This window comes from Chiloscyllium punctatum, chromosome 28 (assembly GCF_047496795.1).
Source record: "Chiloscyllium punctatum isolate Juve2018m chromosome 28, sChiPun1.3, whole genome shotgun sequence".
NCBI lineage: Eukaryota > Metazoa > Chordata > Chondrichthyes > Orectolobiformes > Hemiscylliidae > Chiloscyllium > Chiloscyllium punctatum.
The window spans coordinates 55,692,489-55,764,577 of NC_092766.1; positions in this window are offsets into that span (position 1 = coordinate 55,692,489).

The following is a 72,089-nucleotide window of genomic DNA, read 5'->3' on the forward strand; positions in this document are numbered from 1 at the left end:
CTGCTGGCTCGAAGTTGGCCATGGAGGAGGCCAAAAACATGCATGTCCTTGTTGTAGTGGGAGGGAGAGTTGAAGTATTCAAGTATAGGGAAGTTGGGTGTGTGTCCGAGTGTGTTACATGAACCGTTCTGCAACTTGATGTCCTGTCTCCCCAATGGAGAAGCGATCCGGTGCAATGGACAGAGTAGATGTGGTGTTTGGATGCAGAGGATGTCCTTTGCCTGATGTGGAAGGATCCTTTGAGGCCTTGGGGACGTGAGGAGGGAGTGTTGACATAGGTTTTATACCCCTTGTAGTGGTAAAGAAGGTGTCAGGAGGGGAAGGTAGCTGGGTGGGGTTGCGGGGGCGTGAACCTCACGAGGGAGTTGTGAAGGGAATGCTTTCTGCTGATATGGGTGGGGAGGGAATTATAACTCTTTTGGTGGGGTCTGACGGTTGGTGGCGGAAATGGCGGAGGATGATGCGTTGTATCCTGTGGTTGGTGGAATAGAAGGCGAGCACCAGAGGGGATCTCTCCTTGTTGTAGTTGGAAGGGTAGAGATCAAGTGCGGAGGTGCGGGAAGTTGATGAGATGCGCTAGAGCACCTTCCTGCAGCCGAACCACCTCTTCAATGCTACCTGTCCCTCGATCTATCTTTGTGCTGTTTGAAAACTTAGCCAGAATCCCCTCAGTTCCTTCATGTAAATCATGAATGCATAAAAGGAAAAGTTGTGGTCCCAACATTGAGTCTTGTGGAACACCACTTCACAGGCTGCCATCCTGAGAAAGTCTCTTTTTTCCCAACTCTCTGCTTTCTGTCAGACTGCCATGCTACTATCCATACTCGCACCTTGCCTCTAACACCATGGGCCCTTATCTTTCTCAATAGCCTCCTGTGTGGCACCTTGTCAAAGGATTCTTGAGGAGCAAGCGGATGACATCTATTGTTCTTCTTGGTCTCATCTGGTCGTTACGCCCTCAATGAATTCTAACAGGTTAGTCAGGCCTGACCTCCTTTGATGAAACCATGTTGACTCTGTTCTATTTTACCAAAGACCTCCAAGTATTCAGAAATCCCATCCTTCATGATGGATTCCAGGTTGTTACCCACAACTACGGTAAGGCTAATTAGTCTGTAATTTTCCATGTTCTGTTTAACTCCCATATTCAACGGGGTGTGACCTTAGAAATTTCCAGCCTCTTGGCCCTTTCCTGATTTTAGTCATTCCTGAAAGATAATTACTTATAATTGCACGACGTTTTCAACTATTTCCCATACAAGACTGGGGTGTAGTCCACCTGGTCCTGGTCATTTATCCACATTCAGTCCATTCCGTTTTCTAACATGTTATTCTTGATGCGGTCCACCAAACTCAGCTCTGCCCTCTCACTCTCTTCAAACTTTTTTGAAATTATTCATGTCTTCCACCATGAAGACTGATACAAATATCCTCATTCATTTCTTTGTTTCCCACTACTGTCTCTCCAGCATCATTTTCCAGTGTCCAATATTACTTTTACCTCTCTTTTGCACTTTATATATCTAAAGAAAATCTTACAGTCTCCTTTATATTGCTGGTTCGCTTACCCCTATATTTAATCTTCTCCCTCCTTATTTTTTTGCCCTCTGTTGATCTTTATAAGTTTTTCAATTCCCTAGTTTCCCACTGCCCTTCACCACTTTATGTGCTTGGTCTTTTGCTTGTATGCAATCCCTGACTTACCTCGTCAGCCCTGGTTGCCTTATCCTCCCTGTACCATGCCACTGTTCCTCAGCATGAATCTCCGCAGTGTCCCCTGAATTAATCTTCGAATCACCTGCCATTGCTGTTCCATTGCAAAAAAAGACTTCAGATGCTGAAAAACAAATACTGGATTAGTGGTGCTGGAAGAGCACAGCAGTTAAGGCAGCATCCAACGAGCAGCGAAATCAACGTTTCGGGCAAAAGCCCTTCATCAGAAATAAAGGCAGTGAGCCTGAAGCATGGAGAGATAGGCTAGAGGAGGGTGGGGGTGGGTAGAGAGTAGCATAGAGTACAATGCGTGAGTGGGGGAGGAGATGAAGGTGATAGGTCAAGGAGGAGAGGGTGGAGTGCATAGGTGGAAAAGAAGATAGGCAGGTCGGACAAGTCAAGGAGACAGTAACTGAGCTGGAAGTTTTAAACTAGGGATGAGGTGGGGGAAGGGGAAATGAGGAAGCTGTTGAAGTCCACATTGATGAAGTCCACATTTGCTTCCTCAGTGCATGCCTCCGTAACCAACTCATCCCACACGGAATCCATACCACCTTTAAACCCGCAGAGTTCGGACCCGAACAGGACAAACAGTACAGACTACAGATTCAAAAACACCAGCAACAGTTCTCCTTCAAGATCCTCCGCTCCACGATTGCAGCAATGCGCCGTCAGCTAACGTCTCTACAGTCAGCCCTGCCTCAGCTGAGGGCCACACTCTCTCAGAACTACAAAGGACCCACTCTGTACTACATCCTCAGGAAAATTCATACTCTCAACAAACAGTATTTCAATTCCATCTCAAACATCAAAAACTGGTAGTACAACAAACTTTTATCCACCCACCTCCATAAGCAGCGCTCACCCCTATCCAAGGCCCTATAGGAGCCTTCCACATCCATCAAAGTTTCACCTGCACATCCACCAATATCATTTATTGTATCCGTTGCTCCCGATGTGGTCTCCTCTACATTGGGGAGACTGGGCGCCTCCTAGCAGAGCGCTTTAGGGAACATCTCCGAGACACCCGCACCAATCAACCAAACCGCCCCGTGGCCCAACATTTCAACTCCCCCTCCCACTCTGCCGAGGACATGGAGGTCCTGGGCCTCCTTCACCGCCGCTCCCTCACCATCAGACGCCTGGAGGAAGAACGCCTCATCGTCCGCCTCGGAACACTTCAACCCCAGGGCATCAATGTGGACTTCAACAGCTTCCTCATTTCCCCTTCCCCCATCTCATCCTAGTTTCAAACTTCCAACTCAGTTACTGTCTCCTTGACTTGTCCGAGATGCCTATCTTCTTTTCCACCTATGCACTCCACCCTCTCCTCCTTGACCTATCACCTTGATCTCCTCCCCTACTCACCCATTGTACTCTATGCTACTCTCTCCCTACCCCCACCCTCCTCTAGCTTATCTCTCCATGCTTCAGGCTCACTGCCTTTAGTCCTGATGAAGGGCTTTTGCCCGAATCGATGATTTCGCTGCTCGTTGGATGCTGCCTGAACTGCTGTGCTCTTCCAGCACCACTAATCCAGTAATTGCTGTTCCACTGTCTTTCCAGCTATACCACTCTCCACATATCGGAGATTGCTGCCAGTTCAGGTACACCCTGTCCTTCTTGTTTCGTTCCTACCGACTCGGGAATCCCAATGATCCCCATATCAGAAGTATTGCGTCCCCTGCCAACTATTTGGCCATGTATTTAACTGTGCTACCTTCCTATTCCTAACCTCACTCACACGTGACATATTCTAGTGTCTCCAAAATTCAAATATCCTTTAAATACAACTCCAGCAAGGCATTTTCTTTAAAGGGGATAGGCTTGATAATAAAAACGTAAGTGTGACCTCAGGAAAGTGGAGTTCACTGAATCAGTCCAATGCCCAGAGGATCTGATATCTATCCCCGCCACTAAACCTGTTTGACAAGGTATACATATGGATTAGTGGTGCTGGTAGAGCACCACTGAACTGCTGTACTCTTCCAGCACCACTAATCCAGAATCTGGTTTCCAGCGTCTGCAGTCATTGTTTTTACCAAGGTATACATATGAACCATATATTTGCAGATGGACGAGGATAAGCAGAAAACTAGAAAATGGCAGAGCAGATGGATGTCATGCAGGTTGTTTACTCTACTTTGCTATTCAATTGGACTTTAATTATTCTGTTCCTTTCAATGACAGGATCTTAACTCAGCATCTCCAGTGTGTCAGAAAGTGCCCAGTGTCATTGTGTGCAAAGTCATGCGAAGGGAGTGTCCAGTGCCAGGTAATGTGGTGTGGGGCTTCCCAGGGGTGGCACAAAAAGTGGCTGCCTGCAGTGACGATGGACTGAGGGACTGAAAGGGATGGAATGGGTATCCTGGGACACTGCACAGACGGAAGGGGCCGGGAAAGATTCCTAACAACCAGGGAACCCGCGATGCATGGCTGCTTTTACAAAAACCTGTCACGTTTGGGAGATTTCTCTGTCAAACCAAAGCAAAAATACTGTCGATGGTAGAAATCAGAAGCAAACACAGAGGCATACTGGGGGGGAGACGAAAGAGTTAATGTTCCCAGTGCAGACACGGGAAGAATTTACAAAGTTCACATAGACAGTGTCCAGTGATTGGAATTGAACCCGAGTCCCTAGCACTTTGAAGCAGCAGTGCTGTGTCACCGTGCTGCCTAATGATGGATAATCAGAGTTAAAGACATAGCTACTGTCCTCTGTGACTGGGATTGAGAGTCCTGAATGATGTATTGAATACTTGGTGCTTGGGTTTGGGATATATCTTCTGGGCTGCAGAAGAACTTGGATTGGGCGGGGAATGATCCAGTAGTCAGGGTCCGTGTAGGTACCAACGGCTGGACAAACAAATGATAGTGAAAAGAGCGACGGGTAATACAGGACTAAACTATCATCTCGACATGCTTTCAGCATAAAGAATAAGGTAAATACGCTTATGATTCATTCACAAATTGGCAGGTACGACATGGGCATTACAGTGATATCAGTGCAAGAGGATCAGGATTAGGAACTGAATGTTCTAGGATATTCATCCTGTCGAAAAGGTAGGTTGGTGGGCAGAGATCGAGTTGTTTCATTATTAAGAATGGAATTGAATCAACAATCAATAGTAAGAAATGAAGTAAGGTCATATCGTGTAGAATCTGTCGGTAGAAGTGAGGAATGAAAAAGGTGAAAAATGCAATTGGAGTTATGTACAGAGAGCTGGCGTGCAAGGTACACCAGGAGCTGGAAAGATCTGTAGGAAAGTCAAAGTTACAATGATCATGTGGGATTTCATTCTGCAGGTGGACTGGGAATTCAGGTTGGTAGTGGTTCGCAAGAAAAGGAATTTGTGGAATGTCTATGAGATGGTTTTTTGGAGCAGCTTGTACAGGCGAACTAGATGAAGGAGCTTAAGCTGAAGGAATTCTTAGCCGGCAGTGATATAATATGATTGAACTTACACTGCAATTTCAGATGGAGAAGTTAGAATCAGTAGTAGCGGTATTACAGCTGAATAAAGGCAATTACAGAGACATGAGGGAGGAGCAGGGAAGAATTGACTGGGAGACGGACCCAGCAGGAAAGACAGTGCAATAGCAATGGCCGGAGATTTTTGGAGTAATTCAGAATACAGCAGAGATTTATCCTGAGGAAAAAGAGGCTCGTACAGGGAGGATGAGGCAACCATAGCTGACCAGGGACGTCAGGTATAGCATAAAAGCAAAAGAGAAAGTATATAATGTGGCAAAAACCAGTGGGAAACCTAAGGATTGGGAAAACTTACAAAGACAAAACAGAGGGCAAACAAAATAAAATAAGGAGGGAGATGATTAAGTCTGGGGTAATGTAAAGGAAGACTGTGACAGTTTCTGTCGATGTATAAAGTACAAATGAGCTGCAAAAGTGAACATTGGACTTCTGGAAAATTATACTGGAGAGATAGCAGTGGGGAATGAGAAAATGGCCAAGGAACTGAATACTAACTTCGCATCAGCCTTAACGATGGAAGACACGAGTAATACATGAAACATTCAAGAGATTGAGAGGCCAGAGCTGAGTATGATGGCCACCGCCATGGAGAACATGCTAGAAAAGAATTGAAGATGGTTGAGTAATCTTGACCAGAGGGACTCCACCCCAGTTTTATAAGGGAGATAGCTGAAGAGAGAACGGAAGCGATCGTGGTGATCTTTCAGGAATCAGTACAGCAAGGAACAACCTCAGAACACTGGAAACCCACTAACGTGACATCCCTCTTTAACAAGGGAGTAAGGAAAAAGACAAAAAATCCACAATGAATAGCTTAACCTCGGTCGTGGGTAACATCCTGGAATCCATTGTGAAGGATGAGATTTCTGAATACTTGGAAGTGTTTGGTAAAATAGGGCAAAGTAACTACAGTTTCATCAAGGGAAGGTCATGCTTGATAAATCTGTTGGAATCCATTGAAGATGAAATGAGCAGGCTCGACCAAACACAGTTATCCACCTTGTCTTCAAGAAGCTCTTGGACAAGGTTTCACACAAGAGATCACTGAGTACGATAAGGGTCCATGGTGTTAGAGGCAATGTAGTGGTATTGGTAGAAGCTTGGCTGCCTGGCAGAAAGCAGAGAGTGGGGATGAAATGGTCCTTATCAGGAAGGCAGCCAGTGACAAGTGGTGTTCCATTCGGCTCAGTTTTGGAATCATAATTTTTAATTGTAACGATAACAATCTAGATTTGGCTAAGTTTGCAGATGATACAAAGATAGGTAAATGGACAGGTCATATTGTAGAGGTGGAGATGCTGAAGAAGGAATTGGACAGGGAAAGAGATCGGTAGATGCATTCCAGCGTCGCAAAGTGTAAGGTCATGCACTTTGGCACGACGAATAGAGGCATGGTCGGAAATCTGAAGTGCAAAGGGACTTGGGAGTTCTAGTGCAGGGTTCTCTCAAGGTTAGATTGCAGGTTGAGACAGTAGTTCGGAGGACAACTGCATTTATTATTGATGGCATTTATTACGAGAGGAATTGAATATAAACAGGTTGTATATGGCTCAGAATAGACCACATTTGGAGTATTGTGCGTACTGTTGAGCCCCATATCACAGGAAGGATATACTGGCCCTGGGGTATGTTCACAAGATCCTCACGAGAATGGTCGTAGAAATAAAAAGCTTATCGTATGAGGCATGTTTGAGGACTCTGGATCCAAACACGATAATGTTTAGAAGGATGAGAGGGATTGTAATGGAAGCATGCAGAATACTGAATGACCTGGAGAGAGTGGATGTTGGTAAGATGTTTCCATTGGACTAGAAGCCGAGGGCACAGCCTTAGATGAAAGGGAATACCCTTTGGAACAGTGATATGGAGAAATGTCTTTAACCAGAGAATGGCGAATCTTTGAAATTTGTTGCCACAGAAGGCTGTGAGGGCCAGGTCATTGAGTATATTTGGGACGGAGAGAGAAAAGATTTTGATTATCCAGGAGATCAAGGGTTACAAGGAGAAGGTCGGAGAATGGCATTGAGAAACCTCTCAGCGATGATTGAATGATGGTGCAGACTCAATGGGCTAAATGGCATACTTACTGCTCCTATGTCTTATCGTCTTATGGTTTAAACCTCAAGGAGGCAGCTTGTATCTCTGAGAGGATGGATTCATGTTCTTCATGAAGGTCAGAAGCCGGAGGGAATAGTTAACTCTTTTAGAATGAAGGTATTGTGGCTGCTGTCGGGGTGGTGGATAATATGACATTCGGTGCAGGATCACATACCAATTGCACTGATTTAATGTAGGGAGAGTTTATTCAAAACCTGGACCTCTCCTTCTCTGTCAATTACCCGTGTGGAGTGGGAGTTGGGGTGGGTGGGCGTAACGTCCTCAGAGGCACTTAAACTATCCGGAATTATGCATCCTGAGTGAAACAACAGTCATGGAATCTATCACCTTCCCATTGTCTGTTTAGATTATAAGGAGTGATTGCCCAACCCCACCCCACCCCCACCCCCAGTGTTCATTGCAATCACCTCGAATTCTCTCACAGCGCTACAGATCAACCTTCACTCACTCCTCATGGTGCCATTATCCCAGAGGTTAATCTGGTTTAAGTCCTTTTCACACTCTCTGTGGTAAGGAAATCGCTTCTCATAAAGGAGAGAAAATCTGTCCATAATGCCCCAAATACTGCCTCAACTACATTCTCAGGTTTCATCGCAATAATTCCTTTCCCTCACTTAGCTGGCTCCGTTCCTTTTGTGTGAAATAGGAAATCATGCATTTACGATGCACTGTCACTGATTTGGAATTTAAAACATCCTGACATATGAAGGCCAGCATCAATAAAGCCAGCACCGGAGGTGCCTATTCAGATGGATATCACTCTAGGGTAGAGACTCAATCACAAAGAATCCATCTAAAACAGTGAATGGCCACCTACCTGAATGGAAATGAACTGCTGGAATATGGGATACAGGCAGAGGAAGGGAGCTATCTTTCCTTTTGGTCTGGCTTTGCCGGATCTGTGCAGACCTGGTCAGGCCAGCATCTTATGCCGACATTGAACTGAGTGGCTGTTCCTCAGGACAGAAAAGAGTAAAACACAGTGCTGTGGGTTTGCAGTCACACAGAAACCTGACCAGGGAAGGATGACCAACTGCTTTCTCTAATGGGCAATGGCAAGCCGATAACAACAGATTATAATTCTGTGGCTCTAGATTATGAACCAATGATCTGACCACCATACACTGTCATCCCATCTTTCAGATTCAATGCAGAGAACAAATTAAACATCTCAAGTGCAATTGTTTTGCAATGGACATGTGGTTGAATGGACGTGAAACAGCTGTATCCGGAATTAACAAAGGCACAAACGAAGGTTTATTCTGGAATTGCATGAGGCTGAGGAGGACACTGGTTGTCACAATGGCGGTACTGGAAAGGATTGGTGAGAGGGGAAGATATGGAGATCTAAACTGGGCAGGAGAAAATGAATCAACAGGTTCTGAACAGTCTGTTTCATCCTCGCATATTGGTGAGCAATTTGTATTGAGTAATGTGCTCGTTATAATTTCTAAGGAATGAAATCTTTGATTGAAAATGAAAACGTTCACTTGCACCTTTCCAAAATTTACGTAGAATGAGCGTCAATTCAGTTCAGACCGTTTCACTAGACAGCTCGAGTGACTTACCAGAAACACCAACTATAGCAAGGATAAGATAATAACCAGCTTGAATAACCATCAGTACATCTTCAATCCGCGATACTAATGATATCCAAGGCTGGAAAAGCCAGTAAAGACCATTGGAAAAACTCCCGTCCATTGTTGGAACGTTCCAGTACAATACTATCAGTTTCTGATCTCTCCTCACCCTCTCTCTGAAGCTGCGGATCCCTGTTACTGGTGTGGGTGATGCTCCTGATCATACTATGGGATAAAACACTGAAAGCATTCCCTTATTCATAGAAGAGAGAACCTCTCTACGGATGCATAGGATCCATGGAGACTGACAGAATCACAATCGCTGAATAAACAGCTCAGTTAATCCCTTTCAATTCAATACTATTTTGTTAAAATTCAAAATAACTTTGAACATTCATGCATTCTGGGTGTGATATGTGAGTGTGACTGAAGGAAGGAATGTCGAAGATGGAAGATTGATTGTGTGTAATCATTCAGTCTGCATTGGATATGGAAATAATGCCAGAAATTTAATCAGACCTTAAACATGCTTCTCTGCTCATACATGGAGAAACAAATCCTGTAACTACAGATTAGTCATTGCAATATCAGTAACACATTGAGAGAACATCTTTCATCCATGATCTGATGGCAAAATGTGCCTGAGACAATGTGGTTTGATAACAAATAAACGACTTGGATATCTTGCTGGGAAATTGTACGTGACGAACACAATTCAGATTGTTATTCCAGAATCAGAGAGGCCAGGTGTAGGTCATGTTGTTGATGTTATCGATGCCAAGGAACTGTAATGAAGTATCAATTACTGGACTTCAATTACATTGTGATTATGACATTGGGGAAAAGAGAGAAGATGGCGAGGACTCGGGGACATGACTGTTCAGTCTGGGCGGAGGGACAGTGATGTCCCCCAATCACTAGCATTGGAACGTTACTCTCGATAACTCATATGAAGAACAGATTCAAGGGTACATCTACAATGAGGAACTAGCAGAGAAAATATTAATGAAATGCATTTATGCAATACAAAATACAGGGAAAAGTGATTTTCTCTACAGACGACAATATGCAAATTATAAAGAGATGCGGTTGTTAAATTGCACTCCTGATATGGTGCTATATAAATTGAAATGTGGATTACCAAACTATAGAAGTCGTGTGTGATATTTATCAATCATTATTTGATCCACAGCTGAGATCCTGATTTCCCCTCTGTCAGTGTAATAGAAAAGAAACAAACTTAACATTTTCTGTGAAACCTGAAAGAGAATGCTATGCTAATTCTAAAACTTTTCTGAACGTTGCAAACACTTTGCTGAATTCTGCAGTCGAAGAGACAGCTTGTCTTTGCTGAACTTTGTATACATTCAACCTGGCCTGGCGAGCAGGCGAATTCAGCAGAAAAGCTAAGGAAAACATAAAGACAGTTATGTCCACGGCAAGGGAGTGAGAAAATAAGAACTCGAATGTTTCCCAGCCAATATCCTTGAGCGTGTGATAAGATGGGCATAAAAAGAGTACGTTAATTATGTTCAGGGCCCTTACACAAGATGAGTTTGCCAAGTGTATTGGCTCCCTGCAGTGGTTAAATATAAAACTTTTCCTTTGCTCTTGCTCACATCTCAATCCAGTGAGCTTCGTTTCCATGACAGTCAGCAATCCATCTGACTGAGATTCTCTGGACCAGTCTCTCACACAGTGGGGGTTGTTATCATTTCCTGCTGTTCTTGGCATATTCTAATTTTTGAAATCCACCTTCTCCATGATAATAATCTATTGGCCGAATAGATTTTGTTAGCTGTCAGTAACCGAGCTCTATGACATTATTGGGAATATGTGATCTGGGATGACAGCCAGTATTATCACACTGCTTACTGTGTATGACAGTCATACAAAGGGTTTGTAGTCCAGAGGAATTTCTAAATTAAATTTCTTACTTCTGTCTGTCCATATCTATCCATCTCATTACAGCCTTGGTTCAAACATAGAAAAAGGAGCTGAATTCCAGCCCTTGACATCATGCTACATTCTTTCAAATGTGGCATCATGGAACCCGACCAAAAAGGGCATTGCGGGCAAATACTCCATTATTGGTGTCATACCTGACAGATAGGAGGATGGTCATTGTTGTTGGAGGTCAGTCATCGCTGCTCCAGAACATTTCTGCAGCAGTCCCTCAGATAATGTGGATGTAGTTTTGCTCGCTGAGCTGGTAGGTTTATTATCAGACGTTTCATCACCATACTAGGTAGCATCTTCAGTGACTCTTCAGATAAAGCCTCGATCCAAGCATCTTAAATTGCTTCTTCAATGACCTTCCCTCCATCATAAGTCAGACGTGGGATATTTGACAATGACTGCACAATGTTCAGCACCATTCTCAAATGCTCAGATATGTAAGTAGTCCATGCCCAAATGCAACAAGATCTGGACCCTCTCCAGTCTTGGACTGACAAGTGGCAAGTAACATTCACACCACATAGATGCCAGACAATGACTATTACCAATAAGAAACAACATAACAACTTGATATTCAGCAGCATTGTTATCACTAAATTCCCCACTATCAATATCCTGGGGGTTATCCCTGACCACACCCTCATCTGGACTCGCTACATACATATAAGAGCAGATCAGAGTCTCGGGATACTGTGCGAGCAAATCACCTCCTGACTTACCAAAGCCTGTCGATCATCTACTCGGCACAAGTCAGGAATGAGATGGAATTCTCCCACTTGCCTGAATGAGTGCCGCCCCAACACCACCGAGAAGGTTGACACCATCCTGGACAAAACAGTCCATTTGATTGCCATCACATCCACAAGCATTCACTCCCTCCGCCTCTCAGTAGTGGAAGTGTGTACTATCTACTGGACACGCTACTGAAATTCTCCAAAGATCCTCAGACAGCACCTTCCAATCCCACGAACACTTACGTCTAGAATGACAAGGGCTACAGACTTATGGGAATACCACCACCTACAAATTCCCTTCCAAATCAGTCAACATCCTGATGTGGAAATATATCGCCGTTCCTTCACTGTTGCTGGGAGAAAAAAAAACTGGAATTCCCTCCTTAATAGCATTCTGGGTCAACACACAGCAGGTGGACTGCAGTGGTTCAAGAAGGCAGCTCAGTACCACATTCTCAAGGGGGCAACGAGGGACGGGCAAGAAATGGTGGGCCTATCCAGCAATGTCCGCATCCAAAAAAATATTTTAAAAAGATAGTTCCAAGTTGAGCATCTCAATGGGATAGGTTATCTGATTTGACATGAACAGGTAAGCAGTGTTTCGTATACAGAACATTGTAGATTTTTTTGTTATTAGAAGGGTGTTCAGTGTTCGATGACTTATTGTTGCTGTGTGCTGTGATAAATTGCATCTGTTTTGTTTAATTCAACAATACTGGCGTAACAGGCTCGATCCTTCGAAAATACCAGACTGAAAATGACAATCATCGGAGAGACGATGTAGTCCCGCCAGATGAGACTCACAGATCGCTGTTTGTATTCAACGTTTAACGGACTACTGGCCGACACTGAACCCTCCCACCATCCATATCGCAGTTGTTACCATTGAACAGAACGTGAAGCAAAATCAACATACAAATACAAGGGTTACAAAAACAGGTCAGGCACTTACAATTCTGCACGAATAATAGACCCTACTACCTAATGAGCATGAGATATAGTAATAATTTTTGGCCATTCAGCCCATTTCTGCACTCTGAAACTGCCATTTTGTCATTGTCTGTATGACTAATGGAACTATCTTCTACACACTGACTATCAATATTTGCAGTGATCAACCAGTTTCTATCGGATACCTCACCTCCCATTTTTCTAAATTCCATTGAGTACCCACACTGCCGTGTATATGACAAATCACCATCCCCAGGATGGATCACCTCCAACACCAGCAGATCTTCCCCCAGAGATAGTGCCCAAAACAACTTCCAAATGCCGTCTGAACATAGCCCATTACATTCTCAGCAGTATGTCTCCTCTCTTGTATTCTAGATCCCTTGAAATGAATGCTAACATTGCATTTGCTTTCCTAACTGTCAACTGAACCTGCACATTAACCATAAGAGAGGATGAGTGCTTCAAAATACTTTTGTGTTTCAGATTCATTGGATCCTATTAGAACATAGTGTCTCCATCTATTCCGCCAATCAAAGTGCATAATCTCACACGATCCCATTTTGTGTTCCATCAGCCACGTGTTTGCCCACAGCCCTAAACTGTCCAAGCTTTAATGCATCCTCCGCACTTCATAAATATCGCCTGCCCATCCAACCATCTCTGTATCATCTCCAAACTTAGCAAAACTGAACTCAGGTCGTTTGTTCAGGTGGTTCATGTAAATGGCACTTCCTGACTCCCTAAGGATTGTCCACCATTGAAAAGACGCAGCATTCAAGGTGGTTGACTCCTTTCAGGTTAAAGCAGTGACTTGACTGGAATTATACCTTTACAATCTTCACTCCCTGCACCACTGACACCCGGTAAAACCACACCCTGCCCCCGATTTTTTGTGAATTTACCCCGTTATGGTGACAAAGGCCTTGATGGCGCACAATCCCAATCTGATGATGTCACTCTGTCTCAACACTAACTGTGTGTTGCTCATAACAACCAATATCACTGTATGTTGATGATGATGGAGAGAGCTGGGGGAGAGAATGTCTATGATGAATGACTGTGTGACTGCAAGCGTGAAACCTGCCCTCACAGCCTCGGATGTACCTGTGCCTGCTATCACCACGGCAGATATGATCAGTCTTCCTGCAGGTCAAACCAAGGAAAGTGACAGACCTGCAGAGTGTTCCTGGGTGAGCACTCAGATGCTGTGAGGACCATCTGGCAGAGGTATTTAAAAACGACTTCAACTTCTCCCTCCTGAAGCCGAAATCCCAACCCACTTCAAGAAGACCACCATCATCCTTGTAAGTGAGAAATCACATGCAACGTTCCTTAATGACTACCGCCCAGTGGCTCTGACTTCATGAAGTGATTTGATATGCTAGTTATGGCCCACACCACCTTCAGTCTCCCAGCCTGTCCTGCTGTCCTATAATGTGCCGACTGATGTAACGGGTCCACCACGGATGCCATATACCTGCTCTGCACCCATCCATGGAACATCTGGACAACAAGGATGTCTACACCAGCCTCCTGGTCATTGACTACAGCTCCACCTTCAACATCATTAATCCACCCAGACTTATCTCAATACTCTGTGACCTTGATCACGGCTCCACCCTCTGCAACAGGATCCCCCGCATTCTGACACACAGACCACAATCTGTGAAGATAGGTATCTGCACATTCTCCACAATAGACCTCAACACTGGAACTCCTAGAGGATGTGTTCTCAGCCCCCTATTGTACTCTCCGTGCACACACAGAAGTGTCCTCAAGCCCCGACTGTACACCCTGTATATCCACAGCTGTGCCCTCAGCCCCCTACTGTACTCCCTGTACTCCTACTGTTGTGTCCTCAGCCCCCTACTGTAGTCCCTGCACTCCCATGGCCGTTTCCTCGTCCCCATACCCTATTCCCTCCACTCCCAAGGTTATGTCCTCAGCCCCATACCCTACTACCTCTACTCCCATATCTCTGTCTTCACCCCCTACTGTACGCCCTGTACACACGCGGCTGTGTTGTCAAATTCCAAACAATGTCAGCTAAAAGTTCGCTGATTTCATCACCAAATTAGGAGAGATATCAAACAGCGATGAGTCAGAATACAGAAAGGAGATCGAGGGCTTATTATGGCATGTTGTAATGATAATAACCTCTGTCTCAAATTCGGCAATAGGAAGGAACTGATCATTGAGTTCAGAAAGAAAGTAGAGGAACACACCTTCATCTACATCAATGGTTGAGGCAGTGCAGAGTATCAACTCCCTCGGAGTGACGATAACTGACAACCTACCCTGGTCTTCTTGCATAGGTGTGACAGTCAAGAAGGTTCAATAACGCCTCTTCTTCCTCAGGAGGCTCAGGAAATTCAGCATGTACTACCTCGATAGATACACCATTGAGAGCATACTGTCTGGGTGCGTCACGGCTTCAACCCGCAACGCTCTGCCCAGGACCACAAGAAACTACAGAAGGTTGGGTGCACAGCCAATCTCCCAACCATTTACTCTATTCACACGGCTCGTTGCCGCAGAAAGGCTGCCAACATCTAGAACAAATAACATAGAACATAGAACAGTCCAGCACAGAACAGGCCCTTCAGCCCACGATGTTGTGCCGACCATTGATCCTCATGTATGGACCCTCAAATTTCTGTGACCATATGCATGTCCAGCAGTCCCTTAAATGTCCCCAATGACCTTGCTTCCACAACTGCTGCTGGCAACACATTCCATGCTCTCACAACTCTCTGTATAAAGAACCCGCCACTGACATCCCCTCTAAAGTTTCCTCCTACGAGCTTAAAACTATGACCCCTTGTGTGAGCCATCTCTGCCCTGGGAAATAGTCTCTGGCTATCGACTCTATCTCTGCCTCTCATTATCTTGTATAATCAGTCAGGTCCCCTCTCCTCCTCATTTTCTCCAATGAAAAAAGTCTGAGCTCAGTCAACCTCTCTTCATAAGATAAGCCCTCCAGTCCAGGCAGCATCCTGGTAAACCTCCTCTGAATCCTCTACAAAGCACCAACATCTTTCCTGTAATAGAACGACCAGAACTGGATGCAGTATTCCAAGTGCGGTCTCACCAAAGTTTTATAGAGCTGTAACAAGATCTTAGGACTCTTAAACTCAATCCCCCTATTAATGAAAGTCAAAACACCATATGATTTCTAAACAAGCCTGTCCACTTGGGTGGCCATTTTAAGGGATCTATGTACCTGCACACCAACATCCCTCTGTTCCTCCACCCTGCCAAGAATCCTATCCTTAATCCTGTACTCAGTTTGCAAATTAGAACTTCCAAAATGCATCACCTCGCATTTATCCAGGTTGAATTTCATCTGTCACCTCTCAGCCCATCTCTGCGTCCCGTCAATGTCCCGCTGCAGCCAATAATAGCCCTCTATACTGTCAACGACACCTCCAACCTTTGTGTCATCTGCAAACTTGCTGACCCATCCTTCAATCCCTTCGTCCAAGTCATTAATAAAAATTACAAACAGTAGAGACCCAAGGACAGAGCCCTGTGGAACACCACTGACCACAGACTTCCAGGCAGAATATTTTCCTTCTACTACCACTCGCTGTGTTCTGTTGGCTAGCTAATTCTGTACCCAGACAGCTAAGTTCCCCTGTTTCCCATTCCTCCGGACTTTCTAAATGAGACTACCATGGGGAATCTTATCAAATGCCTTGCTGAAGTCGATATACACCACATCCACAGCTCGATCCTCATCAACATTTCTCGTTACATCCTCAAAGAACTCGGTAAGATTTGTGAGGCATGACCTGCCCCTCACAAAGCCGTGTTGACTGCATTTAATCAAGCCATGCTCTTCCAGATGGTCATAAATCCTATCCCTCAAAATGCTTTCTAACACCTTGCAGACGACAGACGTGAGACTTTGTGGTTCATAATTGCCGGTGATTTCCCTATTTCCTTTCTTGAAGAGAGGAATTACATTTGCCTCTCTCCAGTTCTCAGGTACGACTTCAGTGGAGAGGGAGGATACAAAGATCTTCGCAAGTGGCGAAGCAATTGCATTTCTCGTTTTCCAAAGCAGCCGAGGACAAATCTAATCCGGGCCTTGCGACTTTTCAATCTTAATGCTTGATAAAATTTTCAGCACATCAGCATCCTCTATCTCTATCCTTTGCAGCATGCACACCTGTTCTTCAACGGTTTCATTCACTACAAAGTTCGTTTCTTTCGTAAAGACAGAAGCAAAAATAAAAACATATTTCGGGCTTCTTCTACCTCCTCAGACTCCACACAGAAGTTCCCTATGGTATCCCTCATCGGCGCAACACTTTCTTTAACCATTCTCTATTTCCTCACGTAAGTGTAAAATGCCTTTGTGTTCTCACTAATCCATTCTGCCTAGACTTTCTCTTGCCCCCTCCTACCTCTCCTCAGACCATGTTTTGAGCTCCTTCCTCACCTGCCTGTAATCCTTCAGAGCTGAGCTTGACCCTAGCTTCCTCCACCTTATGTAAGCTACCTTCTTCCTTTTGACGAGAAGCTCCACCGCTATCGCAGATTACTGAGGGAAGGGAGACAGGAAATAACTGGGGCATTAATAGATATCTTTGTAGCATCCTTGAGCACAACTGAGGTTCCGGAGGACTGAAAAGCTGTATTTTAAGAAGGGTAGCATGAATAATTCAGTTCATTATAGACCAGTGAGCCTGTCATCAGGGGTAGGGGAGCTGATAGAGAAGATACTGAGGGATAGGGTCTTTTTTCATTTGGATGAAAATGGTCTTATCAGTGATAGGCAAGATGGTTATGTGCAGGGAAGGTCATGTCTTACCAACTTAATAGAATTCTTTGAGGAAGTGACAAAGTTGCTTGATGAGGGAGGGACTGTTGATGTCATGTACTTGGACTTCAGGAAGGCGTTTGGTAAGTTTTTCCATGGTCGAGTTATGGACAATGTGAAGTCACATGGTGTCCAGGGAGTGCTAGCTACATGGATAAAGAACTGGCTGGGCAACAGGGTACAGGACGTCGTAGAGGAAGGCAGTTTCTCAAAATGGAGAACTGTGACCAGTGGTGCTCCATTTAAGATGTTTCCAGAAAGATACATGAATGGGCAGGGAGCAAAGGGATAGAGACCCTTAGATAATTGGCGACTGATTTAGATAGAGGACCTGGATCAGCGCAGTATTTGACCGATCAATGGTCTGTTGTACTGGAATTTTCTTAGTTCTAACATTACCAAAGACCCATCACATGCCTGTAAAGATCTCCCACAACCTCTTCCATCAGGTTAAAAGATACAGACGCTTGAAAACACAGATCAACTGGTTCAGTAACGGCTTCTTCCTCGCTGTTATTCGACGGATGAATGGACTCTCTAAGCTCAGATAATGCTGATCTTGTTCATGTTGATCTCACCTAGCGCATGCTCTGCGCAGCGTAACCTATATGCCTCTCAGATATGTTTTACAGCCATCGCTCTGTACATCCTTGCTTACTATGATCTGCCTAGACATCTTGGTACAGGTCAAAATAACTCCTCACCTCCACCTCCCCCCCCCCCCCCCCCCAGCTCCTTCCAGTGCTCACTCCCAGCTCTCTTCGGTCCTCACCCCCAGCTTCTCTCATACCCCCCAGCTCCCTGTGACCCCATCCCCAGCTCCCCGTGTCCTTTGTCTCTCACTGTGTCTCTCACACTCTCTGTATTTTCCTTTTCCCTGCCTTCTGTTTCTTTCCATGAACTTATTATCTTCCCTGCTCCCTGTCCATGTGACAGTTCGTTTCCTTGTTTTGTTTCCGTTCTGTCTTTGCCTGCTTGTCCATCTGTTTCCTTCGCTGTGTTCTGTCTCTCCTTCCCTTCGTATCTGTCTCTTTCTCCCTCGTTGTGATGGTGATGGCTTCTCTATTCGTTTGAAGCCGGTGATGGCTCATTGGTTCGATGCTGGCAATATAATTAACTCAACTGGGTTTGATATCGAAGACATAATTTAAAATTTCAATTGTTGTCAAAACCACCCAGAACATGGTTATCCATTTAACAGACAATTGTTATATCTAACTGTTTTAGAACAACCCGTCTCCCAGTGTTCCGTACAGTGGCAATTGAAAACATTCTATTCACTGAATAATGGGCTGACATGGTGACTGATCTGCCCAGGACCAGAAGAAACTACAGACGGTTGTGTGCACAGCCCAGCCCATCACGGAAGACAACCTTCCGTCATTTATACTTATCATTGTCGCGGAAAGGCTGGCAACATCAAAGATCTCTCCCAAACCGGTAATGATCTCCTACAAACTCTTCCAACAGGGAGGAGAGACAGAGGTTTGAAAACATGGACCAACATGCTGAGGAACACTTCCTTCCCTACTATAATTAGACTGACGAATCGACATCTCTAAAATTTCAAATAATATTCATCTTGCTAATGTCGATTTTGCTTTGCTTACCTCTTGTGAAGCTGTAACCATGTGTGTAAGTGCCCCATTATCTCTGTTTTCTTGTTTACTATCATGTGCATGCACTACTCGCAAAACAAACCTTTCCATTGTACATTTGACTACAATAAATCAAATCAAATCAGATCAATCACGTGGACTGCATTGGCTCAAGGTCTTCTCAAGGGCAACTGTGAAAGTGAACTAATGCTGGCCCAGTGAGAGATACCCATATCCTATTAACAAATGTATGAAGTTGACCACACTCAGGGAATACTGACAGGGAAAATCAAATCGCTTAAAACATGATCTTAGACAAATACAGGTTTCTCTCGCTATCTGTAAGAAACCGTTCGCTGGCTGATATGGTGTAAAGTGTAGTTGCACTAATTTATATGGGAAAAGCTTCGCCTTTCTTCATAAAAGTGAAAATCCTCTTCGGATTTCTTTTCGTTAGCGAAACAAGGCCCTAATGTAAGTCATTCGGAAAGGGAAGTGGCGAAAAGCGAACGTTTGAAAAGCGGGGAATACCTGTATGTACATGGGCATGATATTCAGGAAGATGGGAATGGCGAAAAATAAATGAGGTGAATCTCACATTTTATTTCCAGCCCAGCTAATTATCATTCTCTTTGTTTCCTCTTTTTCTTCTATATCCCTCTTTCTCTATTGATTCCTCCTTCTCTTCAAAGCAAACTTCCCTGCCTACGGTAGTACTCACACTGTTTTCCAGCTGCTTTCAGTTCAGGACAGTTCCCCCGAACTTTCTGTTCGTTTCTTTGCATTGCGTTGTATAATTTCAGATTTTCAGCATCTTCCTTTATTTGACTTCACCTTCAATTTTGTTATTTCCTGGGACGATGGCATCTCGGCTAAGGGCAGCATTTGGTGACAATCACTAATTGCCCTGACTCTGAGGCCATTCCACAAGCCAATATAAAGTAACACACATTGTCACGGGGCTGAAGTCTCACTTAACCCAGACCCGGTAATAACATTAGATATTTTTAACGAAGGTAATCAGTGAAAAAGGAAGGATTTCAGACAAAATGTTGCTTTTATGGTTGTCTTTGTGAAATTCACTTTTATTCCAATTCTTATCAGTTTTATTGAAGTTCTGTCATCAGCTGTGATGGAATTAAAACAAACCACTTGAAACAATATCTTTCGTTAAAGAAGCGTTGCTTCTAAATGACATCCAGTGACATTCCTACATTCATACATTGTCCTAATCATGAAGTAACGTCCGAGACAAGAACATTTTTATGTTTGAAATATTTGTAATAGGAAAAGTGGTCAGATGAGAGCTTGGAACATGAAGTCTGAATTTTACCAACGTGTAGGCAATGGATTGTTCAGCAACAGCACTGACGCAGAGATGAAGATTGGGGATATTAGGAGCTGCTAGTTTGGTGAAAGAGAACACAAGACATAAATCAGTTCAGTGCAAAAAGATATCTCGAGGTTTTGTACAGTTTTGTTCTCAGATGTTTGTGAGGGAATGGTCTGTAATTCATGGGTAATGAATGGAGACTGCAATTGAAACTGAAGACAATAGTTTCTTTCTCCGACAAATATCGATATCAGAAATTGCAACGAAGTTCAAACTTGTTTCTACGATTAATGAATGGACAGAGGTAGAGACCACCAACAATAGCGAGAATAGGTTAGTAGCACACCCTCCACCCCGCCCAGAATAATCATCAGCACTGCTGATATCCGATATGGTAGAAATTCCCAAGAGGGGGAAATCTTGAAAAGACTCAAGAAAAACCTCCTCTCCATTGTAGTAATGTTCCAGTCCGCTATTCTCAGATTCAGATCTGTCCTCTCTCTGTCTGCGCAGCTGTTGATCAATGTTACTGTTGGAGCTGATGCATCTGCTCCGACACTGGGATAGCGAACTGAATGAAGCCCCTCACCAATAGGAGTGGGAAACTCTCCAGTAACACAGTTACATTGCATGGAGACTGACATTAATCAAAGTCACTGAGCAACCAGTCCCAGCATTCAAACCAGCACATTCAGTTCACAATATAACTGGACTGAACTACGTGTTGACATTGCTGGCTATTGGTCAAATCTCCCATCACCAATTGCTCTAGTGAAGGCAGATGTGAGGGAGAATGATGGATGTTATCTTTTCATCGGCTGGATGATCCTGCTCTGTTGTCCGTTTACTATGCTGTAACCATCTCTCCCCAAATCCCTCCACCCCCACAAAAGAATCACAATCAGGATGTTGTTACTGTGCTGTTCTCTCCTCCACTGGAACAAACGCCAGCCAACACACTGTCACTGGACACAGTCGTCCTGAACATAGACAGGAAGTGTGGACTTCTCTGAATATTCCTCTCCCTGCTGTAATAAGGCAACTTTGGAACTTCCATAGAGAATATGCTTCAGTAATTTATTTACACAAATTGACAAACTTCTAAATGCAGTTTTATTTGCTGTAAAACAGTACTTTTTTACACATATTTAGGCCTCAGTCCAAAACAAAAATGATAATTGCAATGAACTTATTCATTAAGACTTATGAATTAATGAGTCAGCTTCGAATGAACATGACATTATCTAGGACTTAGGACAGAATGGGGATAGTGGCTGTGGAGACGGTAATGGGAGTACAATGATATTCTCCAGTCATCATCACTCTTTCTGATAGACAGAATTAAATCTAATGCACAACAAGGAAACAGCCAACATTTGGGAGATGCAATGCTGAATGACAATGTGAACTAAACAGGATCATTTTAAATGTGTTAAAGTGAACTATATTTTATGTACACACCATTTAAACATTGGGAATACAGTTCGATTAGGATCACTGGACCAGAACATTAATTTTGATTTCTCTTCACAGATAATGCCAGACATGCTGAGCTTGTCCTCTAAGTTCTGTTTGTTTTTGTTTGAGTTTGATCATATTGTTCATACCTGGCAGGATACTTAAAATTAAAAGCAGACACTAATAACAAAATGTGGAGGGCTATGGGGACAGAACAGCAGACTAAAGTAGAGATATAGTCGTTCCAAGCTGGAAGAGAAAATGGGCTGAGATTCCCCCATTTTTGCTGTAAATAATTCTGTGATAGGTAATCAAAGCCTTTGGAGAGGGGATAGACAAGATAGTTCAATGAAGGACACAGATTGCTACACCACCAATAATTTATTCTGATTATCTCATGAAATTTCAGCTGCCTCTGAAATGTCTTTTCAAACAAAGTGGAGTTCCTGAGATTTACAAGATATTCAGAAAAATATTCTTTTCCCCTTTGAATCTTAACGAAGAAACAGATTTCGGCCGTAACACAGGTATCACAGATACACCAACTATAATAGTAACAGGAAAGGACTCCATTTTCCATATATAACCAAATTCAGCATGTCACCCTATCAAGAAACATGAAATATAGTGATACGGAAGCATGAAACACAAATAAAAATGATGGAGAAGCGCAACAGATGAAGACGTAACTGCAGAGAGAAACAGAGTTAATAAATCGAATATGATGTGACACTTTTCTGAAAAAGTCATATTGGAATCAAAGGTTAATTCTGTGTATTTCTGCTCAGAGAGTGCCAGACCTGCTGAGTTTCCCTCAATCGATTTATTTTTCTTTCTGAACTGTGACAAATTGACTGATCTGAACGATATTATCAAAGCTGCTATCTCAGTTGAATGTCGAGTAATTTGTAAACAAAAGAGAAAGTGCTGGAAAATCTCAGCAGGTCTGGCAGCATCTGTAAGGAGAGAAAAGAGCTGACGTTTTGAGCCTAACTGCCTCTGTGCAGAGAAATCAGAATTAAAGTTTCTAGTTCAGTGGCCCTTCCTCAGAACGGATGGTAGCCCTGAAAATGTTGATTTATATACAGAAGACGCTGAATTGCTGTTAATGGAGACTGTTAGTAGCTAGCAATAGGGGGTGAGTAATGAAAGGCTAAGTGAGTACTAGGCCTGGTAGTATGGGTAGGAGGCATTGAAGAGTTTAGACCCTAAAATTATTGAACATTATTTTGAGTCTGAAGGGCTGCTGGGTCTGCCTGTGGAGAATGAGGTGTTGTTCTTCCAGCTTACGTTGAAATGTCCGGGAACACTGCAGCAAGCCTGACGCAGAGATTTTGGCCAGGAAACAGGATGGTGTATTAAAATGGCAGGCAACTGGAAACTCAGGGTCTTTTGCATAGGTACAGCTTGGATATACTGTGACGTGTTCACCCAGTCTACCTTTAGTTTCCCCAATGTCAAGCAGATGACAATATGAGCAGCGAATGTAGTAGACCGGATTGTGGGAAATGTTGACAGGATGCTGCTTCGCCTGGGAGGTATGTTTGGCCCTTGGATAGTGAGGAGAGACGAGGTAAATGGGAAAGTGTAAAACTTCCGGCAGGAGAAAACGTAGTCGACCCATGGTGGGGGTTGGGGGAGGTGGGGGGAGTTGTGGGCAGTGAAAAACGAGCGGACCAGGGTGTCCTGGAGGAAATGGTCACTTCAGAAGGTGGTAAAATGGAGAGGAGGCAAATATGTGTCTGGTGGTGGCATCTCGCTGGAGGTAGGGAAATGCAGACTGATGACCTTATGCATTTGAATGCTGGTGGGATGGTAGGTAACGACAGGGAGAACTGTAACGCTGTTGCCGGAGGGAAGAGAGAGGGTGAGGGTAGAATCGCAGGAGGTGGGTCAGAACTGGTTGAGAGCCCTGTTGACAAAAGTGCTGGGGAATTCTCGGTTGAGGAAGAAGGTGAACATTTCAGAGGAAACATTTTTGAAGTTGACATCATCAGAAGCAATGTGTTTGAGAGGGTGGAACTGGGGGAATGGAATGGAGTCTTTGCAGGAAACAGGGTGTGAGGGTGCATACTCTAGGTAGCTGTGGGAGTCGGTGGGTTAATTGTGGATATCAGTGATCCGTCTATCCCCAGAAATAGAAGCAGAGAGGTCGAGGAAAGAAAGGGAGGAGTCAGAGATAGACCAGGTGAAAGTGAGAGAGGATTGCAAATTGGAAACGATGAACTTTTCCAATTCTGGACAAGAGAGAGGAGGAACAGCTGTGATATCATCTATGTACCGGATAAACAGTTACGGATGGGGGCTGGAATAGGACTGGAACATGAATGGTCTACGTACCCCATGAAGGAACAGGTATAACTTGGGCCCACGTGTGTATCCATGCACCCTCTCTGTATGGCAGGAGCAGGCTGAAGCAATGGGTCTGCCCAGGCAGTTCTGTTTGTGGATTTTTGGGAGGACATAAAAGCGAGTTCTTCTATCAAAGGACCATCAGCTGCGGGGCTGTTACGTGGGGGGCGAGTGGGTGGGAATCTCCAGACGAAATGTTGTCAGATTTAGTTAATAAAATGGCCTGATGTGCCATGGCAGGGTTATGGAACAGCAGGTGATATGTGGAGGTATCTGAGAGCTGGCACTCAGCCTCTGAAATGGAGAGGTGAGTCCACCATTCTACTGCAGCATCACCCTTATCGGCACAGGCTGAATAACACAGACAGGGTTGGATAGAAGCATACAGCATACAGTCTGTTCAGAGAGTGATAGGTTGGACAGAGTGATGGGGATGCGGAGAAATTGAAACAACCAGTGTCACATTGAAAGTTTTCAAAGAACAGATTGAGTCAAAGTAAACGCCAGACGAATGGGTCTAGGTGGAGGGAGAGTGTTGGAGATGGGAGAAGGGTCTGTGGGATGAGGAATGGACTCTTGCCCAAAGAAATGGACACTGAGGAGAAGATGGTGGAAGAGGAGTTCACCATTATGTCGTTTCTGAAATTCATTAAAGTGGGGGCACAGAGGGATAAAGCTGAGATTTTTGCTGAATACAGAACATTCAGCATTAGAACGTGGAAGTTTCAGGAGGGCTGGTGAATACACATCAGGTGTTGGGCTTTGGGGAGGGGATGGACTCAGAGCACAGGGCATGGGTGGGATGGCAGGTTCCAGAGGCTCATAGGCATCTCTAAGTTATTACAGCTTTTGGGACTCGTATATCTGGCGAGCACGGCGAATGAGCTGGAGAATGAAGTAGAATTGGGGAATAGTGCAGCCTTGAGCCAATGTGATGAGATGCTGGTGGACAGAGAAAATGTTGATCTCAGTGACACTGACATCGCATGATCAGTCCTCAGAAAGTAACTGATTGAAAATAATCGGAATTGTTATCTTACTGTAATGTTCTGATTTCATTGGTGTAACACTTAACAAGCAAGGTCTTACTTTTCTGAGACTTTAGACCAAACTGTGAAAACAAATGGTGTTATTACTAAGAGACATCCATCCATGGTTTTGGAAGGCACAAGCAAAGGCAGCGTTTATTTATCATTCCCAATAGCTCTAGGGAAGGTGTCATTGTTCATTGAGGAAATTACCAGCACAGAATGTCATCTGATTCCCGTTAACCACAGTTTGCTGAGGGTTAATGATGCTACATGAGTCAAATATTACTTTTATGCGAGGGAAGTTACTCTGATCTCACCTCTAATGACATTGGAAAATCAGCGAAAATGGTATAGACCAAAATGATAGAACACGGATAATTTGAACAATGTGGTCACTGTCCTCACAACGTTTAAGGAAAAACTGATGCATGGACGTCTGATTCTGAGGAGAGGTTTGTCCTATTTGAGATGAGGCTGTTTGCTTCAGCGCTGTGACACAGAGACAGAAAAAAGGTTCCACTCTCTATGGGGAACAAAACCACCCTGTTCACGGTGCATTGGATAGTGACACACACACACTATTGTCTGTTCCAATTGGACATTGATCATCTCAATTTCATCATTCACTGATGACCAATAGCAGCACAGAAGCCAGCAGTTCTCATCACCCCAGTTGGAAAGCAAACAGGGAAAGGAATGGCCAGTGAAAGTGGGAGTATCTAGGGAACTGGATTAACTTACAGTGGGAGTGGGAGAAGAAAGATGTGAAGAGGTATCATCAGTGGAAGAGTATGTAGCAGCAAAGGGAGTAATGCAAGGGAAGTAGGAGTGTAAAAAAGAGTAGGAAGGCGGAGGTTGAATGGCTAATGAAGTTTAGTGACTGGGAATAACCTGCTATAGCAAAAGTTAGGTTGGGTGAAAAACATCACTGTTCAGGAAAATTGGGACCTGGTTCTATTGAAAGTTAAGTTTTGATGTACTTCATTTTCCAAAACTTGATTCTTGTTCAGATTGCACATTCACTCTGTACTTCTGTATCTCCATCAATTGCGGATGACATTTTTTCCCCCTGGTATGGTGTCTCAACATTTTGAATTTTTTAACAGTATTGTATTTGCTTCAAATTCAATGTAGACATGAGCATATGATTTGATCTCCGGCAGTTTGTTCATAACATAGAATTTACTTGAGTATTTATCCTCATCACATTCACTGATTCAAGCAATGAGTCAGTGTCCATCCTCCAGATGAATAATTTCTTCAGCTCTGACTATTGTTGCGAAGAACAGTGCCACACAAAAGGTTCCAGTGCAATGTGCCAAACCCTAGTTCATCCTAAATTAGGTACACGCTTTATGACTAAGACATGCTGAGTGTTAGAGTGTAAAAGGCAAATTCAATTCTGTGTCGAAAATGCTATTTGCAGCCACCTCATAATAGGTGTTGACTACATCACTCTGTAAATTCCCCAAAATAACAAACGCAAGAGAATGGAATTCTTAATTCATCTTCTGTGAATAACATCTGGAGAACAGGAAGGAAATCAAGGTTTGTTTATGATATTCATAAATGATGATGGTGAGAATGTGGAAGACGGACGGCAGTGGAATGACAACTAATCTTGGGGATGACACAAAGATTAAATGGGTTGTTTACATTGAGGATGAAATGGTCAGCCTAAGGACGATATTAACAGATGATTTCTATTTCCTGATTAATGGCCGATGAAGTTTTAAACTGATAAATGTGAGATAATGCACAGCTGAATTAACAAGACAAGTGAGTACTCAAACTGTGAAGTGCGCGGGCTAAATTTAGTAATTTTATCATTGCAGCAGGAAGGTTTAGGAGGAAACCTGGTAAAGGTGTACAAAAGCATAAGCGGAAAGGTGAGGATGAAGACACAGCAGATGTTTACCTTACTCGAAGGGTCAAAAACAAAGAGATGCATACTTAAAGTGAATGGAAGGGGATTGGGAGACGATTTGTGAGTCATTTTTGAACTGAGAGGGTGGCACAGAAATGGAATAAAAATTCCTACAGTGTGGAAATAGGCTCTTTGGCTCAACAAATCCACACTAACCGTTCATAGAATAACCCACACAAACACGTTCCTCCTATATTTACCCCTGAACAATGCTCCTAACCCACACATCCCTGAACACTATGGGCAATTAAGCATGGCCAATTCACCAAACCTGCACATCTTTGGATTATGGGAGGAAACCGGAATACCTCGCATAAACCACGCAGACACGGGGAGAATGTACAAAATCCATACAGGCTGTCACCCGAGGCTGGAATCAATTCTGGGTCCCCGCGCTTTAAGGCAGGAGTTCTAACCACTGAGCCATCGGTCTGCCCCTGGTGACATGTGTCTGGAATGCATTTCTTCGGTGGGTGATTGAGCAGATAATCTCACAAAGTTTTTAAAAAGCCTTTGGATATGCAATTGGTGGTGCAGGGTCGCATTTTCATTTAATTATTCTATGTGGTTGGCAGCCATGAACACTGATATATTCTGAAGCAATAGCTAATGGCAGTTCCTGGTTTGTTCCATTGACTGTCTCAGTAAGTGATCCTCCAGTGAAGTGCTGGTGTTATCTCCCACTTTCTATTGAAGTGTTTCGGTTTCCTTGCGTTGGTAATGTAATTTCTTGTGTCGATGATGTCATTTCCGGCCCTATTTCTCAGAGGGTGGTAGATGGAGTCAAAATTGATGTGTTTGTTGATGGAGTTCTGGTTGGAATGCCATGTTTCTAGGAATTCTTGTGCTTGTCTCTGCTTGGCCTGTCCTAGAATGGATATGCAGACCTAGTAAAAGTTGCGTACTTCCTCATCAGTACGCAAGAAATTAGTGTTGGGGTCATGTATTTTGTGGCTAATTGATGTTCATATATACTGGTGACTAGTTTTCTGCTTGTCTTTCCATTGTAGTGTTTGTTACAGTTCTTGCAAGGCTTATTGTTCCTGGACCAGAATAGACGAAGATATGAATTTATTGCAGTTCTCAAAATTATGAATAAACTGTCAGAGTGAAAAATAATACTCTCTTAGTTGGCATTATAGCATCAAAGAATTCTAAGTTCAAGGTGTCAGCAAAAGAGCGAGGAGTGAAATAAGCGTCTTTATTCAGAGAGTTGTTACGAATTGGAATTAAAAGATGTGACTGAAGATTCAAAGGAGAACTGGATACATATTTGGAAATTATGAATTTAACGGGCAACAGAGAGAGGTCTGGCAAATAGGAGTTGCTTGGGAGACGTTTTAGAGCTGATTCATACATAATGGCCAATGGCTTCCTCCTGTACTTTAAAGTTTTGTACCCTATCATGTGCCAGCTGTGAATAAAAGTCAGTATCCAATTATTTCACAGTGCAAGTGCTCGCAAATACCTGATTATTTGGTGCAACATAAGCATGTAAAATGACAGTATTGAAAGGTCAGCTTCATTATGAAGTCTAATTATTACTCACAACATGAATACTTTACATGTTGTATTCCCATTACTAAAACAAATATATCATTGCTTTGGCACAAAACCCTTTGGAAAGCTCTGACTCTTCACTGACACGATATTATGTTCATTGTTTTTTTCCACTCTCCACATTTCATATTAAACATCATTCATTCTAAAAATTGGAAGTTTTCAAATTATTGTTCACTGAAATTTGATAACACAAATAATTTATTTAGTTTAATATTCACAGTCCATGTTGAATTATTGCCATTTTAAAATTGCTGGCAAATAGCTGATGATCGTACATTTCAGTGAGAAATTAAACCGATTGATAATATATAAATGTATAAGAACGCTAATTCGATTTGTATGTTCAATCTTCTGCTCACTCTGAATATGCAATCATTCAGAAGACAAACACTTTAAAAATATTGGTGTGGCAAAACATTGCTTTGAACCCTGACATTGAATATCTAATTCTGATCACCACAAGAGTTATATTCTTTCTTCGATAAAATAAAATGTACATACTTTGTTTTTGTGTTAGAAAATCTTGTCCGGAGTTTATATTTTACTTCCATAAATATAGAATCAACAGAATTGATTGAAGAGATTATAGTTCATTTGAATGATTATCGTTCACATCGTATTTTTGTCCAATTAATGAAATATAGCAAACATCCGATTATTGTTCTGGTCAGTAATGAGCTACGCTGAAAATTGCTTCCAATTTATCTGAAATCATTTACAGTGTTATTGAAGCTTACAGTTGCCTGTGATACAGACAGACTCAGTGGCCTTTTCCAAAATCTGTGCATTGAGCTTCTAACGTGGTCAGGACAGTCAGTCAAACATTACTTCAAAACAAATAATTTGGAATCCACCTTGGGCAGGGGGACAACCCGCCAACAGACTATCACTGGTCTCAGTGTAGGTACAAATATTGTCCAGGTTAAATACTAATGGCTGACCAGCAACCAGGTTTTGAAATTCATCTTCAGTCAGAGCCTGGCCCGGAGAGCAGACGTGTTGACATGGAGAGACAGAATCATCCCATAAAAGTTACCTATGGTGATGCAACCTGAACTGCCTCGCAGACTCCATATTTCTGCACCCCGGACCAGACATGCGTGAAGACGTTAACAAGTTGACAATCTATTGCAGTGCCTTGTGTCTCACAAAGAAACCTCTGAAGCCATATTCAATAAATGTCACCTTCACATTCTCCAGTATCAAAGTAAAATTGTACATCTCTATAAATGGTCAGAGATTACTACATGGGTCACACGGTGGAATTTATGTGAAGTAACCAGTAGCAAACGACAAACCAAAAATCAATTAAGAACTGAACTTAGCGGATTCTGTCTGGGCTAAGTAACCACACAGATTATAATGGCTTTCAGGTGACTGTAACAATGCACAGCATAACTGGAGGTTTTGGCCTTACATCCCTCCAAAGCTTCCTGATCTCACACACATCACTCCCTCACACATTAAACAATTGATGAAAATCCACAAGCTGGGTGAAACAGGAAACATAGAACAGTGAAGCATGTACAGGCCCTTCATCCCTTGACGTTCTGTTGACCTTTTATCCTACTCTAAGATGAGACTAACCTACATACCTTTCATTATACTATCATTCATGTGCCTATCCATGAAAATATCCCTAATATAACTGATTTTACTAAAACTATTGGCTGTTCATTGCACACGCCCACCACTCTGTGTAAAGAACCTACCTCTGACCTCCCCCATAAACCTTCCTCCAATTACCTGAAAATCATACCCCCCCGGGATAGCCATTTCCACCCTGGGAGAAAGTCTCTGGCTATCCACTCTATCTATGTCTCTCATCATCTTGAACACCACATTCACGTCACGTTCAATTCATCTTCTTTACAATGAGGAAAACACCCTAGCTCCCTCAAATTTTCTTTGCAAGACATGTCCTCCAGTCCAGGCAGCATCTTGATAAATTTCCTCAGAATTCTCATCACAGCTTCCACGCCTTTTCTATAAAGAAGCAACCAGAACTGATCACAATATTCTAAATGTGGCTCACCAGAACTCCATATAGTTGGAGCATAACCTTCCAGGTCATAAACTCAATTCCTCGGCTAATGAACACATCAAACACCTTCTTGACTACCTTATAAATCTGAGTAGAAACTTTGAGGGAGCTATGCCATGGCCCATATGATCCCCCGTTCCTCCACAATGTAAGAATCCTGCCTCTGACGCTGTATTCTGCATTCAAATTCGACCTTCCAAAATTAATCGCATCCCACTTTTCCAGATTGAGCACCAACTGCCACTTAGCAGCCGAGTTCTGCATCCTGTCAATGTCTTGTTTCAAACTACAACTGCCCTCCACACTATCCACAATTCCATCAACCGGTGTTACATCATCAAACTTACCAACCTACCCTTCCACTTCGTCATCCAAATCATTTATCAAAATCACAAACAGCAGCGGTCCCAGACCGATCCCTATGGAACAGCACTGGTCACCTAGTTCCACACTCAATACTTCACATTTACCACCATCCTCTGTCTTCTATGGGCTAGCCAATTCTGTATCCAGACTGATAGGTCTCCCTGTATGCCATGCTTCCTTACTTTCTGAATGAAACGACCACGGGGAAGCTTATCAAACACTTTGTTACAGTGCATGCACTCCTCAGTCACTGCTCTACCTTCTTTAGTGTGTTTAATCCCATCATCAAAGAATCCAATAAGAGTTGTGAGGTATGACCTGCCCCTCACAAAGCCATGCTCACTATTTCTAATCAAACTATGATTTTTCAGAATCCTCTCCAATACATTGCCCATTACTGATGCAAGACTGACTGGTCTGTCATTCTCAGGACAATCCCTGTTCCCTTGCCTGACACGGGAGTAACATTTGCCACCCTCTAATCAACCAGCGCTACTCAAATGGAGAGTGATGACTCATTGCCAAAAACACAGAATCTCTTGCCTCTCGTTCTGTAGTAACCTAGGGTGTTTCCCATCTGGCTGAGGAATTTATCTATCCTTATGTTTGTACTTCAATCAGTCTGTATTTCACTTCAACTTGTTTACTCCCTGTCCAAACAACTGCTCTCCATTTTAGGGCTCTGTACAGTTTTGCCTTCCTGATAAATATGGTTCCCAATATCCTGTGTATTATGTAATGGAAAACTTGGGAAGGCACGAATGCCTTCCTCGTGATGGGCTGATGCCAAAACTTTGACTCTGCTGTTCCTCAGATGCTGCCTGAACGGCTGTGTTTTGCCAGCGCCACACTTTTCGACTCTGATCACCAGGATCTGCAGTCCTCACGTACTCCATTACTGAGGGCTGTTCCCTCTGTTCACTGAGCAGGGAACTAATCAGCAGAAACGCGTTGTATTTAGAGCTGACTGTTCAGTTCTGGAAAGCTGCATTTGATGAACACTTTTACTAAAAAAGAAATTACAATTCAACAAATTTTCATTCAGTCCGAGAGTTACAGTTTTGGTTCATGATTTAGGCAGCTTGATAACGAGCATTGAATGACCGAGTAACTCCGAGGTACAGAATATTCCAGGTGATATATTCCAGGTCGGATGTGCTTTACCTTAATGCTGGTAATATTATCAGACAGGCAAATATGACAAGGAAACGAGGTGACATGGTGAGGTGTGACCTTTTTGCCATTACAGAGATGTGTTTGAGGGAGGTCATGGCTAACAACTCAATATTCTGCGGTACCAAAACATTTGTCAGGACAGGAGAGAGGGTAAAAGAGGAGGTAGTGGTGTCTTATTAATTATGGAGTCAGTTACTGGCGTAAGAAGGGACGATATCTTGAAATGATCTTCTAATGAGGTTTGGTGGCTAGAGCTCAGTCTCAAAACCATGACAGAAACACTGCTAGGGATATATTGTGGACCCCCAGATAAAGGAAAGTACGGGAGCAGGCAAATAACCAAGTTATTGAGGTGTGTAAAACAATAATACGTTCATTATATTCACGCATTTCAATTCCAAACATTCATTAGGGCAGTGAAACTTCTTAAGAGGGGGCAAGTGCTTTGAAATTTATTCCAGAGAGCTTCTTATATCAACATGTAGAAGATATAACATGGGCAGTGCAGTTTTTGGCCTCACTGTGTGTTCCAGGCAGAAGTGGGAGGCCATTATAGGACCAGTGACTGTGATATCACAAATTTTGACTTTGCTAAGGAAAAGACCCCAAAAATGCTGGAAACATAAAATCATTTTGGATTGGGGAGACAGATTTTATAAGACAAATTGACAAGATCTGGCCAAAGTGCAGTTGCTTCTGATTGAAACCGTAGCAGAACAAGGTGGGGCGGGGGTTGAGGAATCATTTGAGTAAAATCGAATTGAGAAGTGTCAGCCCAGCATGTTACAGCACAGATAAAATTTAGGAAAACAAGCCCAGAAAACCTCAGATGTCAACACAAATTCCGAACAGGATGAAAAAGGAAAGAGAAGCTTAAAACAGGTCCCAAGTGAGCAGGTCCATGAAGGTCCTAAAAGAATATAGAAAGTGGAGGGCTAAACGTAAAAAGTCAGTGGAAGAGCAGAAGGAGAGGTGATAAAACATTAGCAGGTAAGTTTAGCAAGAAAACGAAGTTGTTTTTGGTTAATAAGGGGAAGATGATAACGCTGGAAAGATTGGGAGTGTTAGAGACTAAGGGGGCAGCCTGTTCACAGAGCCAGAGAATATGTTAAACGCATCCTACGAATCGATCTTCAGTTTGGAGAAGCAGTTCCTGGATTCAGGGAGAGTGACTGTTTGACCCTTGAGCAAATTGATATAGGAGCTGAGGAAGAATTGAAAGTTTATGCAAGATAGAGTGGGCAAATCCCCAGATTAAAGACCACCATGTGTCACATCAATGAGAGGGAAACAATTGTAGAAAATGCGGAGAGTTGTTGAGGCTGGATCATTAAATATCTTCAAGACTGAGACAGATTTTTATACAAGTGTTACGAGGAAATCACAGGAAAGTGGAATGGGGGATTAACAAAATAAATATAATCTAATCAAAGGAAAAGCAGACTCAGTGAGTGGATAGACACATTGTTGCCCCTATGTCTAATGGTGTTCTTTTGCAAGAGCCCTGTATTCACAAGAACATCATCTCTCTCACTATGGAGTGAAACACAGTTTGGAATGCAATCGAGGGATTCAAGGAATTCATAAACGCGATAGTAATACACAGAAAGTATGAGAGGACTGCGAGAACACGGATTGCCTGTCTGGGTAAGGATTTGCATCGACATAGTCACCACTACCAGAAGGAAGACCCTAGGAAGACACCCTCCAAGGCCAATCAGAGACCTGCACTGGGGAGTAGGTAGTCAGTGGCCAGGTGTCAAGGAGTGCTGAAGGCATAAACACTACATCACTGTCGTGTCTCCTTCCTTCCTTGACCAAAACTAAATGTGGAGGTTAGAGAAACATGCTGTTGTAGCAGTGTAAGCAGTAAGTCTTTGACACGAGAGGCTTCGGACAGCTCCAGCTCAGCGAAATATACAGGTAAACTCAAATAAAGTCATTTTAACTTTAGTGTTACAGCAGTCGAGATGGCATTTAGGGCAGTCACACGCTCCTCTTGTGGCATGTGGGAGCTCAGGGAGATTTCCACCGTCCCTGATGGCTACACGTGTGGGTACTGCACCCAGCTTCAGCTCCTGGGAGACCGTGATAGGGAGAGATGCTAAGCAACACGGTGGCTCAGTGGTTAGCACTGCTACCTCAGAGCACAACCGACCAGAGCTCAAATCCTGCATTGGAAAACTGTCTGTGTAGAGTTTGTACGTTCTCCCCGTGTCTGCATGTTTTTCCTCTGGGTGATGCGCTTTCCTTCCACAGCTCGAAGATGTGCCGGTTAGGTGAATTGGTCATGCTAAATGAACCGTAGTGTTGCGTGTACGGGGTGGGTCTGGGTGGGCTGCTGTTCAGTGGGTTGGTGCAGACTTGTTGGGCCAAAGGGCCTGTTTACACACTGTGGGTAATCTAATATAGGATGCACTCAGGGTCATCCGAGATACTGACGAATTCAGAGACATGCACCTAGTTATGTTTCTTTGATGACTGTCATATTCCAGTCCAACATTCATCGTCCTGAGTTCATTAGCCTTACATGTCAGTCCTGTTGTATTTAAATAAATACAATTTCATCCAACAGGTGTTCCTTGCTTCCTGTCATGTTCCAGGCAGAGAGTAGCTGTTCAACCACCAGGAATGGCAAAGGGAGTAGGCAGGGAGTGCAGGAATCCTCTGTGGCTATTCCTCTCGATAACAAGTAGACCAGTTTGGATTGTTGAGGGCGATGCCCGTTCAGGGGAAAGCAGCAGTTGCCAGGTTGGTGGTACTACCACTGGATCTGGGGCACAGCCGGAAAGGGTAAAGGTAAACAGGACGGTAAAGATAGGAGAGCCGATTGTTATTGGGACAGATCCGAGATTCTGTGGCCACAAACGGGAATCCAGGATAGTGGATTACCCCCCAGGTGCTCGGGTCCAGGATGTCTCCAAGTGGCTGCAGAACATTCTCAAGGGGGACGGTGAGCAGCTAGAAATCATTACGCATGTTGGCACTAATGATTCTCGTAGAAATAGGGACGAGGTCCTGCAGCGTGATTACAGCGTGATTTAAAAAAAACCTTGACAGTGGTAATCTCCTGAGAGGGAGATTCCCGCCCGAGACATGTACTGGCGGGGATACCAATATCTTGGCGGCCAATTTTGCTCGGGTTACAAGGGAGGGTTTAAACTAGATTGGCAGGTGGTCATATCCTCAAGAGCAGGGAGGCAATTGGAAGGAGACAGAGTAAATAGAAATGGTAAGGTTAGGCTGGAAAATGACAGAGACAAAGTAATGCATTTTGGATTAAATTTCATCTGTTTCGATGCAAGAGGGCTGACAGGCAGGTCCGATGAACTCAGGGCGTAGGTACGTAGATGGGACTGGGATATTATAGCCATTACAGAAATATGGCTAAGTGATGGAAAGGACTGACAGCTTAATGTGCCAGAGTGCAGGTGCTTTAGGTGAAACAGAGATCGTGGAAGGAGGGGAGGGGGAGTTGCATTTCTGATTAAGGGGAGTATCACAGCAGTAATCAGAGATAAAATAACTGATGGATCACCCAGTGAGGCTTTGTAGGTAGAGTTAAGAAATAGGAATGAAAGGCTGAGGTGATATTGGTTGTAATATAGACCCCCAAAGAGTCAACAAGAATGAGAGTAACAAATATGCAGGGAGAGAGGAGAGACCTGCATGAGCAATAGGGTTATCATAATACGGGATTTTCATTTTTCTAATACAGTCTGGAACGGTCAGAGAATTAAGGGATTTGATGAGAGAGAATCTGTTAACTGCGTCGGGAAAGTTCCTCAAGCAGTACATAGAGTGTTCTACTCGGGAAGGGGCAAAACTCGAAATTCTTTTGGAAATAGGGCTGGACAGGTGACAGGGTTAACAGTGAGGGGAGCACTGTGGGACCATTAACCATATTGCTATTAGTTTTCAAATAGTTATGGAGAGGGACAAAACTGGTCCACAGGTTTATGTTCGAACTTGGGACGTGGCTCAGGTACAGGCAGCTGGATCAAGGGAATCACTGGAGATATATAAGAGATACAGGAGTTTACCGAGGAAAGAAATCAGTAGGGTGCAAAGAGGGCAAGAAAGAGCCTTGGCTGAGAAGATTAGGATGAATCCAAAAAGCTTCTTAAAATATATTAAAAGAAAAAGCAATAACTGGAGAGAAAATAGGACCCCTGGAAGACCAATGTGGACAAGTATGTGTGCAACTACAAGAGATTGGTGAAGTCCTCAACAAATATTTCTAGTTGAGGGGCAGAGGAATCTATGATTTGGACATAAGCCCTTCATCAGCAACGTCCAAAACATGGATTCTCCTGTTCCTCTGATGTTGCCTGGCCTACCGTGTTTTTCCAGTGCCACACTTTTCGACGCTGATCTCCAGCAACTGTCGTGCTCACTTTCTCCAAGGGCAGTCGATTTAGTCAATATGGATTTCAGTTACACCAGAACAGAATGAGGCTTTTCAGCCCATGGACCCTGTTATACAATTACAGGAGGAGGCCGCTAAGCCCCTAGGGCCTATAAAACTGTAACCATATCATGCAGCACCAGTATCCAGTTACAAAACAGCAGGATCAGTCTATTCAGTAACTTGAAGTCAGTAACACAGGAAATGGAAGAGGTCACAATGTGACTGGACTATGAGGTATACTGGAATAAAATCAGGCTACAGAGCTCCTCAGACCTGCCCTTCCATTCAGTAAGTCAGGGCTGATCTGCATTCAGCCGCAATTTCTATTTTATGCTCCATTCTTTGTAGCCCTCGACTCTCTGACGGGTCAAAGTCCAATGACACCCACTCGCACCCCCCAAACATTTCAGTGATTTGTCCTCCCCAACTGTCTGGTCCCAACCATCACTGCCCTCTGAGAGAAGGAAACACTCCCCCCACATATAACTTGGCCTATTGACACGGATAGAAGATATGATCACATCGTAAAGTGACTGGCCCTGATATCACGGTAGTATTTGATTGAGCAAGATCTTAAGGAGACTGAACAAAATTGAACCTGATGGGTTGTAAACTCCCCACTGGTTGAATCATTCAGAACACAATGGGGCTGGTGTACATCAATCCTCCCCGTCCCTGGATATCTTTGTGGGCAATCCTCATGGGAGCTTTTTTGGCACAAACATCTTCAGTTGCTTCATCAATGTCTTTCCCTCTGTCATACGATCAGGGTCCGGGATATTCTGTGAAGATTATACAACGTTCATAACAATGAATCACCTCCGAAATTACTAAAGTATCAAACCTGGACAATAGCTTGTGCTGTTAATATAAAGGTAAAATGAATCTGATCTGTTGGATAACAAGAGGTGCAATGCGTTCACTCAATCCTGCCAATGACACAAGAAGACGATTTTAAAAAAACACAGTAGGTGTTGGAATCCAAAATACACACGCAGGAAGCTGGAAGAACAGAATAAGCAAGGCAGAATCAAGACGTTCAGAGGTGAAGGCCTTGGATATAACCCTTTGTCAGGACTGTGGATGTGAGTAAGTGGGTCTATAGATAAAATGGCGGGTGAGGGAGGAGCAGGCTGAGGTGGCGAGGTAGGAGATAAGTGAACACAGATGAAGGGTATCAGCGAGTTGTTGATGGGAGGGCTGAATCCAGTTGGTAGCTGGACAAAAGCTGCTCAGTGGAATGGAATGGAGGGGAGGGCTTGGGAAGGGAGTCGGGGGATGTGAAGGAAGGTTATTTGAAATTGGAGAATTCAATGTTGAGTCCCCAGGGTGTTGGCTGCACAGGTGACAGATGAGATCTTGTTCCTCCAAATTATGTTTTGGTTCATTGTGGCAATGGAGGAGGCCAAGGACGGCTACGTCGGAAAGGGATTGGGAAAGAGAATTGAAATAGGAAGTGACTGGGATGTCTTCCATTCCACCTAACGACCCTACCTTTCAGCTCCCAACCGGATTAATCCCTCCCATCGCCCAACCAGGTTGCACCCAACACTGGTGTCCACATAGCCGAAACTCACTATTCCCCTGATCTCCCCACCCCAACCACTCCCTTCCCTCTTTATCTGCAGCTCCCCCTATCCACCAACCCAGTTCTGAAGGACGTTTATAACTGAAATGTTGACTTTCCCAGTTCATGATGCTGCCTGGCTTGCAGTGTTTTTTCAGCCTTCCGTTTGTCTCCTGTAACTCAGGAAGATCGAGTCTAGTCAGCACAACGTGTTGGTAGGCAGGAACCACGGGCTTCCCACTGAAGTCCTTGAATGCCTTCCCTCTGGCCAGGAGGAAGACATTCAGTTCCTCGAGACAGTGACACATGAACAGAAGAGACCATACAGCCCCTCCAAAGTGTTACACTGAAATAGGAGGCTGTCATTGTTGCTGCAACACGACAAACCAATGAGGCATATACTGCAAAGACAGACTGCTCCATGTTGTTCATCCTGGCCCCATTGCTAATGGTACACACGTGTTATGTTAACGTGGTTTGCTGACCATGAGGAGGGAATGTGATTGGTTTGTACTAAGTCCCAAGGAGGTACCTGCCATCTTCGAGATATTATGGACTAGGCTAGGCCACTCAAAACATTTTTAAGCAGACAGCCCAGATCATACCTTTGCATTTTGTTTCGGTAAGAGTACAATGAAAATTAAAAGGGGTAATTTAGCTAGGTTGACTACTAGATTTCAAAACAGACAATAACTTTATTCATAAAATTAAACAATAAAACACAAAGAACGGAATACAGAATCACGACAGAATTCAACCTATTCAGCTGGACTTAATTATGCTATTCTGAATATATACAATAGTCACAATGCACAAACTCCCAATAAAAACCAGTCTAAATGGAACACACACTTCCAGGTTGAAGTTGAAGGTCAGAAAAGCGAGAGAGAGTTTCCCTACAGCTCCCAGTTGAACTTCCCATTTCAAAACTCAACTGAAAACTGCTCAGCTCAGCTAGTTCAGCAGAAATAGCTCACCACTCTCAGTTCATTAAACTGGTCACTTATAAAACAAGACCACTTTGGCCTGAAATCTCATTTATTTCCATGTAAACAAAAGGCCTCTGAAAATCCTTTTCATCTCTGTACCAAACCAGACTGATCGGAGCTTTTCCCTGTTTTATTGTCGCTCTAAAAAATATCAAGGACAGAGTCTCCTTGAGCCAAGGAACAGCTTTTAGACAAAAAAGGGACTTGCTTTTGATATGTCTCCTCCCCCTAAAAAAAGAACCATCGATGCTAAAAGATGTCTGCATTTTTAACCCTTCAAACCCAGTTAGTAGTTTCAATACAGACAGATACACTATACTAACTGTAAACATTCAAACACAAACCTATGCAAATTCAGGCCGCGGTACACCTACCATTGAACATCTCCGTATCTCATTCGAGTCTCAATAACTCATCAGCTTTCACGTTTTCACGACCTGCCATATGCACATTTGTCAGATTGAATGGTTGCAGCAACAAGCTCCATCTCAGCAATCTGATATTTTTGTCCTTAAATTTTTCCACAATTGTCAATGTGTTGTGATCAGTGTATACGATTGTCTCAGATGCATTGCTGGAAATATAAACACTGTTCTGGTGTAATGTCAACACCAAGTTTAAAGTCTCCTTCTTCACCGTGGAACATTTCTGTTGATGAACGTTCGACTTCCCATTAAAAAAAATACCCGATGGGTCTTTCTATTCCCTCATCATCCTCCTACAACATCACCGGACCAATACCCACATCACTGGCATCGATAGCCACTTTGAAAGACTTCATGGAACTAGTGTAGCTAATACTGGGGGCAGTGGTTAACACAGTTTTTAGGCTGTAAAATGCCTTTTGTCAGTCCTCTGTCCACTGAGTTCTTGCCCTGGACAATTCGCTGAGAGGAGCAGCCACACGGCTTAAAGTTTGGCACAAACTTTCAGTAAAATCCAGTCAATCCCATGAACCGTAGCACTGCATATTTCTTTTTGTCGACAGTGTGAAACATTCCCCAACTACTTTCATTTCCGTGTCTCATGAGGACATTTGTCCATGTCCAATAACGTGACACAGGAACGTGACTTGGGCTTTCTCAAATTCACTTTTAGCTCGGTTTACCACCAAGCCTACTTTCTGAAGTCAATTGAACAAGTCTAATAATTGCTGTAAAAATACAGTTCATGAGTGACTATAAACCATCAGGTCATCAATGTTCCACAAATAGTTGGGTAATCAGGAAATGAGGTAAAAGCAATGACTGCAGATGCTGGAAACCAGATTCTGGATTCGTGGTGCTGCAAGAGCTCAGCAGTTCAGGCAGCATCCAAGTAGCTTCGAAATCGACGTTTCGGGCAAAAGCCCTTCATCAGGAATAATGCTCCAAGTAGCTTCGAAATCAACGTTATTCCTGATGAAGGATTTTTGCCCAAAACGTCGATTTCGAAGCTACTTGGATGCTGCCTGAACTGTTGTGCTCTTCCAGCACCACTTATCCATAATCAGGAAATGACTTTATTATCAGTCCCTGAAACGTGGCTGGATCGTTTTTCATAACAAATGCCACAACTCTGAACTGTTATAGTCCATTTGGCGATATGAAAGCCGAAATTGCCTTCGCTCTCTCTGGCAGAGGTTCTTGCCAGTCGCCTCTGAGCAAATCCAACTTAGAAATGTAAATAACTTCTCCGACGTTTTCGACACCGTTCTCCAAATATGGAATTGGATATGCATCAGTCTTTGTAAAGGCATAGACTTTGTGATAGTCCACACATGGCCATTGGGTACCATCTGGCTTTGGTACCATGACAATATGTGATCTCCAGTCACTGTAACTCACTTCGATTATGACATCTTGGAGTGTGTGCTCTATCTCCTTTTGAACCTGTGCCAATTTTGGACAGTCATGCCTATAAGGATGTTGCTTAATCAGATCAGCATCTCCTTTGTCTACATCATGCACAATTTTGTTCGTACTTCCCAGTTTATTGCCGCATATCTCTCCACGATATCGTAATCACTCTTTCAGGTCACTTTGCTTTTCTTGTGTAAGGTAACTCAATAGTTTATCCCAACTTTTGACAACTTTCTCATTGTTCAATTTGATTTGAGGAATGTCCAATTCAGAATCCTCTGAACTTGGTTCTTCCTTCTGTGCTATAATCATTAACACCTTCTCCTCTTGCTTTCCTTCCCGATCAAAATACATTTTCAGCATATTCACATGACACACTCTGGGAGATTTCTGGCTGTCTGGAGTCCGTACGAAGTCGTTCACCTCATTCAATTTCATCCCAATTTGATAAGGTACACTAAAACTTGCTTCTAAAGGCTCAACTGTTATTGGAAGCAACACCAATACCTTATTCCCAATTGCAAAATTGCAAATGTGGGATTTTTGATCTACTTCCTGTTTCATTGTATGCTGCGATACTTTTAAATGCTGTCTAGCCAACACGGCAGCTCTATTTAATTGTTCCCTAAAATTTGATACATCTTTCAAATGGGTGGTCTCTGAATTCTAATTTATTAATTTCTCGTTAACCAGTGGTAATGGTCCTTTTTCATCATGCCCACAAATTAATTTAAATAGTCTGAATTTGGTCAATTCATTCCGTGCGTCTCTGATCACAAAGAGTTCGAAAGGAATTTCCTTAACACTTTCAACTGGATAATCCTGACCATAAACCCTCAACATGGTCTTCACTGTTTGATGCCATCTCGCTCATGCTCACGTGATTCCGAATACTACGTAGTCTATTTGAATTGCTTTATTCCTAAGTTATCCATCACCTGATTGAATAGATCGGATGTGAGGTTTGATCTGTCTGGATCTCTATTGGTAGTCTGTACCTATTTTAAAAATAAGCATTTTTTTCTACAACTCTTTTAGCTGTAATCCTGCATAATGGTTCTGCCTCTGGAAATCCAGTTGACACATCCATTATTGTTAATAAATACTTATTCCCACTTTTTGGTTGAGATAGGGGACCTACACAATCTATCAAGACTCTTGCGAAAGGTTCCTCAAATGCTGGAATAGGTATTACAGTTGCAGGTTTATTTCTGCCTGTGTGACATGTTTGTGACGTCTGGCAATATTCAACTACATCTTTGTGTAGTCCAGGCCAGTGAAAATATCTTTGTATTTCAGCCTGTAATGTTCTCAACCCGAAATGATCTCCAAGTGGTCGCTCATGTGCCACTCGCAGCACCTCCTTTCTGTACCCAACAGGCAAAACAGTTTGATGAATTTCTGTCCACGTCTGATCTGCTTCAATGTGTGCTGATCTCCATATCCGATTTAAGACATCATTTGTTAAGTAATAACACACAGGAATACATTCATTATCTTTCTTGTTAAATATCATTTGATATAACTTCTTTAACTTCTCATTTTTCTGCTGTAATTCAATCAACTTAGCAGAGCTAAAAATACGTTCATGTTTTCCTACTTGCTCCTTTTCTGTTCCACTTATCCGATCAAAAAGAAACTTTCGGATAACTCCATGTCAGCTTCCTTATCTGTGCCTTTATCCTGCTTAAACCCTGTATCTGTGATCTTCTGATCGTGCAATCAGGGGAAATTCCTGGATAAACATTTTCAAGGTCTTCAGTTGCCTGCATCTCCACTGGCTTTTCAACTAGAGTAGGCAGCACGCCTACCAGTGAATCAGCTGTATTATTTGCATCGACAAATTTTATTCCTGGAGCTGAAAGTTAGGGGTCCAGTACTCCTACCACACATTTTCCACTCTTTTCTGGACTCTCTAGCCTCACTTTACATAACTGAGTACTTTTTGCCTCACTTTGAATTCCTGTTCCCAGCACATTTTCTGGTAATAGTCTCTCAAGATTGCATAAAGCTTCACCCCTCAGCACTACAGATTGAAAAGATGCTGTGTCAATTAATATTGGAAACTCCTTACCAATTACTCCTGGCCTATGTGAATAAACATTACCCTTTCTGTTAGTTTTTTATGCAGAATTGACACGTCCACTGATTATCTTGTACACTCTGAGGCAGTTGCCTAACTTCCCTTTTTGTTGCGAGTCCAACAAAACTTCCAGGCTTGTCTGGTTATCCTACAGCTGGTTTTCTCCCAGCCCACCAACACTGCGTTTTTGTGTGGCCCACTTTATTATAATGAAAACACCATAGTATTTTCTCTTCTTTGTCCCCCTCACGGTTTTCTTTATTACTGTGGTAAATTATCCTTATGATCTACACTGTGATCTGCCTTTCCCTTTGCACGTGAGGATATCTCTTTGCTCCAATTTCTGTCCCTCAGAGACCAGAACTAGTTCTGGAAGCCAAACCAAGTTTATGTACCAGTGAATAATCATCAGCCATTTCAGCAGCTAACCTTGCTGTTTACACTCTCTGCTATTCCACCTGAGTTTGCATTACTTCAGGTAGTGAATTTTTGTATTCCTCCAAGTACTAACCTCTCTAAGGGCATTTTCGTTTTGCTTGAATTTTAAAGCTCTTATCCAACTATCGATATTAGTCTGTTTGATCCTTACAAACTCAGTGTAGGTTTGACCAGGATTCCTCATTAGGTTCCTGAAAGGTTGCCTATGCAGACAAAATGTTTTTTTAACCTCTTGAGACTCCCCAGATACCTCCTCTGATAGGGATGTGAATACCTCACCAGTCCTACCTATACGTTTCGTTCGGATCAACCAAACCTGCAATGCCTCTGGCCATTGCATTTGTTTAGCCAACTTTTCAAATGAGATGCAAAGGGCTTCACATTCTTCTCATCAAATTGAGGCAATGCTTGAACACACACAAACAAACTCTCACTAGGCTTCTGACTACCAGGAGCTTGCTCATCCTCACTCTCTTCTTTACTAAGCACACCCTCAGCCGTTACCTCCAGCCTTTTACACTGACTTTCCTTTTTAAGTGTCAGTTTCTGCTATTCAACAGTTGTCTCTTTCTCTCCCCCCTGTTGCTCTCTCTTCTGCCATTTTTTTTACTCTATGTTCTCCTGCTCTCTTCCAACCCACCCCCACCTTCTGCATTTTATCAAAAGTCAAATGTTTCATTTTGAATACCCTTTCCTTACCTCCGACGTTAAGTTAAGATGTTTCATTTGCAACTGAATTCCTCCCATCTCTGATTCTGATGGTTCCTCCAGCAAATTTAATTGACGAGGTCCTGCTGTAATTATCTCTCCTTTCCTCACAGAAGCAGTGAGTTCCGATTCCAGCTTCTCAGCTAATTCTTACAACATGGTCTCATTCACTTTTCAAAAAATTTCCTAAGTCACTGCATGCACACCCAGGAAACGTTTGGCGACTGAAATAGCCATTATTATTCGAAGCTTTGTCAACCCAATCAAACTAATACCCGACAAAAAGACACTAGTATCTCCCTCTTGCTGTTGAAAATCCAACAATGAGCCGCCAGTCTGTTATGGATGAGGCTAGACCACTCAAAATATTCTTAAAGCACGCAGCCCAGAGCATAACTTTGCAGTTTGGTCATTATCCAATGAAAATTACCCGGAGTAATTTAGCTAGGGTGATTTTAAATCAGACAAAAACGTTATTCCCAAACTTACACAATGAAACACAATGAACAGAATAAAGAACCCCTACAGAATTCAAACTGTCCAGCTGGACTTAATTATGCTATTCCAAATAGAAACAATAGTCCCAATAATCAAATTTCATTGAAAAAACGTCATAATTGTTCCAGGTTGAAGCTGAAGAGCAGAAAAGAGAGAGAGTTTCCACACAGCTCCCAGTTGAACTTCCTAGTTCAAAACTCAACCGAAAACTGCTCAACTCAGCTCAACTCAGCTAGCTCAGCTAAAAGAGCTGACCACTCTTCGTTCATTAGACAGGTCACTTCGAAAGCATGACAACGTTGCCATGTAGTTCCATCTGTTTACATATAAACAAAAGGTCTCTGGAAATCCCTTTCATGTCTGATCTTAGCCTGGCCCCGTTTTATTGACTCTCTGAAAAACATCAAGGACAGAGTCTACTTGAGCCAATGAACAGATTTTAGCAAAAAATAAGTCAGAGAAGACAGGCTAGTGTTCTGTATGGAGGTCAGAAGCTGGTGGGAATGGGTAATACTATCAGAGTGTGGCTGATGACAGATTTGTGAACAACAGGGTCACATAACAACTGTACATCCAGACGGTGAGAGTTCATTCAGAACTTGGAGCTCTCTCTCAACCAACATGGGGGCTCGACAGAGCTCTGTGAACTATCATCGAGTCATAGAATCCTACAGCACAGAGACAGGCCCATTCTCACAAACTGGTTCATGCTCATCAAAATGTCCATTCATGCTAACCCCATTTTCCTGCGCTTGGTCCATATCCTTCTAAACCTTTCCTATCTATACATTTGTCCAAATGTGAAGGTATGTATCATGGAAAACATGTTATATCTAATGCTAGCCGTATTATGTTTTGGAAATAATGAGTGTTAATTCATAACACTCCAGTGTTAATGCAATCACGTTTCATTTTTTTGTAGAGTTACAGATTAAACACTCATTTCCTTCACACTCTCTTCATGGTATCATCACTGCAGGGTTTAGTCTGGTGAAACTCCATTACACCGTCTCTCTGTAACTAGGAGATCATTGATTATAAATGAAAGAAAATACTGTCTCAAATGCACTCCACAACTGCTGGATGGTGTCTTCACACTTATACTTTAATCATTTTGTAATGAACTATGCAACTCATTAATGGTTCTGATTATTTGCTGAGTCATCGATTCATAGAGATGCACAGCATGGAAACAGATCCTTCAGGCCGACCCATCCATACCGACCAAATATCCGAACCCAATCTAGTCCCACCTGTCAGTACCCGACCGCTCTGTTAGTGCCTCATGATCAAGGACATCCAGCTCCTTTTCACAAAGAGGACTTCCCATCACCTCGCCTTCTCATAAATACAAAATGTGAAGGATGGCATTTTTTGCCAATCATTTATTTGCCTTATGAAGCAAAGTCACACCAACCACAACATCACTATTGCCATTGGTGTTGATGGGAGATACTGAGGAGGTGATGATCTAGCTGCATTGTCTCTGAATATTAATCCAGAGAATCAGGTAATGACCCAGACACTGGATCCGAATCCCACAATGGCAAATGTTGGAATTTGAATTCAATAAAATATCAGGAATTAAGAATCAAATGAAACAATGAAACCAATGTGGATTGTCCTACCTGGCACCCTCATGCCCTTCAGGAAAGGAAATCTACAATCTTCAGCTGGTCGGGCTTACACGTAACTCCTGACCCACAGCAATGCGATTAACTCTCAATTACAATTTGAAATAGCCAAGCCAGCCCTCAGTTATATCCGTCACTTCAAAGCCTCAAAGAATTGAAACCGCATGACCCTCAGCACTGACTGCTTACAGCCCACAGACGGCAGTGGGTCAGGAAGGCAGCTCACCAACACCATCTCAAGGACAATGAGGAAAGGGAATTAAATACTGTCCCAGCATCCCATTACCGAATAAAGGAAGATGATCACACTCAGGGAAGAGAGGAAAACAAACATAAATAACTTTAAACAGGAACTTTGACATATACCTTACATGGTCATAATTATCAGTAATATGGGGACAGGAGAAACATAAGCAAGGTGTAATTTCATTTTTTTATTTTCATCCCAGCTGATCATCAACAATCCCTTTTTTCTTCTTTCTCTCTATCTCTCTCTTTCTCCATCTACTCAACTCAGTCCTTCTCCCCTTCATAACAGATGTCGGTGTCACCAACATCAATCACGCGATTTCCCAACTGTGTTCAGCTCTGATGTATGGTCAGCAGAATCGAATTGCCAATTCTATTTTTCTCTCGACCCGAAGTGGCAGATGGGCTTCCACATCTGCTCAGTTTTTCTGGCACTTACTCATTCGTTACTGTTTCTGATCTGTTGCATCATTCTTTGCTTTATTTAACCTTTAATTTTGTTATTATTTGGAATGTCTGCATCGCTGACAGGGGCAGCATTTGTTGACCTAATAAAATGTCATTTACTGCGAGGTCATTCTTTCAGGCAGTACAGAACCAAGCACATTGCTGTGTGTCTCACATCAATCTTAAACCAGACCAGATAATTACGCAAGATCTATTTACCAAAGGACATCAGTGAAATAGATAAACGTATAGACAAAATGCTGGAAATGTTGTGGTTGATATTTTCAATTCCTGTCTTTTGTATTTACTTTCTGACATCGTCTGTGGTCGGATGTGGAACAGTGTATTTCTGTGCATCTGAATTACATTTCTTCCGACATTACTGCTCTGAGAGAGTGTTCCTGTCATTACGTTATTTTAGAGACAAGAACAAAGTTGTGATCGAAATATTTGCAATTGAAAGAGTGCTTAGAGGAGAGGTGGAACCATAACGTCTGAATTTTACCAAAGCATAGATAATGGTTTATTAAGCGTCAGCATTGAAGCCAAGATGCTGACTGGGCATATAATCGAGCTGGTAGTGGATAGGTTTTGTGATGGACAGAATACCGAGACATAAATCAATTTTATTTATTTGAATTCGGTATTGTGAACAGTCTCGTTCTCAGATGTTTGTGAGGGCGGGGGTGTGGGCGGATCTGAAATTTGTGGGTAATCAATGGAATTTGCATTTGAAACGGAAGACAATAGTTCTGTCTTTGTCAAATAGAGACAACAGAAATCGCAACAAAGTTCGCCATGGTTGAAGAGATTAATAAATTAATAGAGATGAAGAAACTTACCAGGAACACCAACAATAGCGAGGATAGGATAGTAACCCGCCTGGATAATCATCAGTGCCCCATATATCCGAAGTGATAATTTGGACCAAGACCAGGAAATATAGGAAAGACCCGCGGATAAACTCCTGTCCATTGTTGCAGCATTCCAGTCTAATGTTCTCAGATTCTGATCCATTAATGGATCATTCCAGACTATTCTCAGATGTTTAAATCTCCTTTTTCTGTGTCTGCAGCTGCTGATCCCTTTGAGCGTTGGAGTTGATGCATTTGCTGCTACAATAGCATAAATCATTGCAAGAGGCCCCTTACTAACAGGAGACGGAAAACATCCAGTGACACAACTAGGATCCATGGAGACTGGTATCAATTACAGTCACTGAACAAACAGCTCCATTTAACCCCTTTCAGTATGGTTCTTTCAGGTCACAAAAACTACTGGACTGGATTGAATGTTAGCACCGTTGGCTCTTGATCACATCTCCCATCACCCATTGCTCTCGTGAAGTTAGTAGTGAGAGAGAATGATGCATGGTTTCTTATCGCAGGCTAGGTGATTCTGCTGCGTTGTCGGTGCTGTTACCGTGCAGATTTCTCCTCGACTAAAACAGGCACGACAATATATTTAAAGCGGATATACTTGCACTCCAAAACATAGGAAATGTGAATTTGCCTGGTCATTCCTTTAATTGATCTAATAAGGCAATTTTGTATCTTCAACACTCAATGTGCTTCCATTTTTTAAATATAAACTCACAAACACCTTAACACACTTTATTAAGCACAAGTTTCTTCACTGTCTCCTCATGGTAACATCATGCCAGGGTTTAGTCTGGTGAAACCCCTTTGGACTGAATCGCTGACAAGATCATTATTTATGAAGCTGATTCAACCTGGACACAATGCACCTAACAATCTCTCAACAAAACACTATCATTGGGAAAGATACATTTACTCTGATACTTTAACCATTTTGCATGAAGAGTCACATATCATTTACTACCTGCTGCGTAAAAATTCTGTTTGTGACTTATGACCAATCACATCCAGGTCTGTTTCAACAACAGCACTTCCAACCTCTCACTATTTAATGAACATAAATGTCAATGATGATATTTGTTGTTAATATTTGAAATATTTTATATTTTGCGAAGAAGTATTGCCCAAACACTGATCCTTTTAATACCCCAAAACCTTCACTCCAGATAATTATACTACTCTCTTCATTCTCTCAATTATCCAACTTTTAATATATTCGGTGCATTCCACCCTATCTACCCATGGACTCTAACGTTCCCCACTCACCTGTATTCAACCATATCAAACGTCTGATGAAAATTCAAATACTTCATTCCCACTGGTTCTCAATTGTCGATGTCACAACGGACAATCTCCACAAAATCCATCAGATTTATCTAAGATCAAGATCATTTCCGCTTCCTGAATCTAGATTGACTCGACCGAATCATGTCATTATTTTCCAAGTGTCTAGTTGTCACATTCCTCACAAAAGGTTCCAATGTTTTTCTCACAGCTTACATCAAGCTAACCACTGCTTAGTTTGCTGTTCGCTCTCTCCGTCCTGTTTTAAATATTTAGGTTTACTGTCACTGCTTTCCAGTCCGGAGCATCCTTTCCAGAATCTAACCAGCTTTGATGAATAATCAGTAATTCTTTCACTAGCTCTACTGCCACCTCCTCAATACTCGGGGATGTAGCTAATCAAATGCAGCAATATACCAACCTTAAATTCAATGAGATTTTGAAAGACGTACCATTCATTAGTTCTAATTTCCTGCTGTTCCCCATTTTCACCAGTCACTCTGTTCCCTTGTATTTCAGGAAGTTTCTTTCTGTACCTTCCTCAGGGAGATGGACACAATACACTGCTCTCAGCGGACAGATGGGTTCTGTCAGCCAGTGAATATATTGGAGGACTGCACTCCGGTGATGGTGGATATGTTACTCACTCCTGCCTGGAACGTTCCAGAATTAATCCAGTTTAATTCATGGTGAGCATCAGCACAGTCCTGTCACTGGTGTGAGGTTCACACAGTATACTGAAGGAGGGGACACAGCTCAGTGACCATCTGAATTTTGAAACAAACTGGTTTCATACCTGACACACCTGGTCCAGCTTAGACAAATGTCCCGGGAAATCCCAGGGAGGATAGTGCACTGTACTCCTCCCTATTTATACAGCTTCCCTTCTGTGGAGCCTCATCTCCATTTGTTTACCATGGACCCAGACACTCTGTAAATGCAGTGTATAGAGTCAGGTCACCAGACCCAGCAGCTGACATTTCAAACCTGGGATAAGCATCCACAGAAAATCCACTGATTTTCCAATGACAGGAACAAATCAATTCCCCACACGGAACGTGCACGCGCTCAGCGTTGAAAACTATCTCCACTCCTGCGTTTCTCTACCTGGCTGAGAAAGCCGTTGCATCTCTGCACAATCCCACAGTAACGGTTTCTCTCCTCAAAGACGCAGTTGCCAATGTAACATTACGTTTCTCTGTGTCTCAGTAACTATAAGGGCAGCACCAGTATTGCCAATGGATTTGATCATGACACTCAGAGAAGAGAGACAGATGGAACCTAACTCACTATAAACAGGGACATATCTAAACGGACGTGATATTCAGGAATATGGGAAATGGGGAAATGTGAGAATAACTTGCCATTTTGTTTTTCTTTCAGTTCGTCATCAGCAATCCATCTGATCACTTTTCATTTCTTTCCCTCTCTTTTTTGGCCATTTCTCCATCCATTCTATTTAAAACTGGCCCCCACCTCTCTCTCCAATCCAACCATCCCTGTTTCCAGGATAAGTAATATTATTTCTCAGTTTGCATTCAGTTGTGAAACAGGGCCACTGGACTCACATTGTTATCTGGTTTGCTCCTGACAGAGGCTGCCATACAAGCTGAGATTCTCCAACAATTTCAGACGCGGGGGAATTTTATTTTCGATCTCTAGCACCCACCGTTAGTTGGTTTATTTCAATTTGAATGCTGTTGTTTCACGGGATGCCAGCATCACGGGCAAGGGCAGCATTTGTTGTCCATCAGTAATTGTCCTTAAGCACGCTGTCATTTGTCAAGAAAAAATGGAGCCAACAATTTTGTTGTGGGTCTGAAGTCACACTGAGTTCAGACGTGGCAATAATGTTAAGTTCCTTTACCAAAGAATATCAGTGAAATAATAAGAATAAATCATGATGGTTTCTAGTTTCCATGAGTGAAATTAGGTTTCATTCCAATTTTTGTCATTCGAATTTAATCTCTGACATCGTCTGTGGTAGGATTTTTAACACTACCTTGGAGTCACAGCCCATGCCTCTGAATTACCCGTCTAGTTGCATTATCACTCTAATACAGAGTCTTATTCCCTAGACGGTATTTCCCAGTCCCTGCGAGAGAGAAAGAGATGGCGGGGAAGTCAGTTTAACTACCAACAATGAAAATGATTTTGGGAAAGAAGTGAAAGGGAGATTGAGAGACAATTTCATGTAAGGTCACAGGTTTGAGAATGCTGAAATGAAGACAGATCGACTGCATTCTGCAGCATGAGCCAGTATTCCCAGGAATGATAGGTGAAGGGGAAATTGGTGTAAGTACAGATGATGGAGAGTTTTGGATGAGCATTTGTTCTGCAACATTGTAACTGGGTGTGGGGTCAGCAGAGTATTCAATGCATTGGTCTGAATCTAGCAATAAATAATCTCAGCGCCATTTTCATTTAGTGTGACAAGGGATTTCTGTAGGAGGTTGAGCTAGTTTCCTGGTTCTATCTTATCTAGCTCAGCTCATTAACTAACCACCCAATCTCATAGTGTTCCTCTCATTCAATGCCAGCACAATTCTTCAACCCATCATGACTGGAGGTACTCACCATCACACTGATGCCCCTGGATATTCCGTGATCACTGGCATTGGTGCCATTTTGCAATGGTCAACGATCACACTGCTGACCTTTCTCAGTTTGGAGCGACACTGCACAGTTGACCCCGCACATGGCAGATAAGGGGAAATAACATGATGATTTTTCATCTCTCTACATCTCACTCCCACTCTCTCTCTCTCTCTCTCTCTCTCTCTCTCTCTACATATGCACATATTCTATATCCAATCATAATTAGTTTTCTGGCTATTTCACTTTGTCTCACTTTATTGTATTCAGCTAAATACTGCTTCTAAACACTTGGAGAAAGTGAGGACTGCAGATGCTGGAGACCAGCGTTTAAAAATGTGATGCTGGAAAAACACAGCAGGTCAGGCAGCATCCGAGGAGCAGGAGAATCGAAGTTTCGGGCATAAGCCCTTCTTCAGGACGGTTATGAAATACAATTTTAACCAGTTAACTTTTTATCCTCAGCCGTTATCTTGACCATTATCTGAATAGAACCACTTTCATTGTTATGAACGTTCCTTTTGCCTGTTGAATGTGACTGTTTCCGTCTGTAACAGTTACACAATCTCCTACGCAGTTGGCGGGACGGCTGGTTTGTGATGCAGAGGTGACCAGCAGCGCAGGTTCAATTCCTCACACTGACAGAGGTTACCATGAAGGGGACGCTCTTTCAACAATGGGCAATCTAGCATGGTCAATCCACTCTAGGCTGCACATCTTTATACTCTGGGAGGAAACTGGAGCATTAGGGGGAACCCACACAGATACATGGACAATGTTCAAACTCCACATAGAGGGTCACCTGAGGTTGGAATTGAACTCAGCTCCTTGGTGATGTGAGGCAGCAGTGCTAACCGGAGATCCACCATACTTCTCAGTTGGTTCTATTAATTACTTGCAGCTGATTAAAGAAATCTAACTGACTTGTTCTGATAACTGATCCTGACCCAGTCTTAGATCTTTATCATTGGCCATATCTGGTTACATTTGAAATGTGTTGCGAGAAGTGGAGGATTGGAACTGGAGAAGGAAACAGTGACACTCTCCAACCCCAGTCAGAACCGGAGTGAAGAGAAATTCACAAAGCGGGAATTCATTCAAGTGGGAATTCTCTTTCGCAGAAGTTTGGGATGGCTGAATCTTTATATTAAATCGTGTCTGACTTTGTCTGTATTTCCATAGTCAGGTGAATCAGGGATAATGTTGCGATGAGAGAAAAGTGCAGCTGGGAACGCAATGAGATGAGCCATGACCTTATTGACTGGTGGAATAGTGTCAAAGGGTTGAATGGCTCCCTCGTGTCCGTCAGCGTTATGTTCTGATGTTCCATCCAGCCCTTTGGTCCTGAATACAGGAGCAGATCGAGGCCAGTCCGATGGTTAGGCATAGTTTTGGAAATGCACTTGAAAAATCCAGGCTGGGTTATGAACTGCCCCCACCAAATCCCTCTTTCCAGGCTTCTCCTCTCTGTAACTTCTGCTCCAGGTGAAGGTCGTGTTAGAGAGCCAGCTTCGCTGTGAATAAAGCCCACATACCCCACATAAGGTCAACACTGACAAATCCTCTGCTCTCCCTGATTTAACATTTTGCATGATGACTTCCAGGAAAATAACCAGTTATTTAGCAAAAGCATAAATAATAACATAAGAAATAGTAATGGAGACTGGCTATTCGGCGCCTCAAACTTGCACTGTCATTCAATAAGAGCATGGCTGATCTACTCCAGGGCTTAACTCCACTTTCCTGCTAACCCCTTGTAACCCTCAAATCGCTGATATGTCAAAAACCAATCCACACCGTCTGTAAATACCATCAGTGACCCAGCCTCCACAACTCTATGGGTGAGAGAATTCCAGCCATTCACTACCTTCTGAAAGAAGACAATTCTTTGCATCTCAGTTTGAAATCGATATTCCTTATTCTACATCGATGTCCCGGTTTGAGACACTCTGCCCAGGTGTGGAACCACATTCTCAACATTTACTTTGTCAAGCCCCCTCTGTATTTTGTCCATTTCAATAATGCCACCCTCATTCATTTAAACCACAATGAATACTCGCCTCAGTATTTTGGATGTATTCAATAAATCAACACTTTCATCCCAGGAACCAGTCTAACATTCCAACATCTCTACATCAGCATGCTAACGTTGTGTTTCATACAGATGAACACTCCAATCCGTTGTACTACTCTTTTATTGGGAGTCGTCTCCGTTAACTAACAGGCTGTCTTTTGGTTCTCAGTGTCATCCACAAACTCGGTGTATATTGCACTCAGCTCCTGCCATCGGCTATCAGTATAGATTGTAAGCAGCTCTTGCCATCAGACTAATATTTCTGCTACTCAGTAGATGCATTTTGTTCATAAAGACCGATGAATCCTGACTCTCCGATTTCTAAGTGTTTACCAATTGTCATCCCATGCTAATGCATTATACGTCATGCTATGAAGTTCTGTCTTGTGTAAGATCCTTTATTTTGTGATACCTTGTGGAAAATCTCTGGAAAACCTCATGTCTATCAGTCCCCCTTCATCAAGACCGCTTGATACATTCTCATGGATCTCCAGAAAAGCTTTGCATGATTTTACAGACAAAATATACTTCGCCCTTAACAAGACCATGCTGACTCTGTGTGAAGCTTTTCTAAATGCCCTGCTGTTCCTTCCTTAATAACAGACTCTCACAGATTCCCAGAAATAATGTTGAGGCTAAATGGTTCCTGCTTTCAGTATCGCTCCTTTCTTGAAGACAGACGCCACATTGGAGGGTCTCCAGTTTCACTGGATCACTCCTTTAATCCAGTGAGTTATGGAATATTTCACACAGAGCCATCAGCCACTCTGTGAAAATTTCTTTCAACACCAGGTATGAATTGCTTATGATCTGTTTACCCTTGGTCTTATCTATTTATGAAATGCCTTGTTCCTTTTGTTAGAGACAGTTTAAGAACTTATCTCAGAATACCATTTTGTTTATAATCATTGAAATATTTACAGCACCTTCACCTGTGAGAAGCGATGTAAAATGGTTTTGGGAATGATCTTTCTGTTCCCTGTAGCTAGTTCCCCAGTCACATCCTCCAAATGTCCTCAATAAACCTTCCTGACATTCTTTCTACCAAAGATCACACACACCTCTTGAACTATTCTCATACAAATGGAAAATCTCGTGCTGCTTGTTTTTATATTTCTTGCCAATTTGCTTTCATCACCTCTTTTCTTTCCTTTTGTTTCCTTTCTATATTCATACAGTTATATCGCGCACAAACACAATTTTTGGTCGAACTTTTCCATGCAGGCCAGGTTTTCCAATATAAACTAGTCCCATCTGCTTGCATTTGGCCCAAATGCCTCAAAACGGTTCCCATTCATATGTTTGTCCAAATGTCTTTTAAATGTTGGAGCTATACTTGCATCTGCCAGGCTTCCTTTGGCAGCTCATTCCATAAACATCACTCTGTGTAAAAGAAGTTCGCTCCTCCTCACTTTTAAAACTTCCCTCTTAAATCGATACACTCTATGATAAATTTTCCTGTCCTGTGGAAAAGATCTTGGCTTTTCATCCGATCCATACCTCCCATAATTTTATAAATTTTTACAATGTCACCCCTCAACCTCCTAAACCCCATCTGATACTAAATTCAAGAACAAGCGTTTTAAAATAAGCACTGCAAAATTGAAACAATATTAAAAGCGACTGGTAAACAGTACTCAGCCCAAACATAATTCTGTTATTTGTTTGTCTATATGTTACAATACTAAGGCAGCACGAAAATTTTACTCGTGCCAATAAGACTTCAGGCACCCGCGTTCCTTTGTCTGATGGCAGTGATGATCTCTGTAGTGAAAATATATTTCTGGCCAGATCTATATAATACCACATGTTCAACATTCTCCCTTCTGGCCTCCCTATGACCTTGTGTGGTTGTGTCTTCTTTACCTTTCACTCAATAGAGAGAACCCCTTTTCCCCAGTCAAATCTTAATTTAAAGCCATTTTATATCATCTTGTCGTTCACCAGTGCTAAAGCCTTTTTCATCAGTTCTCACAACCCTATTTTCCCTGTCACCTACCTCCCTCCCCGCACCCCGCCCACCTCTGCCAAGGGACTAATATGCCCATTTTCCAATTGTTTTCAGTTCTGACGAAGTGTTACACTGGACTTGAAACGCTCACTCTTTTTCCCTTTCTCTGCAGATGCTGCCAAACTTGCTGAGTTTCTCCAGAAATGAATAGGCAGAGAAAAAAAATTTCAAGTAAACAAATAAGTATGGATTCTGGAAATAAAAACGCAAATGTTTCTGGAGAAAACGGGAAGGGTCACTGGGTCCGAAAGATGAACTCTACTTTCACGCCTCAAGATGCAGCCAGACTTGCTTAGCTTCTTCAGCAATTTCTGTTTTTGAACAAGTTTCAAAGACGTACGTCAAATCTGCTCAAATGCCCTGTCCAGCACGGAGCGCGGTACATTGGGAAGTGAACGGTAATGCAAAGTGCACATGTTCATTGGCTCTGAACCGGCATAGGCTGGCATCACTGACACGACAGACCTCTTAATCATCGTTAGGGAGAAAAACAAGGCAAAACATTCACTTCAAACACAGAAGATGGCATTAGTGGAATGAAAATGATTCAGATGAATATGCTAAAGTAGCTGAGTAATATAACATAATGGAGGCGTGACATCAGGAAGAGGCCCTCAGCAGAATGAAAATATGAAACTGGATGTGTTCGCACATCAGAAACCAGGTTAGGCCACTGAGTACAGTGCTGATGCGTGAATGGGTCTCGGTGTGAACTGGGGGAAGGTCGGTAGAATTGATTTGCAAATATTGCAGCTCACACTGGGTTATCATGTGATGCTGTAGATCACAGCAGCAGCCGCAACAGAATTGCATTCAATCGCAATTCATAACTATTCCCCTAAGATAATCCATCAGTCGACCATTATCATCATGGTTCAGTGACGATTGTAGGTGAACGTACCAGCGTCAGGACCATGCGTATCTAAATCTGATGACAACCCAGTAAAGCCACTTGACTGGTTACATTCCAAATAGCAAAACTACCATCTGATGGAGAAGGGGGAAGTCAGCCCAAGACGAACAGATAGGATCGAAGCTCTGCATTCTTCCCTCATTCAGTCATCAATGTCGATGGACTATTAAACAATTTACTGGAGGAGATGACTCCACAGATATCCCCATCCTAAATAACGGAACAGCCCTGAACATCAGTGTAACAGACAAGGATGTGGTATCTGCACTATCCTCAGCCAGAAGTGTTGAGTCGGTAATCCACCTCACCCTCCTCATGATGCTCACAGTTTCATAGATGCCAGTCTTCAACCAATTCGATTCGCTGCACGTGCCATGAAGAAACAGCTGAACACAGTACATACGACAAAGGCAATGGGCCCTGACACCATTCCTGCAAAATGACTGAAGACTTGTGCTGCACAACAAACCGTGCTCTTCGGGAGGTTCCAACTCGGATATCTGCATGGCCACGTAGAAAATCCCTCAGCTATATCCATTGAGTCATAGAGTTATTGAGATGTACAGCATGGAAACAGACCCTTCGGTCTAACCTGTCCATGCCAGCCAGATATCCCAACCCAATCTCGTCCCACCTGCCAGCACCCGGCCTATATCCCTCCACACCCTTCCTATCCCTCCAGCACCCGGCCTATATCCCTCCACACCCATCTAAATGCCTCTTAAATGTTGCAACTGTACCAGCCTCCACCACATCCTCTGGCAGCTCATTCCATACACCAAACACCGTCTGCATGAAAAAAAATAACCCTTAGGTCTCTTTTATATCTTTGCCCTCCACCCTTCAGGCTCTCTGCCTGTAGTCCTGATGAAGGGTTTTTGCCCGAAGCGTCGATTTTACTGCTCCTCGGTTGCTGCCTGAACTGATGAGCTTTTTCAGCACCACTCTAATCTAGACTCTGGATTCCAGCATCTGCGTCCTTGTTTTTACTCTATCACCCTAAACCTATGCCCTCTAGTTCCGGACTCCCCGACCCCAGGGAAAGGACTTTGTCCATTTATCCTATCCATGCCCCTCATAATTTGGTAAACCCCTATAAGGTCACCACTCAGCCTCCGACGCTCCAGAGAAAACAGCCGCAGCCTGTTCAGCCTCTCCCTATAGCTCAAATCCTTCAACCCTGGCCGCATCCTTGTGAATCTTTTCTGAATCTTTTCAAGTTTCACAACATCTTTCCGATACGAAGGAGACCAGAATTGCACGCAATATTCCAACAGTGGCCTAACCAATGTCCTGCACAGCCGCATACTCAGTCCCATAACAGGGGAATGACGATAGTCTGACTATTTGCTATGCCCTCAACCCCATCGCGATAGTCACATTGGTGGAAGTTCTTTTTGATAGAGCTGTCAAGCAGCACAGAAATAACCTGCTCAGTGTGCTTTCCGATAGGTGGAGACGGTGCTGTTGTGGAAATGGCACTGGATTACTAATGCAGACCAGGCTAATGCTCTGGCAGCTGTTGTAAGTTAACCATAATTAATGAAATATCAAGATGTAAAATCAGGCGTCAGTAGCAGTGACGTTTTAGCCAATGTCGATTGTAAACACCAATTTGCTTCCCCAATGTACTTTCAAGAAGTGAATCTCCCCTGTTTTAATGGTCTGGGCTAAAAGTGACTGCAGACAGAACAGCCATGTGATAAACTCTTCAATACTCTCGGAAACAGTCAAGCAAGACACTCAATTGTATCAATCTGCTCCGAGGTCTTTAACGATAAACCCGACAAAGCACCCAGCACCAGCCTCGGCATTGGAAAAGGGAATTGGAAACACAGTCCTGTCACCATTCAGAGATATTGTTCCTAACATCTGAGGGCTTGTGACAACATTTACAGAGCTTTCCCACAGACTGCACAGAAACATCAGGAACGGCGGAGGTCTTTTAACACATTGAGCCTTCTCCATTCTAGTTCATAGAAAAAATCTCCTCAATGCAGTTTTCCCAACACAAGATTCATATCCCTTAGTATGTTTAAACACCGGGGCATATAAAATAATAATTAGTGTAGTCCATTCGGCCCAATAATTTTGCTCCTCCATTCAATACACAAGCAGTTCTCCAATAATGTGTGCTAATTAAACACGAATTGGCTGCAACACGATTCATGAAATGTACACACTTCTTAATAAATTTAGCTCCCGTTCACTTGACATCATTCAATCCCAGGCACCAGCTGAACAGCAAAACCCAACCTCAGGGTCCTCTGCCTGCAAAATGCACCCCCAAAGTGTTCAGATAAACCAGGAATGTAATCCGCTCTGCACATTTTGCAGCTGAGCCTGAAACTGCGAAATGTTAGAGAGGTTTGAGAAGATTTGTAGCTCAGGATGAGATTATGGATGTATGAACCTTCCAGCTCAGCGAGCAAATCTACATCCAGAACTGGGAATTGTAGTCGACATTTAGAACGAACTTCTTTCAAAACGGGGAAAGGATCTTGGGGAGAAATCTTGGGACAACAGAGTGGCTCAGTGGTTAGCACCATGGACCCGAGTGCAATTTCCACATTGGGTTAATTTATGCGTGGAGTTTGCACATTTTCCTTGTGTCTGCATGGATTCCCTACAAGTGCTCCAGTTTCCTCCCAAAGTCCAAAGATGTGCTGGTCAGGTGAATTGGCCATTATGTTAGATTTGTTAATCAGGAGTAAATATAGGTTGAGGAATGGGCCTGGGGGGTATGGCCTTGTTTTGCTGAAGGGCATCTTTCCTTACTGTCGGGAATCTATTGTCACTGGAATCCCGCAGTAGCGTCATGTGGTCAGTCCGTTCAGGTGCTTTATGGTGAAGAACTTGGTGAAAGGTAGAGAGCTGTAGTCAGTAACGGTTGTGTGGAAGTGTTAAATTTACAGCAATAGACAATACACAATAGACAATAGGTGCAGGAGTAGGCCATTCTGCCCTTCGAGCCTGCATCACCATTCAATATGATCAAGGCTGATCATTCCTAATCAATATCCTCTTCATGCCTTATCTCCATAAGCCTTGATTCCATATCTTTGAGAGGTCTATCCAACTCTTTCTTAAATGATTCCAGAGACTGGGCCTCCACTGCCCTCTGGTGCAGAGCATTACACACAGCCACCACCCTCTGGGTGAAGAGGTTTCTACTCATCTCTGTCCTAAATGGTCTACCCCGTATTTTTAAGATGTATCCTCTGGTTTGGCACTCACCCATTAGCGGAAACACGTTTCCTGCTAAACAGAGTGTCTAATCCTTTCATAATCTTATAAGTTTCAATCAGGTCCCTTCTCAGTCTTCGAAACTCAAGGGTATACAAGCCCAGTCGATTCAGTCTTTCAGTATAAGGTAACCCCGCCATTCCAGGAATTGACCTTGTGAACCTACGCAGCACTGTCTCAATAGCCAGAATGTCTTTCCTCAAATTTAGAGACCAGAACTGCACACAGTACTACAGGTGTGGTCTCACCAGGGCCCTGTACAGCTGCAGAAGCACCTCTTTGCGTCTATACTCAATTCCTCTTGTTATGAAGGCCAGCATGCTATTAGCCATCACTACCTGCTGTACCTGCTTGCTTGCCTTCATTGACTTGTGTTCAGGAACACCCAGATCTCTCTGTACTGCCCCTTTACCTAAATTGATTCCATTGAGGTAGTAATATGCCTTCCTGTTCTTGCCACCAAAGTGGATAACCAGACATTTATCCACGTTAAACTGCATCTGCCATGCATCTGCCCATTCACCTAACTTGTCCAGGTCACCCTGTAATCTCCTAACATCCTCAGCACATTTCACCCTACCACCCAGCTTTGTATCTTCATGAAATTTGCTAATGTTATTGTTGATACCATCTTCTATATCATTAACATATATTGTAAAACGCTGTGGTCCCAGCACGGATCCCTGTGGTACCCCACTGGTCACTGCCTGCCATTCAAAAATTGAGCCGTTTATCACTACCCTTTGTTTCCTATCAGCCAACCAATTTTTAATCCAATCTAGTACTTTGCCCCCAATACCATGCGCCCTAATTTTGCTCACTAACCTCCTATGTTGAACTTTATCAAAAGCTTTCTGAAAGTCCAGGTACACTATATCTACTCGATATCCCTCGTCCATCTTCAGAGTTACATCCTCCAAAAATTCAAGAAGATTAGTCAAGCATGATTTCTTCTTCATAAATCTATGCTGATTCTGTCCTATCCTGTTACTATTATCCAGATGTGCCGTAATTTCATCGTTTATAATGGACTCGAGCATCTTTCCCACCACTAAGGTCAGACCAACTGGTCTATAATTTCCTGATTTCACTTTCCCACTTTTCTGAAAAAGTGGTATAACATTAGCCGCCCTCCAATCCTCAGGAACCGACCCCGCATCCATTGAACTCTAGAAAATAATCACCAACTCATCCACAATTTCCCGAGCCACCTCCTTCAGTACCCTGGGATGTAGACCATCAGGCCCCGGAGACTTATCAACCTTCAGACCTAACAGTCTCTCCAACACCAAATCCTGGAAAATATAAATTCCCTTAAATTCAGTTCCTTCAGCCAATGTTACCTCAGGGAGATTGCTTGTGTCTTCCCCAGTGAACACAGAACTGAAGTACCCATTTAATTCTTCTTCCATTTCTTTGTTCCCCATAATATATTCCCCTGTTTCTGTCTTCAATGTCCCAATTTTAGTCCTAACCATTTTTTTTGCCTTGCATATACCTAAAAAAGCTTTTACTATCCTCCTTTATATTATTGGCCAGTTTACCTTCGTACCTCACTTTTCCTTTGCGTATTTCCTTCTTCGTAATCCTCTGTTGCTCTTTAAAAGCTTCCCAGTCCTCAGTTTTCTCCCTTATCTTTGCTATGTTATACTTTTTCTATTTTAACTTTATGTTTCTTACTTCCCTCGTCAGCCTCAGTCGCCCATGCCTCCTCCTGGCATCTTTCTTCCTTTTCGGAATGAACTGATCCTGCAACTTCTGCATTATACACAGAAACCTATTTCATTGCTAGTGTGGAACAAAGTCCTGTGGTGACTCTCACCGTTGTTGTTTGGTGTTTTGTCGAATGGGAAAAGAATTCCAATGAATTGTGATGTCACATGTTCGAAACTTTCTCTCATTTTCTTCACTTCTATCCTGGTGACGTAGCTGCAGCACTGCAGCATTGTTGATTGGATGGTCAAGCTAATCTAACCGAAACTGTGTTTGGTAACCTTCAATTTTCATTGCCCATTCTAATTCGGATTTTTTCTTTTACCTCATTTTGGAGTTTTTCGGGAGATGGCGGTGCACTAAGTTTCCAATATATTTTGAGAGTGCGTTATGGAATTGTTCTGCTGAAGGTTCTGGGAGTCGTTTATGGTTGATTGCCCTCGGACTGCCCCAGAACTGTATTCATGCTTTGATGTCTCTGAAAATAAATTTTGAACAAAATCCCACTTCCCAGCATTTGGCCCTTATCCCAGTAAAGCTTTCCTATCTAGAAACTCATCCGGTTGCCTTTGAAATCTTCTGCGTGTACTAGCCATCTCCACTTCCTCTGGTAGCAGATTCCATACACGCACCACCTTCTGCCTGGAAAGATGCCTCAGGTCCCTTTCATATTTTAGCTCTCTCTCATTAAACCTATGCTCTCCAGTTTTCAACTCGCCTCACCTTGCGGAAAACAAAAACTTACATATTTAGTTTGCAAACCTTCCTTATGGTCATGCCCGACGATGAAGTGAAAGTTGTCCCAGCATGTTCAGAATCGCCCTATATTCCAAACCTTGCACCACTGACAACATTCTTGTCGATGTTTTGTGGGCAATTTCACGTGAATTCCGTAATTTTTCAGTGATGCCAATTACGCTGGAGAACAACGAGTTCCGGGAAACAGAAAGTTGAAGCATTAAACGGCTGTAAATTTTAGTGCTGGACGACTTTGAACACCAGCTGCTCCAGAGGATCCTTTCTGTAGTGTTGTGGGTATTGGAGTAACCTCATTCGCGAAACGTCGCTGCTTCAAATTCCGGCAGGAACAGCCTATTCCCGACGGCAACCTTTCAGATTGACATGAGCAGAGCTTTCTAGCTTGTTGTTCGCATCAGCAAACCTGGCTTTGAATTTGCTCGCTCATATCTGCGAGATTGGTGAAATGGAATGCAATCCCATTTAAATACCGTGTGAAAGATCGTTACGTTTTTCTCCAACCTGGTTCTGAATATGTACAGATGTGTACAACACTGATGGCCATTCTGTTTCAGATTGGAGTTACCGTGCTCTGATCCTTCCACTAAAAGCAGTACCACATTTGCATTCCTTGGGCAGGCGGCCTGATTCAAATCCAAGGATCAAAGGTTCACAGCAAAAATCCTCAGCTGTGGACCTGTGCACTTTTCATGGAAAATGGTCAGTGCAGGCAACATTATGGAAGTCCTCAGTTCTGCAGTGTTTCTAAACACTAAATTGAAGCGTGATTAGATTTTAGTATTCTGAGGCATAATTTAAACTGTTTGGGAAAATTCGAATTATTTTGTAATAAGAAACCAACTCAGGTTTGTTTCACAACCAAACGTTCCATCTTTCCAATTTTCTAGTACACGCTGAGACTGCTAGCCGGTCATCACAGGTATTTGTCAGCTCTCAGTTCTGAACAGCATTAAGTTTTTTTTAAAGGTGGAGGGCACGCCCTCAACTTCATAACACATTTCTCATCACAAAATCTTGCAGCTTCTAATCTTGGCGATAGGGGTTTGGTTGCAGCCATTACCGTTTTAAAAATAAAGTTTTTCACACGGGAAGCACTGTTCATGAGGAGGGAGTTTCTATTCGCTGTGTCCCTGGGCTGTGGAGGGAGCTGCAGTGGCCACTTTCTGTAGACAACGGGAGTCTGGAGTGAGCAGTGTTTGTCCATATCTTCCTCTGTGTGGGGCCAGGGAACACAGAATCTTCAATGGTTTGGGCTACAATCCAATCTTGCCATGCAATTTCCAGTTTAAATGGAGGTAGAGTGGTATTCTCATAGTTTGATCTGGAACAACCAACCCTCCATAACTGGATGGTCTCAATAACCAACCGTTATCTTGCATCCCATTACTGACGATTTGAGCCACAGAGACTGTCACCAACCAGGCGTATCGATTTCCCTAAAACAGGAAGGTTAACGGAGATCTGAAGGGCGGGAACAGTTGGAGCTCTCACTGTTGTCAGAATAAGTCACCAATATTCCTGCTTTCATCACCGAGAGTATCAGTGAGCTTGAGGGGTTCGCAAACACCCAGAGGAAAAGGAAGCATAATAAACTGGAAGTTACCTAGTCCCATCGACGTGATTGTCTGGGCTACATCACTATGGCTCTGGTACAGGCACAATTCAAGTGCACGGCTAGACAGAAACTGGAGCTCAACAACAGCGCTTCAGGCCGCTCAGTCCAACTGTATGCCATTAAGTTACATTGGGTTTAGAATCCCTTCCATATAACCACTTCATCAAATCCTCCGTGTCAATCTATCCAAAATCTGAATTTCTGTATCTCATCATCCATTTCCCCCAGCTAATTTGAGCATCTTGTTTTCATCCACCTTATATACACCAATCATAAGCTCATAAGCTCTGTCACATCTCCGTTCAACTCCAGTAGATCCATTGCATCATAAATAATTCAGACCCGAAACCTTTTGGTAAATGAATGAGCCGATCCCCTCTCAGGACCCTCCCGTCCTTCACAATGTGTGATGATCTCTGTTGTGAGAATACCTGGTCACCCACGGCCAGGAAGGAGGGATAATGTGAATTTCTGAAATGCAAGAGAGGGTGCTGGAGGAACCTAATAGGACTGACAGCATTTAGGAGAGAGAAATAATGTTCACGCTGAGAGATAGTTTCTTCCTTGATTTTTATTATTCCTTTCTCTCTGCCCTGATAATAAGGGATTTTTGGAAGCTTCTTTCACTGAGGCTTGCATGGATGGATATACACACAAATAAACATCAAACAAAGGGAATTATTTGTCTGCCTGATTTCTCACCTGGACTGAAACTGTCTTTATTAAACTTGTCTGCATATTTGAAGAGGCTTCACAGACACAAAACTCCAACAAACATCTTATCAAAAATCTGACATGATCAATTTATTCATCAGAAACTGAAAATGATTGGCCTTTGAGTAAGTGTTGAATCCTCGGTCATTTCCCCCATTATATCCTCCCTGACGATCTGAACCAAAGTCTTACTTTTGTATTCCATGATGTTTATCCTTTCAGTTAATGTTAACACCTTGTTTTTACCGACACTGTCTAGACCAACCGTGAATGGCACACTCTGTCGAATCTCGCGACAGTTTCAATTAATCACTCACGTTATGAATCTCTCCATGTTGAACCATTCTGTCCAAAGAACCAGTCTGCTCCTCAGGGACCCTGCCACACTTCCCAATGTGTGTGTGATCGCCCAGCTCTAAGGTTCCCTTCTGTCCTTCCCAATGTGAGGGGGAACTACCCTCTCTTATGAACCCTGCCATCCGTCCCAATGTGTCGGTGATCTGCCCCCTCTCAGGGTCCCTGCCATCCTTCCCAATGTGTAGGTGATCTGCCCCCTCTCAGGGACCCTGCTGTCCTTCCCAATGTGTGGGTGATCTGACCGCTCTCAGGGATCCTGCCTTGCTTCCCAATGTGTGGATGATCTGTCCGCCTCGCTGACCCTGCCATGCTTTCCAATGTGTGGGTGATCTGACCCCCCTCACAGCTCCTGCCATCCTTCCGCATGTATGGGTGAACTACCCGCCTCATGGATCCTGCCATCCGTCCCAATGTGTGGGTGATCTGTCCGCATCACAGACCCTGCCATCCTTCCCAATGTACGGGTGATCTGTCCCCTCTCAGGGACCCTGCCATCCTTACCAATGTGTGGGTGATTTGTCCCCTCTCAGTGACCCTGTCATCCTTTCCAATGTGTGGGTGATTTGTCCCCTCTCTGTGACCCTGCCATCCTTCCCAATGTATGGGTGATCTTTCCGCCTCATGGACCCTGCCATCCTTCCTAATGTGAATGTGATCTGTCCCCTCTCATGGTCCCTGTCGTTCTTCCCATGTGTGGGTGATGTGTCCCCTCTCAGGTACCCTGGCACCCTTCTAATGGTGTTGGTGATCTGCATGAAGAATTTTGAGCTTTTAGTGTTGTGCCTGCTACCTCAGAGGTTCTGCAGCTCCAGGGCTGGTGTGTCTCCTTTAATATGAATATGATTCCATTTCAATACATTACTCTGTTTCACCCTTACCTTCCCTCTGTCTCTAGTACTTCAAGAACATGTCTGTTTCATACTTCCCTGTTACCTTATCGAATTGTATCTCGATGCGCTTTCTACCGCATTCCTTATACCATGTGCAACGGATTTAGAAGCTTTATCTTCCCACAGTATGTTTCTTACTGCTCTCCTTTTCTGTTCCGCTTCTCTGCTTAGACTAACCAGTAAGGTCTGCACCATGTTTTGTTTTCCTCTGTTATTCATTCAAAATGTCCTGAAACATTAACTTTGGATCACTCTCCACAGGTATCAGTAAATAATACCAATTCTCATTTCCCTCTGGATTACATGACGTTTGACCTTTCTGATCCACTGCAGTCTGTGTGGTGAAGGTGCAACTGCAATGCTATTAGGTAAGATGTTATCAAATTATCATTAAGGGCGAGTGGTATTTGTCCAAATGAACAACAATATGTATATTTTGACACTTTTGATGCAATGCAACAACTTATCTTTCTTTACAAGGTTGTCATAAAACAATATTTGATACTAGGCACATATGGGTGTATCGGGACAAGTGAACAAACACTGTGCCAAAGATTTAAGTTTTCAGGCGTATCCTGAACAAACAACGGGATGAACAAACAAGAAAATCGACGACTTTTAGGGCGTAAGTTCAAGATTTTACGGCTTTGGAACCTAACAACATGTGAAAGGTGAAAAATGTTGCAGAGTTAAAACTGAAAACCCACAGGAGGTTGGAATTCAGGGAAAACAGGAAGCACTGCGCATTCTCCAGCTTTCATTGAGTGCCGGGAGAAGGACTGGGGCGGGACTGGAGGACCGGGCGGCGGCAGCTGTCCCTCCAATCAATCGGAGTGAGGGAGGCGGGACCCGTGTAAAACCACGTGATCGTGCACGCGGAAAAAGCAGTGTTTGACCAAGGCGCGAGAATCTGAGGTAAGGGAAATATAGCAGGAAGCGGGAGGGAAAACGTATTGGAATGGGCTGAGAGGTTTTATTAACACTTGGTGCTCGTCTGAGTCTCTAATCATGGGTATATTTTACTTCTGTTTATTATGTTACTGCTACTTTCACAGATCATGTGCTGCCCTCTTATCAGAATCATTACACTGCAAATTTCAAACTCCCTGAGTCATGTCTGCAGTAAAAGCGAAAACGCCTCTGATAGCGATAGGCCCATGTGACTGCCGCCATCTTTATTTGGGGCAATGATCCGCGGTACGTACGCGCGGCCGCCATCTTTAGGGCTGGAAAAGAAAGCTGCAGATGCTGGACACAGGCAGGAGTGTGGAAGAACACAGCATGACAGACACCAACAGGAGGCTGGGAGAATACAGAAAGGCAGGCAGCATCAGGATGCTGGAAGAACACAGCCAGGCATGCAGCATCAGTAGGTTGGGGTAATAAAGCCAGGCAGCCAGTAACAGGAGGCTGTAAGAACACAGCAAGCCAGGCAGCATCAGGAGTCCAGGGGGCACAGCGGGCCAGGCAGCAACAAGAGTCTGGAAGAACACAATAAGGCAGGCAGCATCAGGACGCTGGAAAAAGACAGCAAGCCAAGCAGCATCAGAAGGCTGGAAGAACACAGCAAGGTTGGCAGCATAAGGAGGCTGGGGGAACACAGAAAGCTAGGCAGCATAAGGAAGGGGACAAGTCGCCGAATCCAATGGAACCATTTTCCATGCATTGTTGGGGGCAAACTGCAGCGTGACGCATGCTCAACCTTCCTGGTAGAGAGTGTTAGGAGAGGCTTTACACAGAGAAAATTCAAACCAAGATTAATGTTTGTTTCTTCTGTATGTCTTTCCCAGACTGTGGGATCATAACAGCTAACACTGCTGTGAATCACCTCTGTCCTTCCTGGAAAACATTTTGCCAATATCTAAATTTCTGAGTCTCTAATAATGCGTATATTTTACCTCTGTTTATTTTGTTAAGGCTACTTTCACAGACCATGTGCTGCCCTCTTATCAGAATCATTACACTGCAATGTCTTTCACAATCAGGAATTTGTTTTCCAGTGAAAGAACCTATTTTCCTTCTATTTGTGACAACTAAATTCTACACTTTTCTTAGTACCTACGATTCATTTTGCACTTGCTGACGCGTTTGCTCTGTTTTCTTTTCATCCGCAGATACTAGTGATCATTGCCAAAGTCGTGTTGCCTGTGGAAAAGTTGATGAATGATCATCTTGTACTGCTTCAGTTCGTGTCGTGAAGGTGCTTCCATGATGCAGGTAAGTAAGGAGTTACAGATCACAGTGATAGTGGAGAGTTAATGAACTCAAACTGGATGTTACTGAGCAGGTTTTTTCTGAGGAAGTGCTGTTTGATAGAACTGTTGATGACAACTCCCATCACCTTTCTTACGTCAAAAGTAGATCGATGGACAGGAAATTGGCTGGGTTGTATTTGCCATATGTTTTTGTGCTAAACATCCATGAATGAGGTTCCATATATTTGGTAGATGCTGTAGCTGTTCTAAAACAGCTTGGTGTTTGGCAACCTCTGGAGAACAAGTCATCAATACTATTTCCAGAATATTGGCAGCATCCATAGTCTTTGCACTATTTGTCCATTTCTTTATCATGTTATGACACGGCACTGAATAATTCCGTTCATTAAACCAAAAACCCAGAAAAGCTCACCTCACCTCATCTCGTAAACTGTTAGCAGAGGGATTGAATTCAAGAGTCGTGAAGTGATGTTGCAGCTGCACATGACCTTAGTAAGGCCACATTTGGAGTACTGTGTTCAGTTCTGGTCGCCTCACTTTAGAAAAGATTTGGAAGCTTTGGAGAGGGTGCAGAGAAGATTTACCAGGATGTTGCCTGGAATGCAGAATTGGTGGTACGAGGATAGGTTGAGAGTGCGAGGCCTTTCTTCATTGGAACGGCGAAGGATCAGAGGTGTCTTGATAGAGGATTATAAGATGATCAAAGGAATAGATAGAGTAGACAGTCAGAAACTTTATCCCCGGGTACAACAGAGTGTTACAAGGGGACATAAATTTAAGGTGAAGGTTGGAAGGTTTAGGGGGGATTTCAGGGGTAGGTTCTTTAACAAGAGAGTGGGAGGGCATGGAATGCGCTGCCTGTGGTAGTGGCAGAGTCAGAATCATTGGTGACCTTTAAGCGGCAATTGGATAGGTACGTGGATAGGTATTTAAGCTAGGACAAATGTTCGGCACAACATCGTGGGCCGAAGGGCCAGTTCTGTGCGGTATTGTTCTATGTTGTATGTTTTTAAATTATGAGTGACAGAGAGCTCTCAACTTCCACTATTTAAAGAAAATAGTATCAATTTATTCCTTAACTCTAAAAGTGAACATTAAGCAAAAACTATTTACAACTCTCTGCCTCCTTTCTGTTCAACACATGTTAGCTGCTTCCAACTCTATAACAATATACAGTAGCCATTCAAATACATATTAAATTAACATCAACTAAATTTCAAAACCGCACAGAGGCTGTCGTCTCCGGTATCATCCTCCTTTCAGCTGAGAAAACTCCCTGGGTCATCTTCTGTCTCTGAGCAAAGATGTTTCAAATGAGAAAAAAAGTACTTTTGTTAGAGTGCTTTGAATGGCCTTCTCTCTTGATGGCAGATACTCTCTGTCTAAAATTAACAATGGCTGCTTTTTTTTTACATAGAGAGAATGTGAGGACTGCAGATGATGGAGATCAGAGCTGAAAATGTGTTGCTGGAAAAGCACAGCAGGTCAGACAGCATCCAAGGAGCAGGAGAATCGACGTTTTGGGCATGAGCCCTTCCTGAAGAATGGCACATGCCTGAAACGTCGATTCTCCTGCTCCTTGGATCTTGCCTGACCTGCTGTGCTTTTCCAACAACACATTTTCAGCTCTGCTTTTTTGGACACCAAACGTTGGATCATCTCACTGGTTCGTGGTTGGCAAACACAGCAAATTCAAACTTCATTGGGTTTTAGTATCCTGGGGTGCAATTTAAAATGGCTAGATTTGAATTGTTGTCAAGACAACTCAGGTGTCTATTTCACAGCCAAATGTTACCTATTTTCAGTTTTTCAGTAAACTCTGAGACTGCCAGCTAGTCATATGACAGCTGCTTGTAAGTATTCAGTGCAAACTAGCATTCACTCCGTCAAATTCACAACAATGCTGTTTGAAACGAATTGAATTGGCTGAAAACTCAAATCTGTGATCTTGGAGACCTCTGAAGGAATCCAAGATGGATCATCCACATAGCACTTTTGGCTGAAGATATCTGCGAATGTTGTCGTTGTCTCTTTTGCATGGATGGTTTGGGCCCCTCCATCAATAAGGGTGGGGATTTTTGACGTGTTTCCTCAAGAGAGTTGTTTCGTTGTCCAACACCACTCACGACTGGGTGTTGAAGAATTGCAAAGCTTAGATGTAAGCCATTGGTCGTGGGATCGCTCAGATTTTCTCTTGCTGCTTATGCGGTTTTACATGCAGTTGATTTTTCCTTTTGTTTTGTCCGCCTGGCGCTGCTCATGGCATGCCCAGTTGTACTATCCATTGAACCAAGGCTACTCCCCTGGCTTCGAGAATGCAATGCTGGAAAAGAACAGCAGGTCAGGCAGCATCCCAGGAACAGGAAAATCGATGTTTCGGGCTAAGATCCTGCATCAGGAAACAGTTGCTCTTTGGAGGGTCAGTATTGACTCGATGGGCCGAACGGCCTGCTTCCAATCAGTAGCGATTCTATGATTACGAGAGCTGTCAAACCAGCAACTTATATTTGGTGAAGTACAAGACGAGGAGCCAATTTTTAAACCGCAGTCCTCACTTTCTTTTAATTGCCTGGCTTGATGGCAATGGTTGAGTGTGGGATATGCAAGGCCGTGAGTTCCAAATCGTGCTGGTGTGCAATTCGGCGACTACTGATGGCTTACAACACCTGATAGATTTCCAATTGTGATTTCCTACATCTATTAGAAGTCTGTACCATTCAGCACAGTGATAGTGCTACTCAACACAATGGAGGCTTTTCTCAATTTTATGGCAAGGCTTTGTCTCCAAACGAATTGTGCTTTGGTCACTCGTAGTGGTAATGTCATGGAAAGATGCGTCTGGAGCTGGCATATTTAATACAATGAGGTCAGGCGTGCTTTTCCCTGTTGTTGGGGTGGCACAGTGGTTCAGCAGCCAGGTATCTGGGTTCAATTCCAGCCTTGGTTGTCTGTCATTGTGCCGTTTGCACACTCTTCCCGTGTCTTCGTGGGTCTCCTTCAGGTGCTTTGGTTTCCTCCCAAAATCAAAAGATGTGCATTTAGGTAGATTAGCCATCATACGTTGTCCATAATGTTCAGGGATGTGACTCAACAGGGGTAAATGTAGAGTAATTGGGTAAGGGAATAGGTCTGGGTGGGTTACTCTTTGGAGGTTCCGTATTTAATTGTCCTGTCAGAAGATACTGTTTCCACACTGTAGGGATTCTATGTTGGTTCCCTCACCACTTGCTGCAGGCCCAGTATAGCACCGATGTCCTTTAGGACCTGGTCAGCTCGATCAATAATCCTGCTGCTGAGCCACTCCTGATAGTGGGTATTAAATTTCTGTACCCACAGTACGTTTGGCATCATGGATACCCTCAGTGCTTCCTCCAAGCGTTTTTGAATATGTAAGAGAACTGATTCATCAGCGGAGGGAGGACGGTACGCAAGAGCCATCAATCTTCCAGGCAACAGGAATGAATGGTGAGTACTGCCAGGGCAAATCCTTCCTGTCTATACACCACCATGCTGACACCTCTGCTGGCACTGTCCTGCTGGTGGGACAGGATATACCTGGGGATGGTGATGGTATCGTCTGATCATTGTCTGTAAGGTATGGTTCGTGTGTATAACTACGTCAGGCTGTTCTTTGACTAGTCTGTGAGGCAGCTTTCTACATTGACACCAGCTCCCAGATGTTAGTGAGGAGGATGTTGCATGGTCGGAAGGGCTGATTCTGTACTTGTATTT